Genomic DNA, 61,245 nt, shown 5'->3' with positions numbered 1-61,245 from the left:
TTATTGATTCGATAACTCAAAAAGTTTGTATAAAACTTATGACTCTAAATATTGTTAGTTATTTAATTTTTACTTGATAAAGATAAAAAACTACAACAGATTTATACAGTAGAAGGGAATTCAAAAGCTATTTTTAAGAATTTATCATATTTTTTATGAATCAAAAATCATTTAATCATTTTTTCGATGTTTGTTTTTTTTTTAGCTTAAGAAAGTTAATACATTAATTTCCCTGTTTATCGTAACTTTTCAATTAAAATAGATGGAAGTTGTGTCCAATGTTTCAGTAAATGTACATAAGAATCATTTCCCATCAGGTTAACATAATACTTCTCCTAAAGAAATGTAATGAACTATTGAATTTTTTCTATTCTTATAAAAAAAAAAAAAAAAAAAAAAATGGAAAACTAATTATTCGAAATTCGATTGGTTTTCTTTTTTTATTTAATCAAATACAAGAGTTTATTCTTTAACTGACGTTTAAATACAATGAAAAAAAATCATCTTTAAACCGTAAAAATACTACATTATTATTTTTTTTATTCACAAATTCGTCCTTGAAAAAAAGTACCAGGCACTTGTAGTTTCAATAGTGAAATGATTTATTGATTGATCGGATGACAATAATTGTGAACAATAATAATGTCGGATTATATTACAGCAATGTCAGCCCAACGAAGAGCTGGTGGACCGATTCGACAGTTGTCTTTGCAACAGCCGCAGAGTACAACCAGAAGACCGCCATTAAGAAAACAATCATCGGAAGATATATGGGACAGCGGAAGCAGTGGTTTGAGGATATTAGCTAATGCTATACATAGTCCGACTACGCAGAGTTCCCGGACAACAGGTAATATATATATATATATATATATGAATAATTTATGCATTTTTTTACGTTTAAATAAATTAATTTACCCACTTATAGCTTACTTAAACCGCATAACATTATTATGTACTGCATGTAATTAATTATAAATTAATATTCATTATGATAATTAACAAGTAAAAGTTAAAAATAAATGTCTTTACGCACTGTAACCTAATATCTTTACATCTTTACCGATGCGTTTGAAGCTTAAGAACTCGCTTTATGTTATTAAAAAAAAGGTTTTTGGTCTAATTTTATTTCACAATCACTATTCTGTTCATTGACCTGCGCAAATTTTTTTCATTCCAGTAATTCTTCTGCAAAAAACTGAAAGAAAATTAAAACAAGAAACCTTTTTTTTGGTTTAACCTCCGGGACCACCCTGAGGTATTACTTCGAGGATGAGATAGATGAGTGATCATTTTTGTAGCGTTTGAAAAATGCCATACCTGACCGGGATTCGAACCCGGGACCTCCGGATGAAAGATCGAGACGTTACCATTCGCGTCACGGATTTTTCTACATTTTTTAACGTAATTTAACATAACGTCTTTGTGAAATGCGACAAAATTCTAAAAATATGCCCTATACTGTTTTTTCTTCTCATTGTCGTCTCTCAAATTAGGCTTTTTTGGAAGTTTTGTCATTTAATTTATTAAAAATTTATTTTATTTAATTACAATTTATAAATCCTATTTATAAAAACTTCCCTGAAGAGTTGAAGAAGAATATATAATCGTAGTTTCACTACAGAAAGTGATAGACTATTGCTTTACACTAATTGTCCCAGTCAAAAGTCTGAAACACATAAATCACCTAAGGTTAAAGCGGTATCATAGTCCCTTTCTTTGAAAGGAATGATATTCATTCACCATATAGCCCTGTATACAGTTCTATGACAATCGTGTAATCTATGTGGAATTGTATAATCGGTGAGTGGGGGAAAAGGGAAACAACTTCACTCCTCAATGTCTCCTGGTAAGCCTGGCATATTTATTATTCTTTGAAATTCTTACGTAATTTTTGGAAATGATTAGCGACTGATGAAAGTTCACGTATAAATAATAAAATTAAAATTTATTACTGTACATTTTAATAAAATTAAAATTTATGCCTGTACACTGAGTATTTTTAAAATTTGAATGATTTTTTTTTTACGTTCTGATCACTAAAGATAAAAAATTCTATTATTAGAGTTTTTTTGTCAATTTTTAAACTAATTTTTTCTCTCTATAACAAGCTTTCTTTTCTTTTCCCTGTTTAGCCTCCGGTAATTATCTTTCAGATAATACTTCAGAGAATGAATGAGAATGATATGTACGAGTGTAAATGAAGTGTATTCTTGTACAGTCTCAGTTCGACCATTCCTGAGATGTGTGGTTAATTGAAACCCAACCACCAAAGAACACCGGTATCCACAATCTAGTATTCAAATCTGTGTAAAAATAACTGACTTTACTAGGACTTGAACACTGGAACTCTCGACTTCCAAATCAGCTGATTTGGGAAGACGCGTTCACCACTAGAACAACCCGGTGGGTTTCTCTATAACAAGCTAATCCCATTCGAATTAACTGATGATGGAAAGTTACAGTATTAGACGAACTACTTTCAAAAGTATGCCGGAGAAGTGGCGCAACCTTCTTAGTCATAAAAGATTTTCTGATAATTTTTTATTCTATGAAATTACTAATGAAATAAAACTTAAAAAGCATACAATTTTCAATAATTTTCTTTCAGATGATCTTTTTTCTTGCATATTTCGATCCAAAACTTCACCCTTTATAGCGAAAAATATTTCATCTATTCGTTTTTCATGAATTTTATTAAAACTTTTACAAGCGCAAAAATGATACCAAGCAGTTTACAGTCTAAGTTTGAAATGATTTTTTTTTTAATCTCAACCTGGAATTCCACCACTCTTATTGAGTTAAATGCTTTTATGTATTTTCCGATTCATCCTTTAATCTGTCAGACCGATAAAAACTCTAAAAACCTGACTTCCGAAAACAAAACACTAAAAAGTGAACAATTATCGAAATCAGTGCATCTGTTTCTGACTAAGCGGTACACATACATATAAACAACTTATAATTCTTGGCCTTTAATGGTGTTATACTGGCCCAGAACCGACTGATTAAAGGTGTGATTATCTCAGTACCACTCTCTAACAAATCAAATGAATCATGAAAGTTCATTAGTTGTTTCTAAGAAACTGACAAACATTTGTAGAAATATAGATAAACACGAAGAAATAATTCTTTTTATTATTCGTCCAGTACTGGCCGAGTATCCAATACTGGTCAAGTACTTCCCTTTCTTTTTCCTGTTTAGCCTCCGGTAATCACCGTTCAGGTAATACTTCAGAGGATGATATGTATGAGTGTAGACTTGTACAGTCTCAGTTCGACCATTCCTGAGATGTGTTGGTTAGTTTAAACCCAACCACTAAAGAACACCAGTATCCACGATCTAGTATTCAAATCCGTGTAAAAATAACTGACTTTACTTGGACTTGAACGCTGGAACTCTCGACTTCCAAATCAGCTGATTTGGGAAGACGCGTTCACCACTAGACCAAGTCGGTGGGTTTCTTTGTCTTTTCTAAAGAGCAAAAATGTTACTCTCCTTTCAAGAACTAATCGATAGAATTTGATAATTCTATTTCTCAATGTTTACACTGTAATAATAACCATTTTAACATAATTAAAAACAAAAACTTACGATAAAATACAGTAAATTTAAAAAATAAGAGAAGGAAAACATGAACAGTATTGTTTAAAAAAAGCACTGAAATTCTTAAAAAATTATATACACCCAGATAGGAAGTATATAGATGTATATAGGAGGAAGAAGATAAAGTAATGCATTACTGAATAATGAAATAGGATTACATTAAGGTCGGTATGTAAAAAACTAATATTTTAAATAGAACTAATTTAAATTTTGTTTTATCTTTGTCATCAGGTCAAACAACGGGTCGGCCGCGTCCAGTAAAAATAGCGTGGACCGAACAACGTAAAACAGCATCACCAGTAGAACAGGAGCCCAACGTCGGAGGAGGACAAGTAGAGGTAGTAGCAAGACGTTGTAAAGGTCTTCCGCGTCCTTCTACCGCGAAACCTACACAAGAGACGTTAGATTATAATAGACATCGTCTCGCTGAAAGACTTCGTCTAGCCTGGCAACAACGTCATCCTACAAGAACTAATCTTGATATTTTTCTCGCCCATAACACGGCGGTAGACAGACCGACTTGTTATCAGGACCAATCCGAAAAGGAAAAGGAGGTAAATATAATATGCATTTGTACGGTTACCCTCTTTTTAAAAAGATATGTTAAAAAAAAAAACAAACTGCTTTACTAGAATTTTAACGATAAGGAAATTTTGAAATGTAATCGTGTTCTACAGTCACGGTTAAATAAAAGTTTACATTTTTCACCATTCATTACCTATAATTTATAAATTTTAGTTTCCAAAACAAAAATTACGAGAGGATATTTTTCAACAGAACTGACAACAATTCCAAAATTAAAATGTAACAAAAATTTTATAAAGCCAGTTCGATGGAACATAGAAAATTACTTTTACGCAAACGTAGTTCAAATTTACATTACTTTGGTATAATTTCAACTCAGGGTTTTAGAAAAAAAAATCTAATGTAAACAAAACATGACTTTCTTGTACGGCTATTAAATTACATAAACACTTTTTTTTTAAATGAAAAGTACATAAAATTTTATTTCATTAAAAACTTCTGGTATTTTTTTTTTCTTTTGTTTGGTTTTATTGAATTATTATTCAGAGTAAAAGTTTTTTTTTACAATTTGAAGTTAATAAATTATTAATAAATCAATAAATTTAAAATTAAAAAAAAAAAAAAAAAGTTAAAAAAAGGAGATGAAGTCTGATTCGAATAGATGTGCCTTCACTTAAGATCCAAATATTTCATTAATTAAAATTGTATTTGGTTATAACTCTGGACCAATGAAAAAAGTACCACTTATGATATATCGTTGAAAAGCCCTCAGTGTGAAGGCTTATCACTGCAGTTAAGAAAAAGTCCAAAATTCATTTTTTTTTAGATTTTGAGCTTTTTTGTACACTTTTGGTTCAGTCAATTGCAATCAAAAGGGGAGGTGCACAACTAGATGTTACAACACTACTAAATCCAAAATTTCAACATCCTACGGCTAATCGTTGAGTTATACGAGATATATCCATACGTACAGATATCACACCGAACTAGTCAAAATGGATTCAGGGATGGTCAAAATGGATATTTCCATTGAAATCTGGAAACCAAAATTTTCGCAATATATTTACAATACTTTTTTTTCTTAGCACAAGGAAGTAAAAATTCATAATTTTAATACATTTTTTAATGTTGTAAATTATAAAAATATAATATTCAGAATATTTGTGCGTTAATTTTATGTTAATTAGTTTATTTTTAATAGAGTAGGGGATATAAGCACAAAAGTTGATAATAAATAGGACAAAAACACAAATCAAAATTATAGGTCAAAAGCAAAAATAACTAACCAAGGATACAAGATAGGAACGTCGAATTAAAAAAAAAAAAACGTTTTATACACTCGTATATTGAATTGGTTTTACAGCCGACAATTGAAATATATCGTAGGCGGGAAATCCTTTTTTTGTGTAATCGTACCAATTTCGCTTCAGTTTCGCCAGTCTCTGTTTTTCTTTTGTAGCCAGTGATTTCATTACACTATTAATTTTTACATGTGCTTTACTTTGTAACTCTTTCATATATTCAAAAACTATACAAAACAGACGAATTGTTTGAATGGAATAATGATCTCAAATACCAATAAAAAGTTTCAGTCCCACTTGTTGTTCTCGCAACACAATACCAGTATCAGTGGCCCAAATGTATGCCCCCTACAATGTAATCCGAGAAATCAATAATGCATTTGTCATTTGATAGGCTATAATAATTAATTAGTTCCGTATAAACATCCGGTACTTCTGCAGGTGGTACGCATAGGAACGAACGGTAATAGATAATCCAAATAACGATTTCAACCATTCATTCGTTTCATTATTGCGGTAGCAACAGATATCGCGCAAACTAAGATTTACAATTTTTCTGTACCAAGATTATTCCAAATGAAATCTACAACCGCTTACTTGGTATATCAAGAAAACAGATTTAACTGCAGGAAGCGCATTACACTCAAAATCTAAAATCACTGTTAGGTTTTAATTGATTATCATGAAGTTTATTAATAAGTGACCACATATTTTCGTAACTCTCGCGAGCTTTAGACGGTACAATATCACCCACCGGAATGATATAGTGGTGAACGCCTCTTCGCAAATCAACTGATTTCGAACTTTTTGGAAAAAGTAGAAATTATTAAGTACTAAAAATTAACTTTATGAAGGTTTTTTTTTTTTAATGATAAATAGTAGTTTTCAAATCAGCTGGTTTAATAATATTACGAACAGTAAATTCAAGGTAGTTTATTTTTATCAAACAAAATTTATTAACCAGTACTTTTTCCTCTGCATTATATGCCAATAATATACATGGTAATCTAATTTTTAACTTGTTGCGTAATTAAATTTAAAAAATAATTTTTCGCTTTTAAATAAATCATAATAAATGTTCTTCAACAATGTATCATTATGTCAACAAAAATTTATAAATCTGAATACACATAAAAAAAAATTGAAAATTGTTATTAATAATTATTATAAACTTTCTTTATTATTAAAAATACATTTTTTTTTGTAATTAGATTAATAAATTTAAAGATAATTAAAAATATATATAAATACGACTGTTGGATGAATGAAATATTTCCCTCTAACATCATTTGAATGTTTCAGTAAGATATTTAAATTTAATAACGTATTTAAAAAAAAATTAAATCGCTTAAATGAGATTTAAAAATTATGATTATTGAAAAAAAAAGATATAAATCGTTAATGCTGGTACGGTATCTTGCAATAAAACTGAATGAAAATAATTAATATATATTTTCATAGATTATTTATCAAATTTAAGAAATAAAACAATTAAAAGAGAGAAAATTGAATTTATTTTAATATAAGGATTTATGTTCTTGTTAAAAACTATCAATCTGAATTACGATAAAGTTTTAAGTGCATTTATTTTTTAAAAGTATTACAATAACTAGATATATTAAAATACATTGTTTATTGGTAAGCGAAATAATTAAAAAGCGAAATAGCTGTAAGACTTATTATTAATAATTATAAAATATTAAGGTTTGAAAATGCAATAACATTGATGTGTTATGTATCTAGACATAAATATATACTGTATTGTTGATTGTAAAAACTGAAATATATATAATGAACATTAACATTAAATAAAACTTTATTCGCGTGACAGGTGACGTTGGAACTTGAAAAAACGAGAGCCGTCGAAGAACCGGAGAAAAAAAAAGAAATAGGCGAGTCACCGGAGAAAAAATTACAAGAAACCAGCAGCGGGGGGGAAAGCAGCGATGATACCGAAGTAAGCGATCAGGAGTGCGCCGAGTCGGAAGAATATAAACGAGCGACTCGAGAAAAAGAAATTCTGATGCGCAAGACGAGCGCCTCTACTACTAATAATAGAAATAATAAACAGTTAGAGGGGCAAAGTCCTCCACCGCCACGAAGACTAATGTCGGCGCCGATAACACGACCGAGAACAGCGACTCCGCAACAATTAGAACGACCACCGCCTCAACGTAGGCGTATAAAAAGTGTTCGCAGACGTCCTCATCGGACCGATGAAGAAATATCTTCGGGTGAAGATATCGAACATAAACCTAGAAGAAGCCGGTCGTCGCGTAATTCGGAAGTAGTAACTATGGTATCGTTACTGAGTCCCGGTCATAGCGAAGATGAAAACGAAGACGCGGACCCGCCGCTACAGCCTTTATTAACATCGGAACAATCTTTGACGTGGGACGAGAAACCCGTGCCGACTCCCACTCATTTACCTTCGGCTCAATCGAGTTTAACAACGAATAATATAACAACGACGCCAACGATTGTCTGTATAAGGAAACCCGTAAAAACCGGTAAGTTATTCCTTATTTATAACATTATTAATAGTTAAAGACTAAAACGTAAAGATTTATCGTTAAGATCACAATTGAATTGAAGCTATGATAGTAACGGATCGTTTCATAATAGAAAGGGATACAGTAATCTGTAGCTTTACACTTTTTTTCTTAGACTTCTTATGACTGTGAGCACGTATACGCGAGCTCCTTCCCCTGAATATAATATGTTCATTATAGTCGATTTAATTGGAGCACAGAGTGAAAATAATATAATTTATAAAGATGAATAATGCCCACATGCATTTCGGTGGGCATGGTATACCGGCATGCAACTACCACTACTTCGGTGGGCCGGTATACCGGGGTGAAGAATCCGGTAGGAAATCACTTCACTTGTATTTTTCCTAAGTAAGACTGGAACGGGATGCTTATTATTTTTGAGAATTGGGGATGACTTATGGTTCGTATCGGTTCGCTTACGAGCATTAAGATTTTGGTTCTTAACGCATGTACGTTAATGTAAATAAAAGAAAACCCTATTATACAATAATTCACCGTGTAGGACTTTTTACATTTTTTGAATTCACATTAAAAAAATATGCGGCCAAAGCAACTTAATCCCTGAATTTTCTTTCCCGGTTTTTTCCTTCTTTTTTCTGTATAGAAGAGAATACATCGAATGATGGATGGTACACCATTATATGCCATTGTTCATATACTAAGACAGATTTAGGAATAGAGTTTAGCTGGCAACGATATTATTGAACTTTTCAGAAATTTGTATAAAGCTTAAATACATCTCCAGTAATAAAAAACTATTTTGTCCTTACCACATTTATATATATATATTAATTTATATTTTACTTTAAGGGTTTATTTTTTTACTTTCAGAGTTTCGACGTCAGAGGCTACATCTAGGAAATAAGTTTATTAAGTAATTTTTTGTAAGGTGAATTCGGAACAGAAGTCATCTGTTGGTTTATTACAACAATATAACAATATTTATTCAAATATTTGTAATACTGATAATACGAATTAAGTATTTATTGTATTATATTATGTATTTATAATATATAAATACATTTATTTACTAACATATTATTTTTAATGAGTAAAAATATTATCTAATACCTTAGAAGGTAATTTTACTGTATATTTTAAAATAATAATTTAAGTTAGCTAAAGAAATAATAATAAACGAAAAGAGAATTTTAAAAGTTTCGAAAATCTTAATAGCTAAAAGAAGTAGAAGAATTTTGTTGTTCACTATTCTTGGCGAATCACTGTTCACTGTTCTTACAGATGTATCTGCTGGCTGTGCCGGTTACCTGTTGACAGTGGAATAAATGTGTAGTAAACAGAAAACATTTTGTTATCACAAGATTTTGTTGAGAGCACAACAGAAGTTGTTTATTAATAGATAGTAAATTAAATAAAAATTAAGATACTTTAAACTAAGCGCATAAAAGTTTCCAAAAATTAATTTTAATATAAATTAATTTACCGAAATGATGCGTGTATTTTAATTTTTATAAAGTAATTAAAATTTATATTAAACATACGTCAAGGTGTGAAAAAAATTATACTTTTAGTAAAAGAAAAGTGTAAAAATTGCCGACTTGAAATTACAATGTAAAGTTTTAAAAGTTAAGACTATAATATGAAGGAAAACTTGCGTGAGTCTCGTAATTGGAAGCAACTTTTACTTATAATCATACAAATTGCCTCTCAGGATCTACTGCAATTAATCAACTCTCCTTTACGTTAAGTTGCTTAACTTATAAACGGTACACCATCATACTTATTGTTAGTTACTTAATAAAGTTGTGTCAATCTTAAAACTGATTTATAAGTATTCTGCCTATAAATTAGATAGAATACTATTCAGTTCTAAACGCGTAGTTAAATACTCCTTTGTTCACAAATATATATGCGCGAGTGAATAATTTTCCTCTTTCAACTTACTTTATTTATGCCTCAATCTATTCTTAAAACATCAGTAATTTTTTTATCGCTTCAGCGTAAACCTTTTCATATAACTTTCTGGTAATTTTGTAATCCTGTTGTTACTATAAATTTTTATTTTCCGATAAAATTAATAGTCTAAGGAAAAGATTATTCCAGCCATACATAGAGGTGAAACCTGTACTATCTTTATTAAATACAAACTTGCTCATATATATGTCATTAGTAAAGAATTTTATCCAAGAAAAACCCCAAACTGTCTAATCAGTATTAAAAATGGATAGGTAGTTTTTTTAGGTTTTTTATATCGATAAAATCTTTTAAAAAATCGGCATAAAGAGTTTTCATGAAAAAGTGTATTTTATTCGTATCAGATGTAGATTTACAACTTAGAAAATATTTTTATAAAATCTAACATTTATGGTATTGAATTAGAACAGATATACAGAGGATTTTGAAATTAAACTTATTACACGAAAAAGAAAATTAGATGATTTGATAATGACCGAAGCGAAGTATAGATATATAACCTAATTAATAGTAATTATTTTGGACCTGCCATCTAGAATCCAATATTAATTTTTAAATAGAAAGATCTATCATGTTTTTTATTTTTTTCATTTACAGCTACATGAAAAAACCACGTTGACTATACCAATTTTAAGATATTATGCACAAAATAAAAAAATCAGGCTGGAAATGAGTTAAGTGGAGACATAGTATAAAATTTGTCCCTAACGGTTAACTAACGAATTGCGTTCATGAAGCCTTTTTTTTTAGCAATACAAACATTATTAAAAACTTTATTAATTATTTAGAACCGTTAAAAAATTACGAATAGCCGATCTCCGTGGCTGAATAGGCATTTCTTGCGGAGGTTCCGGCTTCGAATCTCATCTTTACATAGCACCAATTTCCACTGGGCTGATGACCATAGATGTTGATGCCCGCTCTTTAAATAAAAAACCCGAATAAGGGCTGTTTAATATAAAATAATTATTATTCAAAGCTCCTTAATGTAGGACAATTAGTATTCAGAGCCCCCACTACATTTAAATATTTTTGTTGAAAAACAAAATTTTCTTATCGATGTAACACTTAGTGAGAACTTAATCATTGGACAACCTTAAATGCCTGCTATTTCTAAAACATGTTTAACCAAATTAAAACTGTCTGAAAATCACCCATTATTTCATTTAATAAAATATTGTATAACGATGTTTAGTCGTTTGTTTCCATACATTGTTTTCTTTTTTTTTAATTCAATTTATTGTCGTTTTTTTAGTTCATTTTATTTTTTTATTTTTTGGCAGTCGTGTTTTTTAATTTTTATAATTTTTTTATTATACATCGGTCATTTTAAACATTCTCCATATTACAAATATAAGCATTATTGCTTATAAATACAGTAAATATCGTTTACAATGACTTTCAAGGAATGACGATTTTAGGTCATTATAACTGATAGTCACAATAACCGATGTTTAGGTAGCTTTAGGTACTACTTTAATATGCCATCTACACGGGTATTGTAATGCAGTTAAATAATAATCACTAAAAATAATAATTTATTTCCGTAATAAAATAATATAAAAAAACAAAAATATGCAATAGAGAGAAAAATTGTAAAAATTATTTTTTCTGCAAAACGTCCGTTATTTTGCTTTGTTTCGAACATTCCGTGTTGTAATACAGTTTTTGAAGATTATTTTCTAAATCAAAACAAACACTCTTTGTTTTCTTCATTAGCAATTTCTGTAAAACTGAAATTGCTAATGAAATTCATTGCCGCTAAAACTTCTGGAAGATTTGGCGGGTTGATGTATTCATCGATACTTTCGTTGTCATTACCTACGTCCCCGTTTATTTCTGCTAGTACTGAAGCCACTAATCATCATCTGTTACATTTTCATGCGTTTCTAAATCGTTGTCAACCTCTTGATAATCTTCAAGCAGTGTATTTGACAACGATTGGTTTTGCAGACGATTGCCTCATTCCGCTAAAGATTCTTCTTCGCATGCGACGTCAGTAACTTTACCAGCCTGTGGTAAAAATCAAACAATTTTTTATAGTCGGCGGAGAAACCTCATTCCATGATCTTTGTAACATAATTATAGCATCCAGGATAGTTATTTAAGTTTCCTTTTTTTGACCTAAATCCTGTATCATTTGTAAAATTAGGTGTTTTTTGTAGTGGACTTTTATCGACTTGATAAGACTGCTATTGCTTTCTGTGGTAAGAACACTAACTTCATATAAGAGAGATTTTCAAAATGTAGATGAACCGGAGAGTTGTCAATGAGCAGCAGTTTTTTGTCATTTTTAATCTTTAATTCACGGTCCCATTTTCGTAACCAAGACGTAAAGATAACACTTGTCATCCAAGCTTTCTTGTTACTTTCGTACATGACAGGAAGCGATTTCGAATATTTTAAACATCTGGGTTTATCACTTTCCCTATAACCAGAAGTTTTATTTGTCAGTTATAGCCATATTTGTAGTAATTAGTACTGTTAGTCTTTCTTTTGATAATTTTCTCCCCAAACACGTTTCGCCTTTAAACGGAATTGTTCTTTCTGCCGTCAGTTTAAAAAAAAGACCTGATTCATCAGCATTATAGATTTTTTCGTTGGAATTGCCCTCTTTTAATTTTGACCAAATGGTTTCTAGCCATTTTCTGACACACCGGTTGGAGCTGTTTGGCTCCCCGACACAATATCACGACCCTGACGGAATCGTTGTATTCAAGCCGAAGTTATATTTCACGTAGTTTACCGAATTTTTCAAAAAAATCTTTCGCCTTAGTCTGCAATAGGCAGACTAGTAATATCCCTATATTATTTAAACCATTTTAACAGCGCATGGTCTACATCATTATGTTGTCTAAGCCGTAATTTTTCTGATTTCATATAATTTTTTTCAAGATTTTTCATAATTTTTTCACGGTTCTTCCATATCACCGATACTTTAGAATGACCTACGTCTAATTCTTGGACAATGTCCATTATTTCACCATTCTCTAAACGCCAGATAATGTGCGCCTTTTCCTCTATCGTGAATGTTTTTCGCGAAGTCATAATTAAAATCACTATTAAATGAATTACACAGGATACGTAAAATAAAATGCCGTACCCGCACGATATGATACGCTCACAACGAAAGATTAATAACACCTGAATGTGGCTTCTTCAGTTTACAATAATCTGGTACAGGAAGAAAATAAGAAAAACAAGAACTATAGTACATATGCAGGTAAAAAGGAAAAGGTGACTCATTAATACCGTCAAAATATTTCTGTAACTATAATGTAGATATACTACGTTACTGAGAATCTCTTCCGTCCGTCATTATAAGCGATAAAATGTTGGATTGCAGTAGAAAAAATAAGCCATAATAACCGATATGTCACTACAACTGTTGCAATTACAAACAATATTTGTATTTATGTATTAACCGCACACCAAACCAACCAAGAGTCAAGTTTTTGGTCACTATATACGATGTCATTATAAACGATACTTACTGTGTAAATTATAAATATAATCTAACCAAATTTAACCTACGCTCGCTTTGCTCGCTAACCTTGACTAATATATTAATAGGTAAAATATGTTAATTTTTTTGAAATGACCGTTTTAAAACAGCATGTTAGTGTGTTTTATCCATCAGTTATTATTTAACATGCTATATTAAGTAATTTTTATGTGAAAAAATGCGAAAAAGTAGGGGAGGGAAAGTAAAATGAAAAAGTACCGTATTTTTAACAGGTATTTTAGATTAAAATATTTTTTTAAGTATTTCTAACAGTGAGCGTAAATTTAGTTTAAAAACATTTTAATCTTCAATTCAGATTCCAGTTTTCAGTTCAGAAATTAATCTGATTAACAATGTTTCATGCTCACGCACAAGTTTAATCTATATAGGCATAATTATTTTATGTAAATGTTCACTGAAATACTATCAGTAAATAAACACAACAAAGTAGTAATCTAAACTTAGTAAAAGAAAAATTAATAATAAAATAATATATTTTACCTAGAAAATTTCATCTGCCAGTAATAATACCAAATTTTACAAAATGTTTAATAAATTTTTGAAAGACCTAAATTTATAATAAACAATGAAACAGTTACATATAAAATGTAATAAAATTAAAAAAATAATACATCTCGGTTAAAATACAACAAATTAGATATCGGAAAATAATATTACATTCAGACATGCGACAGCTAAAAAACGTACCTAGATTTTAACGAGAAATTACTTATTTAACAAATATATGTATATACGAGACATTAGATGCACTTAGATTAAAATATGATATAGACATTTCAGATGGTTTATCAACTGAATGTAGTATAAAATTTAATCATAGTCTAATAAACAGATAATAATCTAGATCCTTAAGAATCAAACCTAAATTTAACTTAAAATAGATTCCTAAACAATTGCTTTGAAATTAAAAATTGAATACTTATTATTTACAGTCGTAAATTTTTAATTAAAATAAAATTGTATAAATCTAAATACTTAATTAAAATTCAGTATTATTTATTCACATTATATAATTATAAAGCAAGCTTTAAAAAAAGTTGATTAATTATAATTTTTAATATAGTTATTAGCGGTTTTTGGAACAGAAACATAGGAATTAAAAAATTAGCATAGCAGAGATAAGAGATTTTTTTAAATATGAGACATTAAAATGATATCAATAACAGCATTCAAATGACAATATTCGAAATTAAACAAATCATAAAAAATAAGAAATATCACTTTAAAAAACAAATAAAATAACAAAAAACCGCTTGCGGCACGCCGGATGGCGGAGGTAAATTTCACCGGTGTGAAATTTAGATTTCACCGGTTTGAATACTAGACCGTAGATACCGGTGTTGGGTTTCAATTAATTATATATCTCAGAAATGGTCAACGTCAGACTGTACAAGACTACAATTTACTTACACTCATATATATCATCCTCATTCATCCTCTGAAGTAATACCTGATGGTGATTCCCGAAGGATAAACAGGAAAATAAAAGATTTCACCGATGTTTAACATACGACAAGCCCCATTTTCTTACAATCCCAGCAACAATTTGGTCATCCCTTGCCGTAAGGGTTGGTCATATCAAAAATTTTCAGACAAAAGTTTTAGGTAATATTTAGAGGACTAACGACCACTTTAAACCGATTCTCGATACTGTGCCTATTAAGGGAGGTATGAATTTTTGTCTCCGGTGTTTTAGTAACTCTGTACTAGGTATGTTCAGAAAATAACCGAACATTTTTAATTACGCGCCATTAGTGATATTTAGATACGTTGAGATATTTAGTGACGTGCGGTTGGCAGTATTTTGTTCCGCGTAACCTCCTCTGTAACCACATGTTCTTAGATTGTTGATACCTCGTCTAGTTTTTGTGTTATTGTTATTTGAGTGTTTAATTGTTAGTAACGATTTTTGTAATCTGAAATTTTCGGGAGCAACGATACAACGTAGAATTTAACGTGAAACTGAGGAAAACTTTCACAGAAACGTTTCAACTTACGGAAGAACAAGCTTACGGAGATGATGCTCTGGGTCGAACGCAATGTTACGAATGGTTTTTTGCACGATTTAAAAATGGTTGTCAGTCGATCAAGATGACTCTCGACCAGAAAGACCTTCGACTTCAACTGATGACACCCGCGTTCAAAAAACAACGGCTGGTGCTTTCAAATCGCCGATTGATTGTCAGAGAACTTGCAGAAGAGGTTAGCATCTCGATTAGATCATTCCATGACATTTTGACTGAAAAATTTAACTCCCGTTAAAACCCATCAGGGCTAGTAACGGGGGAGGGGCGTGGCCATCGGAAGCGTCACACGGCGGGTGTCTTCCCCTACGGGCTTGGAATGAAAAATTGAACGTGCATCGAGTTGCAGCAAGGTTTGTTCCTCTTTGTGACCAAACAGCAGAAAGAACATCGAATGGACAATTGCCCACAACTCCTTAAACAAGCCGATGACAATGAAACAGTCATGCAAAGGATCGTAACGGGAGACGAAAGCCAGGTTTACGGCTACGATATTGAGAAAAAAGTTCAATCATCACGATAGATCAGCAAAGGATCTCGACGTCAGTCTCGATCCGATTTCAAAGTGATGCTCTCTGTTTTTTTGATTTTAATGGAATTGTACATTTTGAATTCTTGTCTCAAAGTGAAACTGTGAACCGTGCGTACTATCGAGGCGTTTTACAAAAGTTTTGTGAAAAAAATCCACAAAACGAGAGAGCTGTGGCGAAACAACTCGTGGTTCCTTCACCACGACGAAGCGCCCGCATAGTCAGCTTTGTTAATTCGTCAGTTTTGTACCAAAAATCAGATGACTGTCCTCCCTCAGTATTCCTACTCGCTGGACCTGGCTCCTTGCAATTTTTTCTTATTTCTAAAATTAAAATCAGTGGTGAAAGGACGACGTTTTGAGATTATTGATTACATTAAAGCAAATTAGTCACGGACCTTAAAGGTCATTTCAAATGAAGCTATCCAGGACTGCTGGATAAGTGTGGGAATACCGCTGGGAAAAGTGTGTGAATAGAGGAGGGGAGTACCTTGAAAGAGACAAGGACCAATAATCTTCTTCTTTTTTTTTGTCTTCAGTCATTTGTCTGGTTTGATGCAGCTCTCCAAGATTCCCTATCTAGTGCTAGTCGTTTCATTTCAGTATACCCTCTACATCCTACATCCCTAACAATTTGTTTTACATATTCCAAACGTGGCCTGCCTACATAATTGTTTCCTTCTACCTGTCCTTCCAATATTAAAGCGACTATTCCAGGATGCCTTAGTATGTGGCCTATAAGTCTGTCTCTTCTTTTAACTATATTTTTCCAAATGCTTCTTTCTTCATCTATCTGCCGCAATACCTCTTTATTTGTCACTTTATCCACCCATCTGATTTTTAACATTCTCCTATAGCACCACATTTCAAAAGCTTCTATAATTAATCTATAAAATTACCAATAATCTATAAAATTAATAATAAAGATTAAAAAAATAACGTTCCGTTATTTTCTGAATAGACCTCGTGTACAAAATAATTCAAAATATCCAGAAATACTAAAATCCAAGTAGTAGGACACTTTTTGGCTGATAATAATAATAATTTCCTATCTTAAAATGATAAATGAAAAGATGATATAAAGTCAAACGATTCGAGAATTGAAATACATAAATATACTGCATAATATTTTTTCCCAAAATTATACTCGCTACCTATAAAGTACAAGGCAATAAATAACCTTACCATAACATTAATGATTGAAAATAATATAAGTGATATATTTAATTATTATAAAAGTAATTTAACGTAGATGGTGCATTCTATAGCTGTAAGCAATACATTTTTGTGTAAAATCTAGAATATTGTGAATTAGATATTGTACTTTACTGACATCTACTCGCTGATAAGGATGATTTTTTTTTAATTTTGTTGTAATAATTTGATTTTTGCAGTATCATTTCAACACGGTGGTTTACATTCATCAAGAAGTTACGCGAATAATTTCCCTTCACGAAGAGGAGCGGCCGCACCGCCTAGCGAACCACCAGTAGTACTACCAACAGCCCCTGTACCTGCCTTAAAAAGGAAATTATTTAGAATTAAAAGCAATACTGTAACCGGTGCCGGACCAATTGTGTGAGTATTAATATTATTTTTACGATTTATAATTAAAAATGTAATTATGTCATAAGAAAATGACGAAGAATATAATAAAAAAATATAATGTAGAAGTTCGATTAGTAAAACCGCGATGATAAACAATTTAGCTAGGAAAATATATATATATATACAGTTTGTTAAAGTAATCCTAGAGTAAAAAATGGTCGCAGAGAATACCGTTTGCGATTTCTTTAGCTGTGTTGATTACTAACTGATAAACGTGAACAGTAGATGGGATGATCAGAGTATAATGTAGAGTAAAAATCCGGAAACTGAACTTAGAGTAAGGTCGTAGTGATTTTGCGACTTCATATTTACGACACCGCGTATAAACAAACCCTACTTCGTCAAAAAGTCACAAATCCCCTTCCTACAAGCACGACAATTCCGTTAGGATGGCTGGTAATAGTCGATCATAAGGCTTGAAACGCCCATGCACAACTGGAAGCGGATTTCAGAAGATGCTGAATAGATTTTAATATCAAACTCCCATCCATTCTCTTTTCAGCCGAAAGTCTTAGGACTATTCTTGGTCGTATCAAGGAAGATGATTAATAGATATGTTAGTTAATTTTATTTAAAAATATAATTTTCTATCTAAGTTAACGTTATAACATGTTAATGTAACTAAATGAACATTTCTTATATATAAGCTCATAACTCGCAGACTCTAAACCGTTTTTATTTTATTTTACCAAGTATCATATTAAGTTAAGTATGAAAGGATTTTATTTTAAAGAGTCAGTATTTACGTTACTTACAAACCATTTATTGTTGATGTAACAAATTAACATTATGAAACTGCAGAGTAGTATTCACATGGTTATTACCTACAAAATTAAAAACCTTCTTTTCCTTTCCTTCTTTTCTTATCAATAATTAAAACAGGTATAAAATTGTTTTGGCTTTGCGTAACGTAAGGTCAGCGATAAAAGAAATGGCCAATTTTTTCTCACTGGATGTAGTTGTATTTATAATCAAATTTCAGAACGAAAAATTTCTAGTTTTTGAAGACAAAATTAATCAGTAAAAAACATCTAAGTTGTTTTATAACGTTTTTCAATAGTCGGCTTTATAAATGACGAGAATAAAACGCGCGGGTGCACACATACACACACAAACAAGAAAACTTATTTATAGGTTCATTCTAGGACAAAAATCGTTTATCCAGAAAGACGTGAGAAATTTTTCAAGTATTAAACTGAATATATAAAATTATTATAATTTTAAACGATTCAGTAGGTTACTTTTTATCAGTTACTGACAGAATATATAATAAATTATTAATTTATTCCTTGATTATTCTCTTTTGTTAATCTCTTAGCAAATTTGTTAATATTTAATATTTTTTATTAGTTTTAAAGTAAAAAGTTTTTATTATCTGCAATTGTACGATTTTCGTATTCAATACTCTATCGATTTCATTAACATTCAGGGAAAGCTATGTTACAACAGACTAGGTTTTTCCTAAAATTTCAATTTAGAAACAATAAATCCCATTATTAATACTTTTATTTATTTTTTTTATCTGTAAAAATATGCAATATCAAAATAGTTAACATATCTTAATAATCATAAACTGTAATATGTTTAAACTATAATAATATGAAAATGCAGAGAGCCACATTTTCTTAGTTTAAGTTTCTTAGTTTAGTTTAACTAGTCATGCATCAAAAATCTTAACTAGAATTCTATACAGAAGAATTGAGAGGAGAGTGGAAGAAGTGTTAGGAGAAGACCAATTTGGTTTCAGGAAACTTATAGCGACAAGGGAAGCAATTTTAGGCCTCAGATTAATAGTAGAAGGAAGATTAAAGAAAAACAAACCTACATACTTGGCGTTTATAGACCTAGAAAAGGCATTCAATAACGTAGACTGCAATAAAATGTTCAGCATTTTAAAAAAATTCTGTTCAAATACAGAGATAGAAGAACAATTGCTAACATGTACAGGAAGCAAACAGCAACAGTAACAATTGAAGAACATAAGAAAGAAGCCGTAATAAGAAAGGGAGTCCGACAAGGATGTTCCCTATCTCCGTTACTTTTTAATCTTTACATGGAACTAGCAGTTAATGATGTTAAAGAACAATTTAGATTCGGAGTAACAGTACAAGGTGAAAAGATAAAGATGCTACGATTTGCTGATGATATAGTAATTCTAGCCGAGAGAAAAAAGGATTTAGAAGAAACAATGAACGGCATAGATGAAGTCCTACGCAAGAACTATCGCATGAAAATAAACAAGAACATAACAAAAGTAATGAAATGTAGTAGAAATAACAAAGATGGACCACTGAATGTGAAAATAGGAGGAGAAAAATTATGGAGGTAGAAGAATTTTGTTATTTGGGAAGTAGAATTACTAAAGATGGACGAAGCAGGAGCGATATAAAATGCCGAATAGCACAAGCTAAACGAGCCTTCAGTAAGAAATATAATTTGTTTACATCAAAAATTAATTTAAATGTCAGGAAAAGATTTTTGAAAGTGTATGTTTGGAGTGTCGCTTTATATGGAAGTGAAACTTGGACAATCGGAGTATCTGAGAAGAAAAGATTAGAAGCTTTTGAAATGTGGTGCTATAGGAGAATGTTAAAAATCAGACAGGTGGATAAAGTGACAAATGAAGAGGTATTGCGGCAAATAGATGAAGAAAGAAGCATTTGGAAAAATATAGTTAAAAGAAGAGACAGACTTATAGGCCACATACTAAGGCATCCTGGAATAGTCGCTTTAATATTGGAAGGACAGGTAGAAGGAAAAAATTGAGTAGGCAGGCCACGTTTGGAATATGTAATACAAATAGTTAGGGATGTAGGATGTAGAGGGTATACTGAAATGAAACGACTAGCACCAGATAGGGAATCTTGGAGAGCTGCATCAAACCAGTCAAATGACTGAAGACAAAAAAAAAATAATAATAATATACTTTTACAGCTGATTCGGAATACTACAGACGAAGTTTTTATCTTCAAATATATTTTTTGGAATTTTAAGTTACTGTTTTTCAAAAAACAAAAAAGTTCCATAAAATGTGCTATGTTCACGTGAAATTTAATTTTCTTGATAATTTTTCTTAAATATTCGAAGAAGTGATTTTTAAAAATAATGTATATATAAAAGACAATACTGTATACAACTTTTTTCGAACGCATATAGTCACACCGAGAAACGTAAATTGTACACATCTAAAACCATAATTTGTGTTGTAGAAAATTTATGTTGACTGTGAATAACAAATATTTATAAATAAAAAATTAAGCTACCAACAATCACTATTTTCTTAATAATGCCGATTTAATGAAAACATATCGTCCCTTTATAACAGCGAATTAATGAATGGACAGATAGAAATGTGACCCGATCACAACAGGGGGTTCTAATCCTCAAATTGAAACCGAAAACGTTAATCAATGACGGTACACATTCATTCTAGTGTATCACAGATTTCATAGTTCCCGACACGCAACTCTTTCGAATAATTCAATGCTGATTTGTTTAGAAGAATTAATAACAATAATTTTCAGAAATTCATAATACCGCGTTTTCTTAACCACAAATATGAATAAATTTGACCGATCGGAAAAAATATACCAATCACACACAGGAAGGAATTGACCAATCGGAACTTATTAAATTTTAACCGATAACAAATCCTCATTTTGTAACCAATCACAGTACGGAAAGAAGCTGACAAATAGGAATGCATAAAATGTTGATCGATCACAAAAAGTAACTCCTTTGAGCGATCGCGATAACGAATGATGTTAACATTATATCTCAACCGAACACAGAACTTCGTTTTTTATTAAACGTTTAAAAATTGAAAGCCATATTACGGAATTATTTTTACTTTTATCACATTAAAGGTTCTACAAGAATAGTTTTTTAGTACGCTTATAACTCACCAATTCAAAACCCGTTACAATTTCTCATATCTAATACATATGTAATTTAATAAATGAAAGGATGTAATTGTATAACAGCAGCCACCTGCCCAGCAGCCACTGACAGCACAGAAGAACGAAGAAACCTGCACTTTCCCCCGTTCAGCCCTTCGGGGCCTCGGGAATTTCAAGGTTAATGGTATGTAACTTCGGTTTCTACCAATTCTTGGAAAGTGCAGGCCAAAGAAGAACGAAGAGGTCTTCGGAAGAAGAAGAAGGAAGACCAACCACTCGCCTCAACATCACGGACTGGAGTCCGGAACAGAGCCCAGCAGAGATGCGTCCTGAAGGGCAGCCATACCAGAAGCGGATGAAGAGCTTCTACACAACCTCTCCTATTTCAAAACTTACAGTAAGACAAAATAACCCAGCAATTGCGACTCCTCCGGAAAAGGGGACGCATTGCTCCCTCCTTATAGCTAGTGTCCCGTTGTGGCGTATTCCTGCTAGCCTATTAAAGAATTAGCACCGAAAGTACTTCAGTGGACGGTCTGAAGGGGAATTACGTCGGGAGGACAGGCTTTATAAGCCTAGCCTTCCGCGGTCGGCCCATGAAATGGGTTCGATAACGCTGGTTTAACAACGGATTGGAATGCAATTAAATCCGTCTTAAATTCACTAAATTAATAATAAACAAAACTTGAAAAACTAGATCCGAGATTAAAAATAACCCTTTTAAAAAAACAAGCCCGATTAGAATGATCCAGCAGCAAGGGACTCTGTCCAGGTTCTGCGATGGAGTAGGGAGTAATAAACTCCTGCCAACTTTGCATTCCATTCCATTCCTAATTGTATAAATGTAGTAGTTTGTGACTGCTACAAGCAAGAAGATAATTTACTATAAGTGATAAGATAGTGCATTAACAGTGTGAAAAATTTAAGGTTTTCTAGTAAAAGTAAAAGCAAATTAGTTGAATTATGTCAACGTGTTGTTTAACATTTCTAATTTTTATTATTAGATCTCGCGATTATATGATCGATACGATCAAATCAGATTTGTTTCTTACTAATCGATACTATTTTATCACTTAGGAAATGAAATTCGGCCGTTTTTTCCGTTTCTTGAAACACAAAAACCTACCGTCATAAGGAATTTAAACAGTGTCGTTTATCCGAGACGTACATTCGACGTCACATACTTCAAGGATAAAAGAACTTTCAGTTCAGAGACTTTACTCTCTGGAATGTTGCGTATTTGTGACTTTATGATAACTTGACTCATAGCTTACCGGAATGTAATGAGAAGCTTCTGCAGTACAAAATTTATTAAAATTCTTTAAACATATAAAATAAATTTCTTCCCCCCTTTTTAATATAACTAAAAAAAACGATAAATATTTAGCATAAATATTTATGTTCATTAATTGATATATTTGTGCATGTGCAAAGCTTTTCACCCAAACACATACACAAACCGTTAAATAGAAATTTAACTTTAGAAAATAAGTATTTTAATAATATTGATGCAAAAGTCATCAAGTTGGGACTTCCAATTTTACATGGATTCTAATTTTCAGATTTCAATTTGTACACCTCACATTTTCCCAGGCCCAAGATTAATTTTAATCAGAATTAGAACTAAACTATACCAACAATAACAATGAACCATTTAAAAATGAATAAAAGCTCACTATCGAGATTTTGTTTCACTTTTAACAAATCCCATATTTGCCCCAGCATAAGAATTTTTTTTTTAAATCCCTTCCTACTACGTCTTTATAACTTGGGAGGAACGTACCGTAAAATTATCAAGTTAACGTGTTAAATAATTTAGGAGTTAGAATGGCAACTAATTTTGTGTGTTAGTGATTCGATTTTTTTTTTTTTTTTGATTTTTTTTACCTTTTCCCCCGGGCCGGATCGTGCAGTTAAGTATTATACAGCCCAGTATTACTCTAACGGGCCTCCACGTCTCGGCCCAACGGTCGGATTTTACTTTGCGCCCGCCTCAAACCCCCAGAGTAGGATCCACCAGGCCCGGCTATGCCTTCCCTGGTTCCCCACTCCGGAAGCCGGAATTCGGTCTTTATGCCAATGCCTCTAAAAGGAATACCCCGAGTGGGGCATCCCGCCGGGACTCGGTCTTTTTCGCTCGGGGATGCGGGAGTCCCCGCCTCATCGCTACCGCTCACTCATGCAAGCACGTGCAAACCGCAGCTCCGCAGAGGGCTGTCCCTCATCCGCGAGCCCCCTCCCGATCATTCTCCTGAAGAACCCTCGCCACAAACCCTGCGATAGTATCAAAACTCTTGGGGCTCCGCAACATGGTGGCGATGTTGTTATCCACGCTGAGCTGTCCGGTAATCGCCGAACCGGTATTCATCCCACTGCAGGCACCAGAACACCACATGTTCTGGAATATCCTGGTCGCCGCAGTAAGGGCAGTAGGGGATCATTCGCCCTCCTCCTACCACACAGGTAGGCGCGGAAGACCCCCATGGCCGGTCAGGAATTGCGTGAGCCAGTAGTTCAGCTCACCGAACTTCTGACCGGCAAGGCGGTGCGTCCACCTGCCCTTGGTGAACCCATCCCACCTAGCTTGCCAATCTTGGAACAGGGTCGCAGGTATGTGCCCTTGGGCACTCCCCGGTGCCCCAACACTCGACCGTCTCCCAGCTGCGGAAGAGGTGACACCACCCAGTGATCACCAGCACCGCCTCTATCGACAACGGAGTTTTATATTATTAAACTGCCTTAACTAAACGGTAACCAAACTGATAACAGTTACTTTTTAAAAATAGGCAGACATTTAAAATAATAAATAGCATTCCATGCCAGGTTTTCTAAAGCATATGAGGAGAAACGGATTTCCCATCTCTTTTTTCATAAAATCCAATATGACAATGGTGCGCATCAGTATGCCAAGTTCACGAAAATTCAAATAATATCCAACCCTATAATGGTGTTTCAATCTTTTCAACGTAAAAATTGGCTGAATAATGAACTAATTAGGCAGTGTGCTTAAAAGTAATATTTTTTGTCTCTTTAATTTGCTTGAGTAGATTTTCTTTTTGTCTGAATTTTATTCTAAGCATCATTACGAGTATCCTCTGGGAAAACAATTATAAGTGATTTGTACCTCAAATATGTGTTTCACACCAATAATAATAATAATAATAATAATAATAGTAAAAAATAAAAACAAAACTGGACAACAATATAAAATAAAAAAATGAATACAACCCTTTCTTTGAGGTATTATTTATTTACTTTGCCTCCAGTTACTAAGGGTAAAATACATTTGTATATTTTTATCGATCAATTATTCATTAATAATTATCAGGCTACTTATTTAATGAAGTCAACTTGATATCTCATTTGATTCGTGCTAGCATACAAGGTACAGTAAAGTAATAAATCGATTAATTTCATATAATTTGTGTTGAATTAAAACTCGTTTTAAATTAGAAATGATCATTTAAAACAAGGAGGTAATAATAATCTGCTTATCTTTCACAAATTCCCACGATAATGTAATTAATAACAGAACGAATTAATGTTAAATATTATATTCTCTGTAAAAGACACGAAAAGATTATAAACAACGTTACCCAAAAATTCTAAGAAGGAAAATTATGAAAAAAAATAAAAATATACAAACGAATTGCATTTATTCATTTTTTTTTTATTACAGCCGAATAATTAAAAGAAAAACGTAGATACCACTTTGCGTTCGCTGGCACAAAATAGTTGCCAATATACCCGATAATGAAACCAAGAAATACTGAATAGGCCGCGTTGTTTAATAAATAATTTAAGGAACTTTTTTTATTAATTTCATAGAAAACTTCGATTTTATAAATGAAGTTCCACATCGTTTTGTTAGTTATATTTATGATAAAATTTATTTTTTTGCCAGATTTTTGTTTTATTTCGCAATTGCATTAAGATATTTCACAGGATAGTGTATCTTTAATTCCAGAAAGGAATTGTAAAAACACGTAAAATTTCACCTCCACAATTCAGGGTAAATTTATGAAAATTAAAAAAAAAATCTTAAGACATCAATTAAATGAAATAAGTAACTTTTTTTTAATTCAGAAAAATTAACGATAAATTAAAAACCAAATTTTATTTAAAAAAAAAAAAACTATTCCGTAATTTATAGCAATACTGTACATGAACGAAAGAAAGTTTTTTTTGACGTGATAAGCAAAAACGTTTTACCTCTTAAGTACTTGAAAAAAAAAGAAGATTCTTTTACACAGGAACACGGAAAAAGTTCTACGTCAAAGTCTAATGATACGAACAAATCTATTCTCACTACGGTTAAAAATTAAATTACTTGTACGAATTTATTTATTTTTTTTTTTTTTAGACAAAGTTGTTTTAAAAAACTATAGACCAGTTTTTTAATTAAGTAATATTTTCCTAATTAAAAATATAAAATATCCTTGTAATTAAAATATATCTTACAAACAAAAAATATTGTTGATATTTTTTATATTCTATTAATCTTCGCGTAAAAATAATGATTTTCTACAATTTTTATAAAATAATAAGAAACAAAACGATATCGTCTATTAATGACGTTTTTGTACATCATATATCAATTTAAGATTACTTTTAAATTGCAGAAAAAACTATTCCTAACAGTTTCACTCGTAATAAATAAAAGCACCACAGAATGTTACGTTGATCCTTAAAAAAAAATCATAACAAAAGATCCCAGTTCGATTTCATCCACATCAGCAGATCAGATTTCATAGTAATTATAACTGACCAAAATGTCCCAGCTCCCGGTTAATCGATCAGAATGTTAGTTGTTTATCAAAGCACAATGATTTAATTAATCACAAGCCTAGTTTTCTCCTATTTTGTTTATAGGATTATCTGATAACAAAACGGATCTGGATAAAAAAAAAACATAATCTGTTTTTTATTGAAGTGAAAACTTCTTTAGGCGCGTTGTGTCAGAATTTTTTGTACATACGAATTACATGGGAACATGGGAAAAAAAGTCGCCGACTCGTAATCAAAATCTGTTAACATAACGCAAGACGCTAAGCATATATATATGAAAGAGAAAAAGGCATAGGCATATATATGCATATATGAGTGTGTATAGTATAATACGTAGTAGCAGTGGATGGGAGGTGGGAGAAAAACTGCCGGTGATTCACAATAATTCTCCCTCTCTATCACTCTCTTCTCTCTTTCAATATACATGCCCATACACGCGTATACGTATCTATAGATTAATATACGGTAAAGATAGATTGAATTATAGTTAGCCTTACCATGTTGCTTAATCTCGGTTGTGTTTGTATACATATATACATTGAAATATTTGTTTATTATACGTCAAAATGTTTGTTTATATGAAATATTTCAATACGTACTCATAATAATAATAAAAAAATAATTGTTTAAATTCAGTGTAAGTGTAACATATTACCATATTTGTGAAGAATACTGGATAAAAAAGTGAGTACATCAAAAATGTATTTCATGTTTATATTTTATATTTTTTTATTATAACGTGTGCACGTGACACTTGCATTCAAAAACATGTCAAAAGTTAAAAATGTAAGTACTACAAGATATGGCACAACAATAGACGCAGTATTTACAAGATATTTGGATAAATTTCATTCGAGAGTATTTATTTCATACTTCCGTTACCACCAACCAAATTGTTTCATTTTTAGAACATGATGATAATACAAATAATGTAAACATTTCAGAAATAGAATATAATGTATCATTGCTAACTATAATACACATCATTATTAACATGTAAATATTTTGTTATTGTTACCAATAATTAATAAATAAAATTTAATTTAATTTTGTTGTTAATACTTCAATTCATTATACCATCATTTAAATATATGTTTTAATAAAATTATCACAAGTTAGAAATAGTAATATAATCAAGTATAATAATAAACCACTAATCGGTATTCATTATTTGAAGTTTTCACTTCTATCGGCCAGTCCCACGACTGCCTTTTTTTTTGTTTGATATTTCGTCATATAAATTTGAAGCTTGAGCGTGGGAAATGGAATTTTTTAGCATACGAAAAAATGCCATGCCTGACCGGGATTCGAACCCGAGATCTCCGGATGAAAAGCCGAGACGCTACCACTCCACCACGGAGATCAGATTCCAAGACAGTTCTCCTTTCTGTATCCGCTTGTAAGGTTACAGGATGATATATGTTTTTTATATTCAAGAAAAGAATATTTAAAAGACACAAAGAATAACATCTTTTTGTTAGGATATATTTCGTAATTACAACTAATTTTAAATTTATACGCTTTAGGTGACTCCCAATGTACTTGAACGGTTAATTTATATAAATGATCTATCAATTTATTATTTAATTATAATCTATTACCCTAGGTATTCATTCTTTCTCATTCTAAGTGGACGCAGTATCGCCTACTGTGACACAACCTTGTAAACTACAAATCGCGAATTCGCGTGTCTCTTACCTTACGATATCTCCGCCAATCTTTATATTCAAAGTCTTTTATCATTCTTCTCTTCCTTACATGATCTTTTATTTACCGCTGCCCCTTTCCCTCTCATCCTCTTATATATATATATATATATATATATATATATATATATATATATATATATATATCGATCATTCTACTTTACCGTAAAAAAAGGTTAAATTTCTTGAATCGATACAAATAGAAATTGTAATAAAAATCAATGCATGCTATGTTCGTATCGTTTAATTTATAGATAACTCAAAGAAATTTCATAAATTAGATTTATTATCTTTATGTTTTATTTCTCTAATAATAAAAGTATATATTTATTTTAAACATATCTTTCAGTTACTTAAAGAAACTTGTTTTTATAAACAATATTATTAAATTTCAGTTGATAAATAACGAACGTAAACAATTATAACACCATATAATTAAGGGAAAATCAGTCGAAATAGTAATGTCATATTAATGGTTTAAATGTTTTCTCAGAAAATCATACCGGTATGAATATAATAATGGTATTTTAAAATGTTTCTTTTCGGTTGTGTAATGAATTATGATACAGTACGACTGTAGAAGTAGGTGATTATGTAAACATGTACAGTAATTAATAATGAAGTCATCAAATAATATTTTTTATAATCGAAAATACTGAAAACAATAATAAAATCTCTGAATATGTTTATCTACCATTTCGCTACACGTCGAGAAGCTTAAACGAGTCACAATCTCTTTATACTTGCCTGTTAAATGAACTCTGAGAATAACATACGTTAAAATTATAAATACCACACGTAAAAATTGGAGGTGAATTTGATTATATTTTATCAACACTTACTTTTAAGAAACACAATTCACAAATGTAAAATTGTAATAATTTTTGGTTTGCATAGCTTATATAAATATTTTATTTACGCCAATTTATTTATTTATTTTTTTTAATCTTGAATGAGTATATTTTAAATGAGTAGATTAGTCTCTCGGCATTTCGTGTGGAGGTCCCGAGTTCGAATCATCGGTCAAACATGGCATTTTTTCATACGTTACCAATTTCCACCTGACTAATGACCATAGTTGTTGATGCCCGCTCTTTCATAACAAAAAAAAAACTTTAATAACCTATTCTACTCGTGAAAATAATGAATAAGTTCATATAAACATATATCCTAAAATTCTTCTTTTACGAGTTACGGCTAATGAAGGATTCATTTCGCTCGAATTTCAGCTATCCCGGTGAAATGAGGTCGGACTGAAATTTTAGGACGTTAATTAAGAGGCAACATTAGTGATTTCTTATGGTTTTCGACCTGAAAAATTGAAAAAAGGTCTCAGAACTGTATCTGCAGTAGTTTTTGAGAAATCTGGGTTAAAACCAATAGATTAGGCGTAAAACCCTTGTTTTTTATGTTTGACGTAAAATAACTTTGTACACATAAAACTACAGTCAACATTTTTATCAGGGAGTTCAGCAGGTATGATAATTTAAATTTCGTCAGGTCGTATTTTAGTGAATAGCCATATCAAATATGTGACAATGAGGTAAGCTTCGCTTTTGCCACTCCGCAGTTAGCGCATAGCAATTGACCGAACCAAATACGAGGTTAAGTCAATTATTATCCGCAATATAGTTATAAATTTTATTGCAATACAAATAGGAAACATACATGAACATCATTTTTCAACATAGTCCCCTTGCGTTTCAACACACTTGGTCCATCGTTGCACAAGCTTCCTGATGCCCTCATAAAAGAAGCTTTACAGTTGAGCTGCGAGTCAGGAATGCACCGCTTCTTTCACTGTTTCGTCCGAGGTAAATCGATGGCCCCTTAATGCCTCTTTGAGTGGACCAAACAAGTGGTAGTCAGAAGGGGAAAGATCAGGACTATACGGAGGATAAACCAGTACTTAAACCAGTTGAGTTTCTGGAGCGTTTCAGCAGAGTGGGCAGCGGTATGCGGACGGGCACTGTCGTGTAACAACACAACACCTTTCGACAACAGTCCTCGGCGTTTGCTTCGAATTGCAGGCTTCAGCTTGGCAATAAGTATCTGTTTATTGTCGTGCCCCTTTCCTCATTTCCTCATAATTTTCCAGTACTGAGCCTTGTGAGTCCCAAAAAACCGTAAGCATCAGTTTACCTGCGGACGGTTGGGGCTTGAACTCTTTTTTGCAGGGCGAATTTGGATGTTTCCATTCCATAATCTGTCGTTTACTCTCCGGCTCGTAATGATGGATCCGTGTTTCGTCACCGGTGATGATTCTGTCTAAGATGTCCCGTTCGTTACCATAGCGATCCAAATGGTTTTAGAACATATCCAAGCGCGTTTGTTTATGCAACTGTTGTTTGTTTAAAAAACTGAGTTTTGAAACCCATCTTGCACAGACTTTATGAAACCCAAGTCTGTTGTGTGTGATTTCGTTGGCAGAACAGTGACTAATTTGCAGACGATGTGCCACTTCATCGATAGTTACTCGTCTGTCTAAGAAAACTATGTCACGTGCACGCTCAATGTTTTCCTCATTTGTGGCGGTAAACGGTCGTCTGGCTCCTTCGGCGTGCGTAACACTTGTGCGACCATTTTTAAATTTTTGAATCCGTTCGTACTCCGTTGCGGCAACACACTGTTCCCGTACTGTACCGAAAGTCTTCGATGAATTTCGGCCCCTGATACACCTTCCGACCACAAAAAACGGATCACTGAAGGTTGCTCTTCTTTGGTGCAAACAGAAAGCGGAACAGCCATGGTTAACGGCAGGGCACCGATAATGGAAGTAATCTAGCAGCGTGAAACCTGCACATACATAACAACAATTAAACCACGCATGCGACGTCTACGCAACACAACAGTACTACCAACATAAACAAAAATATAACTAAATTGCGGATAATAATCGACCTGCACAGTTTACGATTAGAATTGCAGAATTTTGAATTCCCTTCTACAATTTTTTTAGCACCTAAATAAGTCACCTGAAATAAAGTGTTGTATTTTCTAGCATTGTTGAGAAAATGTTTGACAAAGGATGAGATCCTAAAATTAAACTCTTGATTGGTTCTGGCAGCTCATTAAGTGTAGGAAGTGAAACTTTCCCACCAGAACAACACATGTCAGGTGCTTCATCTTTCCATTTGTGTGCCAAACAATGATTGCATATTTTAATCATTGTACAAATTTTAAATCTTTACTATTAATATAATCCAAATCAGGATCATATTCAAAAGCAGATCTGAACTTTAAAGTGGCTTTCCTATATTGTATAGCATCGTAAAATAGAGCCTCACGCTCTTCCATAGTCTCATGCAAACGCGATGTAGACATTGACCTCTCATCTGTAGATTTTCTACCAATATTACGTCTCTTCCGTTTCGGCATGATTTTAGAAAAAGTACTCGACAAATTCCGCCAAAATAGATAGATAAAATATCACTCTCTATAAAAAAAAGGATGGTGCGTGGATTTGTTTGTGGTATGTGCTCACATTTTTATTTTAGCTGTTATTGGCGTAGAGCGGACCAATGGTGTTGCGTCGGGCGGCTAAAGACGGCTCCCTCCAGACTCTTTTCCAATAGAAGCAGTCCGTTGACAACTTATTTACAGATAATTTGATTTAATTTCTAAGCGTAGATTATTTTAATTTATATTTTATATTTGCATCTTCATTTACTTGTTATTATTTATTAATTTTAGTTATTTAATTTCATAAATTTTAATAACCAAATATTTATTGCTATCACAGAACCAACGTTTATCATTTTACCTGAGAAATGTAATACAACTGCATTAACCGAACTACTATACGTATATCAAAGAAACGAATTAAAATTGTCCGATATTCATTAATAATTATCTGCAGCGTACGCTCTCGTGGTTAAGTAGGCTGAATTTAGTAGTTGCATGAGCACAATACGTTCGCCAACTACCGGAGAACCAATATACTACGTAAAAAGTTGTTGCGTGAAGCGCAATATATCCGCCGCCTAGTGGAGAGCCAACGTACTACGAATGGACGCAGTGAAGTATATCATTTTAACGTAGTTTTTTTATGTTATTTTTAATGTTTTTTCGGGATGAAATGTACCTATAAATCTTTTCAGTTATGCCACGAAACGTGGTAAAAGTTTTTTTACGATTGATCGTGTAGTTTTTTTGTTTAACCCGAAAAAAAATAAACCCGTCCTCTTTATATAATAGTGTAGATATATTTATATATTTTTTCAATGAAATTTTATTTAATTCAAAATACACTTATGGAAAACATGTATAAAAATTAACAATATGATTCTATCAGAAATTTGGTGAAGTAAAGGGAATTTTTTATCAATGATAAACCAGAACAGATGGTTTTGCATATTTAACCAAATATGCAAAACATTTACATGTTGATGAGACATTAACTGTAGTTTCATGTTGATGAGACCAGGAGAAGTCATTAAAATCATATTACAGTTAGGCAGAAATTAAGGAACTGAGTTATATTACAAAACATACCCAGTACCAAAACTTGATTCTGACCACAGGTTACAGGTGATGAAGTTATGAAATCAAAGAAAAAAATAAGATACAGATAGGATACAGCTGAGCTTAAAATGAATGATGTAATAAAGTTAATGTCTTAACAAATCATAGGTTCAGGCCTAGATTACTACAATAGAAGATTCGGTTGAACAAATGGATTAAGTAAAAAAAAGAAAATACTTAATGTAGGAAACATAAGGTTCCTACATAAAGTAAAAGTATATAGAAAACCATGGATAGTGTGAATTATACTAAAACTGATAGTTAAACGTAGAACGTGCAAAGCAGTAGAAAACCCTATCAACTTATAACAAATGAAATTAATTGGAAGTGTCAAGTAGCAAAAGAAAATTAATTGGTGGAGGTGTATTTAGGTAGGAAAAATTATGATTACCAAAAGGTGTACGTAGGATATAAAAATATGCAGAAAACTCTGGGGAAATGAAGCCAAAATATCAGTATTAAATGTGGAGATGGAAAATTTTTGTAGCATGAAGAAGAACAAATTACTAATTGGCAGGAATACATCAAAGACTTTATAGAGAAGAAAAATTATTTGTTAAAGTACTAGAGGAGAAGAGAGAAATTGATAATAATTACAGAGAAGACTATATACCTTCATCTGAATTTGATAGAGCTCTACATTTTTTAAACAAGAGTAAAGCAGTAGGAGTGGATGATGACCATTTGAATTACTATGCTGTTTGAGAGAAGAAGAACTGAATATATCAGTGAGTTTATAGAAACCATACAAACTAAGATGTCAGTAACTGGCAGAAAATTATAACCTGTTATAACAAGGTAATTCATTTTTCAATATGTTGCCAGCAAAGAAGTAGGTACCTTATTATTGGTTTTTTATATGTTTAACTGAAGTTATAGTGCTGTGTTTACTGGTACATTTCTTCAATGCTGGAGAAACCCCATATTTTTAACAAGAACACATAATTTCAGACCTAATTCTTTGAGTCAGTAACTCTGAATCCCAGTGTAACCTAAAAAAGCACATTTTTAATCATACTTCAATTCCAGTGAACCAATTTTTATTTTATTTATACCAAATTACTTGTCATTCAAAGGGCCTTCCAATGAGCTGTCACAAGCTACATCGTCTCATTTAAAAAAAATAAGTTTTAATCCCTTTAAAATTTATAAAATGTTAAGGAGGAAATTTGGTGTTGATAATTTAAAAAATAATTTTCACAATTTTAATCCACAGATTATGGTTATTTAAAATGATTTAAGAAGTAATATCACACAATTTTATAGTTATTTCTGTTGGACTGAACTTTTAAAAAAAGTACTACCCCAAATGGTTTTTCACACCTACCGAACGAAGAGATAGGCAGATTTTAATTTTCTTTTAACAAAATTCATCACTTTTTTCGGGTTGTCAATTAACATAATTGAATGTTACCATTGTCATTTAAGATTTTTGAGTTTGAGGTAGGTGTAGCAAACAGGGTGGGTTCCACTTCTTTGAAAATAATTTTTAAAAGGTCCCCCCCCCCCCCGAGAATGGTTAACATACCTGCAAACAGAAATACAGCATAAATGAGCGCAAATTTTAACAAAAAATAAATAAATAAATGTTTAAAAAAAGTATCTGAAGAACAATTAAAAGAAGTAATAGGGATAAAATCAAAAACTCCTTTTAAACGATCAGAAAAAAATATTGATTTATTTTAGCTGTAAATTTGGGAATAAGATTAAGTTTTAAGTAAATATTCTATTTTATTTTTTCAATTAAATTTGATTTTAGAAGGGCGGGCAAGTGCGAAAAAGCACTTATGCTTCTATAAATTATACATTATATATAATTATACGTATAATTTAGTCTTATTAATAAATTTAAAAATAATATAAGGCACATCTCAGATTACACATTTACAATAAAAAAAACCTATTTTATGCTATTTTAAGGTGAAAGTTAATTAATGGGGAAAAAATAGTTTTTGCATGCAAAGTAATCCATAAAATAATTTAAAAACTATTTGTTTTCGAATTCAGAAGAAAATATTCTTCTAATAGTTCATAACACCACAATTTTGGCTATTTTTTATAATAACAGTTGATTATTAACATGATTATGCTGTCCTAAATCTAGAATTAAAGAATAAAATGTACTATATACTGATCCAAACTGCAATTAACTTCGTTTTTTATCAAAACAGCAAACCTCCTAATGACAAAAAAGAGTCCTCTTTTTATCTGATTTAACAGCACAAGTTCAAAATCAGAAAATTTGATTTTGCACCTACAAAAAAAATTAAACTGACATGCGAGTGTCCTAAATTATTAAAAACTTTTTTAAAAATTTCAGTAGTACAATTTTAAAACCTTCAGAGATTTCTTCACTACCTCCAAGAGTTTTTTCAAAATAATCTTTCCAACTTTATCCTAATATCTACTCTTTAACTTCTTTTTTGTCATAAATCATTCCTTTTGAGTGACGTGAATAAAACAGAATCGCTTCACTCAAGTAACAAGGCATTAAGTACTTCACCTAGTCCAGTTGAATAAAAAGATTTTTCTTGCATGAAGCAATGCTGAATGTCAACTTCACCAGAATTCCATAATAGTGAAACACTTACTAGGTGTAGTAGTTAATCGGATTAAATTACTCATTTCAGCTATTTTTCTTGTCAGCTGCTCTTAACCAGACACATGCTGATGATTTATTCTAAAACAATTGTAAAATAACCAAAATTTTCAGTAAAATTACACATTAAAGTGATATATACATCATATTATATCACTTTTTAAGTGAATAATTGCCAAAACATTTTTTGACAAAGTTTCATTACTTTATACGAATAAAATAATCATTTGCTGCTATATGCACATGATAATCTGATATGGGATTTTAAGTAAAGTTATTTCCCATGTAGTCAGCAATTACTGTAAAAATGAAGATATTGTTATTAAGAAATTTTTGTTAGATAAGAAAGAAGATTAAGAAAGATTAAGAAGTTAGATTAAGAAAGAATAATTAAGAAAAGCATCTCAACCATACGATTTGTAAAGAAAGTTTTATTAAATCTTTCTACCTGGTTTTTTATCATACTAATTATCTCTATTCTTACTTAATACTAGTTGATGATATTCTTCATATTCGAGCCTGTTGAGCTGTAAGATATAGGATCAAAAACTGCAATAGATAAAAATAATTTTTTTTATCAGTTAAGTACAAGTAGTAAAATTTTTTTATCGCCTTTCAAATTAGATCATTTATTATTTAGTAAGACTGCTGAAGTAACTGTGGTAAAGTAAAATGATTTACCTACTTAGGATGATCTAATTGTAATGTAAAGGTGATTTATAGTGAGCTGGCAGAAATTAAAATCATGAATAGATAAACTTTTAATGCAAAATTAAAAAATAACATTACTATCATACAACCACGAAATATGAAATTAAAACTATAAAACAAAATAAAATCTTCATGCCTTTTTACAGATTACTTTGAAAATTAAAGTCTGATGATGTATCCGTCGCTTTCAAAACGTAGAACAAAGAGTTAAATTTCATATCTAAATAGCATTAGTAATAACTGTCATTACTAACAAAAATCCTTATCACTGATACCAACTGTACTTCAACCATTCACACCAACTGTAGTACAGCATTGCATTTTTCAATAAAAAAATCTGATGTGGAGAACACATGACTTCCTTGTATGCCTATTAAATTATATTTACACATTTTTTAAAAAAAATGAAAAGCACATAAAATTTTATGTCATTAAAACTTCTGATATTTTTAATTATTTTTCTCTTTGTTACTATTGAATTATTATTTATCATAAAAAAAATTTACAATGACAGGTTAATAATTATTAATAAATCAATGTATTAAAATTAAACAAAAAGGAATTTTTAAAAAAAGATGAAGTCTGATTCGAATCGATGTGCCTTCCCCTAAGATCCAAATATTTCATGAAAAAAAAATTTATTTGGCTATAACTCTGGAACAATGAAAATAAGTACCACTTATGATAAAACGTTGAAAAGCTCTCAATGAGGGTTTATTACTGCGGTTTAGAAAAAGGTCAAAATCCATATTTTTTGGATTTTGGGCCTTTTTGGACACTTTTGGTTCTGTCGAATGCAATCCTCTGAAGCAATACCTAACTGTGGTCCTGGGAGATTAAACAAAAAAAGTAAGGAAGCTCGTTATTAAAATAAAACGAATGAACATTTTTCTGATAGCAAAAATCGTATTTTTCTGGTAAAATGGTCCAACTTTTCAATGGTTTTCCCACGCTTTCGAAACTTTTTAGGGATAATATGTTTACCATCAATATTGTGTTTCTTTATTATATTAAAATTTATTCTTTCGCTATCACGTGTTAACTACTTGCTTTCTTAGCAATGTTTCTGACCGCAGTTTCAGGGTTATCTTGTTTTAAGGTTATATATATATATACGTTGCTGACAGTTTTTGAAGCTACGTAAGCGGTTTCCCGGTTTATGTTTCACGACAATCACTCATTGTTAAAACTAGATTGGCCCAAAAACATAGGTTGAATTAAAATTAATTAAAATAATTGAATAAAACTGTTATAAAAATGAACTATAAAATTTTATCTTACCTCAATAACTGCACTTGCACGTGGGAGTGACAGAATGGCTCAACCTCTAACTACAGTGGTATTACCAATACCTCCTGAATTTATATTTATATCTGCTGCACTGTTTCGGGAGACAAGGATTGGTTTTAATTATTGTGGAGTTTCGATGGGAACTTCCTATCAAGTGTTTGTGTGCATGATCAAATTTACTTAAGGTTTGTCTACGTTGTAACTGACTGAAACAAAGCATTCTTTTAAAGGTAAAATTGTGTTCATATTATAAGAACCGCTTTTACGCTCGTGTGAATAATGGTTGCCCGAAATACTGTGTTTTCATAGCATACTTCAAGTTTAATAAAAGACTTATAATTGTTAGAAATTCTAATCTGTCTTTATGAACTTAATTTTTAATAATAATAAAAATAACATTTCATATTTGATTGTTTATTTTTGATACATAAGCTGTTTGAATATCCTCTTCTTCAAGAAGGGAGTACAATCGATAATCGAAAACTAAAAAACATCGCGATATTTATGAGAACTTGGCCGCAATACGACGTCAGCTGTAATAGTTCTATGAATTGGGCTTCAGTGTGTTGATATTTACCTAAAATACAAGTTACTTTTGTATTATGAGTGGTCAGCAGTGTTGTTCTCCATTAGATTCACAAATATTGATTAAATCAATTTACGCTCGTCCACCTCTTTGGAATAAAAATCATGTTTCACATAAAGATACCGAGGTAATTGAAGGATTATGGAATGAAGTCTCTATTGAGGTTAGCTCACCAAGTAAGTATAATAATTAGTTAAATAAATGCACACTTTATTCTTTAATTTTATTACTTTAAATTTGTTTATACAAACATATTGTTAGTTCTGCCTATTGAAATTCATTTATATTGATCGTTTAAAAGTAAGTGTAACAGTAGTCTGCAAAGATGTTAATTTTTTCTAAAGTTTTTTATTATTTTTGAATTTCCACTGTATCATGTTCATAATTGAAATGTCTAGTACAGTATATTTTTTGTACTTTCAATTAACCCAATTTTCTCTGATAGATTTCTGTCAGGATATAACATATTTTCAGATAACATTAAAAAATGCATTACATAAATAATATAAGTTGTAATTGTAAAAATACTATTACTATACTATAATTAAAAACTTTAGTCAAATTTTGTTTAAAACAATTCTTAAATATATTTCTCTATGCCACAAGAATACAATTTTTGTAAAATCATTTTTAATGCTATGTTTGCATAATATTGTCAAAAAATCATTTCCTTTCTTCATTGTTTCACAATTGCCATTTTGAATCTAGATAAAGATACTGTAAAAAATAAGAGAAATTTAATTTAATCTACTTGAATTTATGCAGTAAGTTTCAGCAAAATTCAACTCATTTTTTGAGACTTCATAACTAAGAAACAGAATTCTCAAAACTCAGTGCAACATGATTTTAAAGTGTTAGTAAAAATAATGTTTTCATGAAATAATTTTTCCAGAATGTTTTTAATTTATGTAATTCGGTTAAAATAATGAAAAATTACTGTTGCTGTTGAATGCTTTACTTAGCCAATGGTTTTTTTTATAGTGGCTGAACTTTATCATCTGATAATTATCTATTATTTCTTAAATAAATAAACATATTTATTAGTTTCAGTTGGTTTTTACTCATTTTACTCTATGCAGCATTATATGCTCAATCGCATTTCATAATCCTTATATTCTTTAATTATCATACTGTAGTTTAATATAGAATTGCTTCCATTTCTTATTAAGACATTTTGCAGTTTTTTCACTTTTCGCTGATTACTGTTATTAGCACACCTTTTCACTCTTTCGCCATTATCACTGAAACAGTTTTTTGCATTTTTTTTCAGTAGAAGAAATACAAAAACAAAAATAATTATTTTATGTATCATTAATTCTCCTAGTAATAATTATTTTAAATGCAATAAACCTAAGGGTTTAATAAAAACATCTGTTCTTTTTAAAGGATAAGCTGTTTTTGTAAAAGCAGCTTATCTTTTTAAGTTATTTATTGAAATATTTCTAATCGACTTTTGAAATAAAATTTTTCATAATGTGTTATGATCTTGTTTGATTTTTTTATTTCTAATGTGTTTATTGCGATCTATTGAACTTATGAGCAACCTCTTGGCCCAGTGAGATGAGCTTGATATGTAAATATATGACATATAAATAAGGCGTAGTCTTCCTGAGATGTGTGATTAATTGAACCTTGAACCCTGACCACTACAATATACCTGTATTCACTGTCTAGTATTCGAATTCATGTAAAAGTAACTAACCATTGCTAGGATTTCAACCTCAGAACCTTCAGTTTTGAAAATCAGCTGTTTAACAATTAGACCAGCCTGATAGGTTTGTTTGATTTACCAAATAAAAAAGATGATAAAATAAAATTATAAAAAAAAGATAGCTAATTTTTTACAACTACTTTTTTTGTACTTGATTAGCATTCCACCTAATTTATTTTGTCAGTTATTTGGATGCCACCTATTTTTCACCCTCCATTTTTTTCAAAAACTGACATTACAATCTTATGTAACCTTAAAAAACCTCAATTTTTAAAATTATTTAATGTTAATTAGATGAGTTACTCATCTAATCATCATTCAGTTTTGAAGTTTGTAAAAAACGTTTTTAAAGATATATATTATTTTAAAAGTTTGTAAATCTCCTAATCCTTCATTTAAAAGTCTTAAACCTTTTTTTCATTCTTGTAACATCAACTTACTAGAATCTGGATTTTAGAAGTGACCTTTTAGTGACCAGTGGACAGAAGAACTGGCATATTATCAAATAATATTGATTAGTATTTGATTATAAAAAATAATAACAATTGTTTAATAACAACATTAAATTTTATTATAAGGTATAATGAATCCCTGAACAACTTTATGACTGAAATAAAAAGTATGTTAATGGTATACATATTACAAAAAGTAGAGAATTTTAAGTATCTAACAAAACAAAAAACCTAACTTTGCTAAAATTATATAATACACCCCCAAAATAATGCATAACTAAAATTATACAATACAATAATATTGAATATAATTGTGTTAAAGAGTCAGTAAACTGACAGAGGAATGCCTCTGATCTGTATATTTTACTATTTTACCCAAGACCTCTGTGTGTAGTACTGACAGATTAGATACAAAAATAAGCAAATTACCTTAATCTGAAAAAAATTTACTTGATACTCCATAATTATTTTTTTTTATTAAAGATCTAAAAATCAAAATTTAATATATTTTTTTAATGTCTAATTTTAACTATTTGAACCAAATGTTACTATGTTGGTGTACTGATGCTTGATATTTGTAAAAATATTTTTATTGAAATTGTAAATAAAGTTTTTGACTGAGTGTCATGAATATATAGTGTATATATCCTACATGTACATGTGTCATAAAATATACTATCCTATGTTTTACGTATTCATTTCTTTTCTTTTCAGAGGAAGTGCTAAAATCAAGATGGAAAGGTTTAAGAGATACTTTTAGAAAAGAATATAAAAAGCCAGGAAAATCAAAATGGATTCATTACAAGAATTTAATTTTTTTAGAAGATATGATGATGATAGAAAAAACTGCAGCGACATCTACAAAAACATCAAATACAAATGATAATGAAGTAGTGAAGTCAGATATTAAATTACGTGATAGGCCGATAAAAAAAGAAATAATTATAAAAGAAGAAGTACTGTCAAATTGTGATGAAGATGACGACAACCTAAATGGTGTTGAAGATAATGAAGAAATTGATATAAGTAATTTTGCTGCTACTGAAATGGTAACCACTGAAATCGAACAGACCGATAGTAATTCAGGACAAATTGATGTTAATCATAGTTTGATAAAACCCGGAATCAGTTCGGAATGTACAGATTCAGAAGTCGGTGATACTAATTCAAAAAATATGTTGTGGGAGAGTGATAATAGTAGATATGTTCATCAAGGAATTGATGATGATTATCATTTTTTTATGAGTTTAATTCCCCATGTTAAGACTTTACCACGAGATCAGAAATTGGTGTTAAGAATGAAAATGCAAGAAATTATATATAATGAAATAGTATCGGTAACAAATCAGTCACAATGTAATGATTAAATAAGTTTTTTTTACATATTCCATTAATATAACAATTTTTAATCATTATCTCACATTTAGAAACCATATAGTGTACTGTATTTAAATATCATTTTTAAATATAATGTTACTAAAGTTTATTTATTTTAGATTCAGTTCCTTGCATATATGACTGACTTTTTTATTTCTTTTATTATATTGTATTATTTGGTGAAATAAATCAATTCTGTTAATAAATAATAATGCTGAACAGGATATTATTTATAGAATAGTAAGTATTATAAAAACCCAGTTAAATATACTAACAAAGAAATCATTTTTTACAAAAATTAAACATCTAAATGTAGACCTGAAGTTTGATTGTAAAAAGAAATTGTTAGAATAAACAGACAAAAAAAAATATTTATTTTAAAAAATAAGTAAGAAAAGATTAACACTAGTAATTTAGCAAAAGAAAAAATTATTTACTATGTAATACAAATGGCTGGGAAGTAGCATTAACAGAAAGCTACAGAGCTTGAGCTAAGGCTGTGGGAATGCCACGTATTATTTTTTTTTTTTTTTACTTTAAAACCTTTACTTGTCTAATGATTTCTTTTGAATATAAGGATAAAATCAGTCCATACATTATTACTTTATAATAATCTTCACCAAGCATGATCACATCAAAACTGAAAAAATAGCTGAAATGATCGAAGCAGGTAGTGTAACTTTTATTTTTGTCTTCTTAAGTTATCTAGAAAAAGGAACTACCAAAAAAACTTTCTTCACAAAATAAAAAAGAATCATCCAAATCAGTCCATTTTGTTTAGAGTAAAGTTTAAACATAAATTAAAAGACAGATTGAATAAAATAAAATAACCACCAAACACAGTAACAGAACTTAAAAAACAAATGTAATTTTGGATTGTTTGATGTAATTTTGGAATTTTTTACAGACTGATGCGGGATCCTGCTAAAGTAGACTTTTGGTATTAGGTTTTTATATTCTGTTACTGTGTTTGGTAGTTATTTTGTTGTTTTAGGTTATTGGCACAGTGATCAGTATGTTGATGAATTTTTTTAACTTTCACAAGGTTATAGATTGAATGAATAGTAAACCTTCTGTTATTCTGAAGTCTGTTAAAAAATGGTTACTTCCATTCATTTGTTTGTAGATGAATTTCAGATATGAAGTGAAGTTGCCCATTCTAATAGAAAACTGATTTCTTTGTAGAACATTTTTTTTTTTTTTTGTTTCTGCATCTTATTTATGTTTTATGGTTTTTAAGATATTTGAAATATTTAGAATGCTATAAAAAAATTACGATTATGATTTTTTTGTTTTAAAACAAAACATTTACAAGAATTGCAAAGGCAAGAAACCTGTATCTTGACAAAAGTACAAAAAATAAATTCAGAGAAGCAACATAAAGAGAGTTTGACTAACTGTGAGTGAAATGCAGGAACATGTTTATTTTTACCCTAAGTTTCCCAAATAATTTTTTTGATTTTTGTCCAAAAATACTTTGAACATCAGATCAGAAGAGGCAAACTTGTCTTATTAGTACATTATTTTACCATTACACAATAATAATTTTCTACAAAGGAATGAGGATGAAAAATATCTTAAAATCATCCACGTACACAGTTAACATTTAAAATGTCTTCCATTTAAAAGTTACTAGTAATATCACTTTGGACAGTTCAAGTTAAAACTAAAAGGTTAGCTTCCAGTAGTCAATATAACTCCACTCATATTAGTCACCATGGCTTGTTCTATTTTCCTTAAACAGGGTTGTATAAGACAGAAAGATAAAATTAAGATTTGAGGTAAAATTTAATCTCCAAAAGGCACATGAATGTAGTCCAACCACCAAACAAATTTTCAATGAACAAAGGGTATGTTATTGAATTCAATACATATGTGAACATTTTTTGTCTCTGATTTGAATTAAACATTGTTAGAGGATAACAAAAATACATAAATGGCCCCAATCAGCTGTCAGGTTCACCAAAAATGGCTACCAAAATTAAAATTTTGTAATATTCATTACCCAATAACAGTATAAGCTATCAAACTGGTTCAAACACACTACTGTAAGGTTTACTAAAATACACAAAATATGTAAATATCAATTTTGTAAATAAGTGTTAAGACACCCAAGGTGGCAGAAAAACTAACTTAATACTTGGAAAAAATGCCATAAAACTACCAAACACAATAAAAATAAATTATATTAACTTAGTGTAAATAGAAGTTACAGATAATAAATTTGTTAGAAATGAATTACTAATCGATAGAAATAAGCATGATCATTCAGTAGTCTTATTAGACTATTCATTGACAACTGGTTTAATTTTAAAAAACTATTAGATATTAGTCTCATACCTTTTGTGATTAGCGAATCTTAAATCATTTCAAAAAAAACTAAATTTACTGAATTAACTATATGTATTATGGTCATTTTTTAAGACTTCAGTTTCTAAAATATTTATTTTATAATGTTTCCAGTTGTCAGCCACAATTGATTTTTCTGGTTTTAGCTCATATTGAAATTGCCTTTCAATATAAGCCAAGTGCTTCTTTACTCTAGTTTACAAATATTGTAGTTAATAATAGTTACTGTAAATATATAGCAACTAAAAGTTTTCCTCAAGCTTAAGCTGGCTTTTCTTGTTCGGTTATTCCAAAGTAGTTATTTATTGTAATTAATCAGTTTTTGTATATTCCTTTCTGTAATATTGTCAATGGTTTCTTCAGTAAAAATTAGATACTGCTTTCCATAATTTTTTTAGTTTATATTTTTTAAGTTGTATTTATTTTTACTATTATTTCAAAATATATTTTATACCATTTATATAAATTGCAGATAACTTTAAACAAAAATTGAAGGATAGTTTCAACCCTTTGCAGCAGCAATAAAAAGAAAAAGACCATCTTCTCATATTTTTATATTAATTTAAACAGAAAAAAAATTACTTTTGCATTTTTTTTTAATTTTAAAGGTATTACTTATTCTTTACTTTTATAAAAAAAAAAACCATGTTAACGTGCAAGGGGTATCAAGAATAAACAATTATGTACAAATTACGTTAAATATGTTCATGAAACTGCATCAGAAAACAAGGATTGTTTACTAGCCAAGCTTAAATTCTTTTAACTACCATTTTGAAAATAGTTTTCATGATTATGAAAAACTAGCCTCATTGGAAAATAGAATAAACTGTATATAAGAAATAAGACAAACTCTGTGGTGGTGATAGCATCTCAGCCTTTTATTCAAAAAGTTCCAAGTTCAAATTTTAGTAATGTGTGACATTTTTCATACACTGCAAGATTTACATAACTGTGTATAAAGTTTGGGCTTGTTAATTAATTAACTTTAAAAAAAAATTGAATTTGCTATATATGAGATTACAGTTTATCCTATTTTTCAGTGTGGCTAGTTCTTCATCATAGTGAAAACTATTTCCAAATTGTTAGTTAAAAGAATTTAAGCTTGGCTAGTAAACAATCCTTGTTTTCTAATGTAGTTTCATGGAGCATATTTAACATAGTTTATATTGAATTTTAATTTATGTGTATTGATTTCTATTTGGATTTATGTTCTGAGCTTAATTTATCTCTCTTTTCTTTTACAAATATTCTTAGTTGTTTCTGTGCAGGAAATTTAATACTGTCATTTGCTAATAAGGAGTTTTGAAGCCAAAATTTAGCATGTTTAAGAATGATGTAACTTGGTGATTAAGATTAAAGTAGTTTGGTTTTCATATTAAAATCAAACTGGTTTGTTAGAATGGTGATTAATGTTTATTTAGTTAAAACTTCAAAATAGTATTTATAAATGCAGTATTTTTAAGATTTTCATTTTGTTTTCAGAAATGAAGTTGAGACTGCAATTACTTTACAAAATTGTACTAGTAAAGAGCCTGATAACATAATCGAAGATATCATTGATGTTGAACAAACATCATCGCCACCTGATTCTCCAAAAGTGAGCACACCTTTAGGTAACACTGATGAGATAATAACTAGTGATGAAGTTAATGATGTAAAACCTGAATTTAAATCCCCTAAAGAACAAGAATGCTGGGATTTATTTAGACGAATGGTGGATAAAGGAATTACTGTTTCATTTGAAACAGTTCTTAGGTAAGATATTTTTAATAAAAATAATTTCTAAAATTTTCATGTACCAATTATCATAATTTTGCTAGTGACTGTATAAATCAAGATCCACAAGTAAAAACTTGTTCATTAAGTGAAAACCTGCAAGTAGCTATGTTAAACACCTTGTGCTCCAGTGTAATTAGAATCCAGAAAGTACTGGTGGCTTAAATGCAGAAACAGTGAACTGTTTGAGATAGTAATGATGAAAAGAAAGAATCAATTTTATATGTAGGAGTGATTTATTTAGGAACATAGTTAAAATAAAATCATTAATTACCACATTAGCCATTGTTCACATTATTTGGGATCTGTGGTAATAGTAATTTTATACTGATGTAAAATGTGGGTAGACCTGAAAGATCTGCCTGTATCAAAATCAGGCCGCCTGCTTCTTAAAAAATAACAAAAATGCAGATAAACAATACAAAGGCTTTCTGAAATTCAGCAATTTTTTTCTATTATTAAAAATAAGAAATGTATGTAAAGAAATATCAAGAGATTGTTACTGAAGGCTAAGGCTTTCTGGAATATGTATATTTTTTTACATTAAGTTTTCTTACTAATTGTCTTGAATTTTCTAGAAAATTAGAATGTCATGAAACTATATATGTTAAATTTTATATATCCAACTACAAGGAATGATGATAAAGAAATGAAAAATATTTTAAAATAATTTATGTAGACAGTGTAATTTTTCATTTAGAGATCTTTAATTTTACATCTAGCTGAAATTAACAGGATCACCAGAGGATTTTCAAGCAACAAACAAAAAAAAAAGAATAATCATTAAAATTGACTATTTTGTGATAGTAAAAGTTGAGATTTATAAAATAAAAAAGAATAAAATACATTTCGGTCAAATTAAGAACCCTTTTTTGAATGTTGGCTAAAAATAGAATTCTGCATTAGATAAATAATATTTACTTTACATTTAACCTTCTGAAGAAATGTAATGGTTTGATTTACATAATTGATGTGCATAAAGGAACTGTCTTTTAATATGAAACAGATTAAACTTAGGTAAAGTGACTAAACTTATAACCACAGTTATAATTAAAACCTTTTTTTTAATAACTTTGCAAAATTAATTTTAATGATCATTTTCTTATACGAGAGCACAAAAAGAAAGAACAGCACTGTTACTTCATCACTGCTCCAATAAAAAACCATATTTAAATCAGAACAGTATGTTGTAATTTACTGCTCTCTGTTCTGCATGAACACTTCTCAGTTTTATTGACTGCTGTAATAGATATGAAATGTATAACAGGGAGCTGTACATTCATCGTCTGCTCTGATACAATATTCTTTGTTCCAAGTTACAATTTATAACACAATTACAAGTACACCACTTTATTGATGCCCTACAAGTTAATATTCATCACATGTCATGCACCATTGTTGCATAATCATACCTAAGGAAGTTGACTAATCACAAACTCTGTATTAATTATCTTTCAGAAATAAATTCCTATCCTATAAATACTAATTCCATTTATTTTTTTCATCTGTGGCTACAGCCCTGGTCTTCCAGACCAGAGAATATTTAATTTTTTGTCAGTGCAGTATATAAAATCATTGCTACTTTTCAATCACAGATTCAGCCAACTTTGCTTCATTGAATGAGTACCAGAAGAACTTATCACTAAGTAGAATAATATATTTTTGAAATATTTTTACCGGCTTAGATTCTAAACAATTTTGAAAAATTATTTTTTCATTAGCTCTATTAAGGTGCTATATTTCAAAACTGGATTTCTTAAAAAATGTTTATTCAATATTGATAAAATTGTAATATTTGTTATTGTTGCATCAGAATGCAACAATTATGTTGTTAATAATTCAGCATAATACTACTTGCTATTTGAACGTATGTAATTTCTGTATTGCATTATGCTATTATTACAAACTCATGAAATTCTATCGTTTCTATAAATAATGGTGAATAATCTATAGAATTCTGTACTGAGTTGACTGTTATAAAATAAAATTTGTCTACAAAACCAAAACTAAATGAAATGTTCAGTTTTGAAATTTGTTTGTTTTTTTTTTAACATCTTTGTGGGATAAATGCTAGTCAAATATTATTCCATAAAACAGCTGATTACTTGATCAAATAAAAATTAATATTGAATTTTATTTTCGTTTTTTAATATGCCATTTTTTTTTTTTCAGAGGAATGTTAACTCCTACAGAGTACAGATTACGAAAACATGATCTTTTAGCTTCCTGACACTCTCAGAGTGTTGATAATTATGTACCTCCTCCATCAAATGATATAGAAAATGTTAATAAGATGACAGCATTCAGTTTACTGAAATGAGTTTTAATATTGTTATTATTACTATTAATTATGAGAATTTTTAAATATATTTATCATTATCTTATTTTTTATAATTTATTTAGTAAACCATATATTACCATTTTTACTGAAAAAAATGTAAAAGTTACTCATTCCTTAGAACAGACACACAACTGTTTTTTTTAAATTTTTAATTTTAAAACAGTTGTGTATGTTATAATACTTTAAATTTTCATTTGTCATTTATAAAGCTAAAAGAAATTACTAAAGTTTGTCAGAACTGCTACACCAGTGGATACATATATATTTTCACATACATTCTTCATCAAGTATCAAGAGAAAAAAGAATTTTTCAATCTTCCAAAAATGATTTTTTTTTCTCAATCATTTTTAAAAAATTTACTTTTTTGGTGATATTAAATTAACCTAAGACAGGAGTTTATTTAAGTTAAGCTGTGTTCATTAAGCAAACTAGGATTAAATTTCATTGTTGCGATCAACATTTTTGGTGGTATGTTGTGTATAATTTGCCTCGAATTACGAGACATTCATGAGATTGGCTCATAATAAGTAAAACTAGGCGCGGGGTTCATGCTTCGAGCTCGGTTAGCTAGTTCAGAGGAAGACAATGTAGGACATTCAAGATGTCCAGACGAGGCCTATAGCGAAGGCAATATGCTGAGTTATTTAATCACTGATGCAAATGTTTTCCAAGGCATTTACATCAGTGGCATCCCAACCAGGCCAGGCTTATTACTATGAGATGTAATCATTGCTTTTCCCCCACTGGCTAGCAGTATAGAAGGATCCACTAACAAAGAGAGAAAATGGCTCTGTCGGTGGCAGCTATCAGCAGGACGTGATAGTAATGTTAAAAAATTTTGGTTATTGCTTTATTTTGTTGAACATCTTGGCTTCAAAAATTAAAAGTTTTAAATATAATCAAATAAATAATTTTATATTTAATTAATACACAATTTTGTTAAAAATCAAAAATATTACATTTTTTACCATACATGGTTTTTTTTAATAGGTCAGTGAAGAGATTAAGCACTGAAGCTGACTAATTAAACATTTTTTGTTAATATTTATAACATGTTTGTACATTGTATTTTATCTTTATCTTAGTTGTTTGTTGAATTTTACATTTTCTCATTTAATATTTTCTATGAATATTGTTTAATTTTTTATTCATCATAACTTTCCTCCTCTGGTGTTTTCCAAAACATATAGACATCAGCAAAGAATAGACAGTTGTAAGCATTGGTATGACTTTGAACTTTATGAAATGTTGTTTTCATATTTCTATGGTAGAATTTGGTAAAAAATTTGAAATCCATTTTCTTAAGGCAGAATTAATTCAAACTGTCATATACATGAAGTTTTTCACAATCGTAATATGTACTCATCCAATGCCGTTGTAAATTATTTCCAACGTACTTTATACTATCAGCTGTAATACGATTTGGACATTTTTAGAGCAGACTGGATTTAAATAAGGTAACTGGACAGAATATGTGGTTTAAACTTTGTAAACTTTCATACAATATTTTGAAATATTGATATAACAGTACTATTAGGATAAAAATATAGATTCAAAATTTCTGCTAATTTTTGTGTTTCTTCAAAACTATGTTCATGCTACTGCTCACCACAAACAGCTTCTAAACAATACTCGGCTTCATTTTTTCAAAAATGATTTGCATAACTTTCCTGGACTAGAGGAAGCTATATCCATCACCTTTAGTATGGCATCCTCAGTGCACTTACCCGGTCGGAAACCATACTGGTTGTCCATTAACAAATGATCAGTGGCCAATCTAACATTAATACGCAAATATATGATCTTCTCAAAAACCTTGCCAATCACAGGCAAGAGTGTTAGTGGACAGTAAGAAGAACTAACAGTAGGATCTTTGAACAACAACACCAAGTCTACACGCTTCCAACACGCCGGAAAGTGGCAGTCGAAGAGCAACCTATTATATATTCTAGTTAAGAGGACCAAGGACTACTGGAAGCGCTCGGACGAGCAGCTTCACTATGATTCAATTCCGGGCGCCTTGTGCCGTGCCATACTAGAGATCACCTGGCGCACCTCCACTTCAGTGATCTCAGAAAATTGTAAGTCGGTATCAAAAATCGTGACTTCCAGCCTGATACGGTGGTGGTATGAAACCTCACCCACCATAGTGTCATCCGGGAGCAAATCATTCAGCAAAATATTAAGGATACGGTCCTTATCAACCCTCGCGGGTTGACATAGCTGACAAGAGAACATCTTTCCTGCGCTTATGTACACAGCGCCCCAAGGATCTCTCCTCCCTTGCTCCTGAACGAAGGAGCGTCAGGAATTACACTTGGAGGACCTGATGCTATGAAACTGAGGCTGGCACAGAAAAGTATACGCATGAGGTACTTTTGAGCCGAAACGTACCGAATGGGGAGACCAGCGATTCAAACCCGGATTCGTCGGGAAGTAGCCTTTAAGCAACATCGTTGTGGTTTTCTCTGGGCTGAAAATCTTATGTTGGAGACTCCACACCAGGAGTGTCTCACAAGAATGAGCAGCTCGGAACTCTACTTGGTTACGTGAATTCCCTTCAATCAGCATAAGCGATGACACGACTACCATATGTCAACCTCAAACGCAACATGGGATCGAATTTTATAATCCAAAAAAGGCAACTCTGCCCTGAGGGCATCCTTTAGTTAGGGTCTTATGAACCTCCGAGCCGTCATCACGCCGGGAAAAAGTCTGATGACTGAAATAACTTGGGAGCACTTCTAATTCATTTCGTGTACATTTACGCTTCTGCATCTGAAACAGGGCATAGGGTCACCATAAGTTATTAAATGCCCCATAAATGTCCAGAAAAATCCTTAATACAGATTTGCATGAACTAGAGGAACTATAATCGATCACCTTTAGTGTGGCATCCTCAGTGCTCTTGCCCGGCCGGAAACCATACTGGTTGTCCAGTACCTTGTGAATGGTAGGATGCGACATTGCAGTTGTTGACTAAATAGTTTCAGTAGCTGATTTCCACACCACCTTGGAGGTACAGCAATTGGCGCGTTATTTTTTTATAGTGCTATCCCCACTGGGCCTAATGCACTTTCTTATCTCTACAATTAATTGTAAATAGTAATATTATATATAACATATATCCACATACATATAGGATTTGTTGTAACCAGGTAGGAAAAGTATTACAATAATTAAACACTAATTGAACCCTAGATTCAAATATAGAAGAAGAAAAATTAAAAGTACATCTATTTGCAAAAACAAACAAAAAATGGCACATACATACATTTACACAAATTAACTTTTTATGACTAAAAATAATTGAAATGAACTTTGATTAGTTTAGTTTGAAATTTAACGCGCTCGTTTCTACTCAATTCTTTTTTATAATAAATATATTTTTATTCATGAATACAAGAGTAATAACAAAAAATAATGCCACGTGGTATTCAGTGGATGAAATAAGTAGTAAACTAGTATCATATATATATATATTTTTTAGTTTTTTATATTTTTTCTGTTCTGCAGAAAAACAAATTTTCATTAACTCTATTGTATTTTGAAAACATTCCTTTCTTTTTTCGCTTTATTTTTATTAGTTTTAGTTCATAATATCCCAGGTACCTTATGAATGAATAAAAAAAATAACAGTAATAAAACGTAATACAACAAATTTAATGAGCAAATCTGTCTGGTGATTTTTATTATAATACGATACATTTCAGTATAGAAATTTTAATACTTTAAAACTGTAAATATATTTCAATTCTGCATAAAGAGACGTCCTTTCGTTTATTTACGATAACTGCGGAAACTATGGAACCAATAATTATGGGACTTAACTGTAGACTTTTTATGAACACCGGAATATTTACCACAGTTCAAATCCCACTAATCTCACTACTGTATAAATCATAAATAAATAGTCTAATACTTCTTTTACTAATTTAATGTCATTGTGTATATTATATATACATACATTATTTATATATTTAACAAAATATTTAATAGTTTGAGGTATATTGAATCTCGATATCGACTTCTTCAGAAAGTTATTATGTGTTTTACCAAATTTAATGTCAGAACTAATCTTCACACGAGAACTAATCTGCTGATTTTTATAATCTGAATTAAGAAGTAAGCCATACTCATAATTATGATAGATTCCACTTTCAATTTGGTATAATATTTTCCTAATGCCCAAGTTAGTGAGGTAAAGGATAGAAGTTCTAGGGCTACTAGAATTTATGATCGTAGATAACGTAATCTACATCAGAATGTTCTCAAAGACTTGAAGAGCAACATATACGCACGGCTCAAAAGGGAGTTCAACTTTTGAGAAATATATATTAAGGTCTTAAATCAGCTTCTGATTATCACTCTGAACTTATCTGAATTTTAAAGCTATTCAAATAGGTAACACTCCTGGAACAAGGAGGGTAACAACTTCAATATCCTCTGATTTCATTAAAAATTTGATTTTGGGAATACATCCTTTATCTAAGCATTTCATAGATAATTCTAAACCGTACAATACCTAATTTCAATGACATCATTTGGAGTAAAATAGGTAAGAGAAGGGAATCTCATGCCTAGTTTTAAATGTTAGGATTTAACATTTTATTAGTAATTTACTCCCTGAATTTGAAAATATTTCTCAATTTTTACACATTTATTATATGTCTAAAACTAAAAAATATCAACCTGATCAAACATAAACCCGACTTTGAAAAGGGAATTCATTGAATTACGGAAAACATAGTTTCAAGCATAATCTTGAGTCAAGATGTATTAATGAATTAAACAATTTGAAACTGATTGTTTAATCTTGCTGACTGAGAGACTGATAATTTGGAATTTTTTTGATTTCACACTGATAATCCCAACTTATAATATGTCTTTAATTAATGTCACAGTTACTGATAATGAAATTCTTCTCTGTGACAGTGACATTCATAAAAACCAAATCTAACATTACTTGCATACTATTCTTCATGAAAATATGTAAATAAGTATTTCCCAAATGGGATGGATATTTTAATTCATAAATAAGTAAAATTTCTACAAAAAAGTTCCAGTTATTGGATCTTTCTGAAAATCTGCCAGCACTCAAAATGCTAATGATTCATAAAGTTACAGTGTAACAATAAATAATTATCAATGTGGTAAAGTGTGAAAAAACTAAAAAAAGGATTTATAGTAATTCTTAAGCTGTATGTATTTAAGTTACACAATCAAAATTGCTTATAAAATCTGATAAAAAGATACTGTCGATGAATCGTATTATTTAACAGTACACCATGTTAATTAGCATCCTTCAAGTATGCTTTCATAGTGGCCAAAATAGTTCTGGTGTATATATCAAAAGAAGACAGTTGATTCCCTTTTTTTATTATTAAAGAAATCTTAGACGGTTGGGATACGAGATGAAAAATTAACACATGTTAATTTTTTGTCACGTTCCAGGTATTTTCCTACGCTAATTCATATATATATAGCCTAAACAAAATATAAGCTTTGATGAAGATTTAATTAACTAGCAGTTATACTAAGAATTTTACACGCCATACAATTATCTGTTGGTGTAACACTGAATGGGTAAATTCTAGTTTCAAAACTAGGGTTTATAATAAAATTTTTACGTAGCCTAAAAATTTGTTGCTAACACTGATCACAGGCGGTCTATGATCATATTTTATACATTTGGAAAAACTTCTATTGGAAAATAGAAGTTTCTAATGTTGTTTATAGTTATTCATACACAGGATATTGATGAATACATGTATATTAATGAACCGTACTTAGTTGTTTTAAACAGAACTTGACATGTATCAACTCATTACACAAGCATCATGTTTCGACTCACTCACCACTATGACTCGCTGCATAAGCGCCTATGAAAAATACACCTGTCAACCTTTTTTCTGTTTAGTCTCCGGAACCATCCTAATGTATTGCTTTAGAGGACGAAATGTTTAAATGAAGTGCAGCATAAAATGTGTATATGTAATTAATAGGCGTACAGTGGAAGTCATGTGGTGTCCGTATCAGATTTTTTAGTTTTATTCTAAAATCCCGGATAAAAATATTTGGTTTCTAATATTTTGTAAATACTGTTTGTCATTTAACGTTGATCATTGTTTTTCTTCTTTAGATTAGAACGTTTTAGATTTCGTTGCATTTCCTTTCTTCTTTTCATCTTCTTTCCGTTGTTTCCAGTACTTTTTCATTCTTTCTGAGATTTCTTTTTTGTAGCGGTTCTTTGTTATTTTCTTTCATCTAGTTTGAAATCCTCAATTGTTTTTCAAAACTCTGGTCTGTGTTTTTCCAATCTTTAATTATTTTTTCTAGGTCTTGGTTTACTTCTTGTTGCCACCTTATTTTTTTGTTCTATATTTGTCAAAGTTAAATAATTCTTTTGTAAGCCTACTATCATTCATTCTATAAATATGGCCAAAAAACCTCATCTTCTTTTCCGCATCTAATCTTTTATGATTTTATAAACTTTTTCGTTATATTTTAGCCTATTACCTTCCTCCGTTCTTCTCGGTCCAAAAATCTTTCTAAACATTCTTTTTTCTTGTAAAAGATTTCTTATATCAAACTTTCCTAAACACTCGCTTGCACATAAGACTTCTGGACAATACTATTTTGTAGTCTAGTAGTTAAGTTCTATAGCTTAAGAATTTTTTTATCGTAATCATCCACTATCAGTCTAGATCCTGTTTCCATTTACGAATCCTGCTTTTAATTCTTTTTTTTGAGTACAGTTTACGTTTACCTCCCCCAAGGTACTTAAATTTGCCTACTTTGAATATTTTTTGTCCATTTTCAAAGATTATTTCTTCACGTTTCTTATCACTGGTTATAAATTCTGCTTTTACACAGGACATTACCATACCATTTTTTTCTGTTTTTGCAAATAGATGTACTTTTAATGAATTCTATATTTATTTCTTCTATAAAGACACTTTTAAACCATTTTGTCTGTTTTTGCAAATAAATATGATTTTAGTTTTTCTTCTTTTATATTTATTTCTTATATATTTGTATCTAGGATAACTGTGTTATCTTTATTTCTTATATGAGGATATTTATTAACCATTTTTTGTTTGTTTTTGCAAACAGATGTACTTTTAATTTTTCTTCTTCTATATTTGAATCTAGGGTCCAATTAGTGTTTAATTAATTATTGTAATACTTTTCCTACCTGGTTACAACAAATCCTACATGTATGTGGATATATGTTATATATAATATTACTATTTACAATTAGTTGTGGAGATAGGAAAGTGCATTAGACCTACTGGGGATAGCACTATAAAAAAAAACGCGCCAATTGCTGTACCTCCAAGGTGGTGTGGAAATTAGCTACTGAAATTATTTAGTCAACAACTGCAATGTCACATCCTACCATTCACAAGGTACTGGACAACCAGTATGGTTTGCAGCCGGGCAAGAGCACTGAGGATGCCACACTAAAGGTGATCGATAACAGTTCCCCTAGTTCATGCAAATCTGTATTAAGGATTTTTCTGGATATTTACGGGGCATTTAATAACTTATGGTGACCCTATGCCCTGTTTCAGATGCAGAAACGTAAATGTACATGAGATGAATTAGAAGTGCTCTCAAGTTATTTCAGTCATCGGACTGTTTCCCTGTGTGATGACGGCTCGGAGGTTCGTAAGACCCTAACTAAAGGATGCCCTCAAAGCAGTGTACTGAGTTCCCTTCTTTGGATTATAAAATTCGATTCCATGTTGAGTTTGAGGTTGACATATGGTAGTCGTGTCGTCGCTTATGCTGATGACACACTGCTGCTGATTGAAGGGGATTAACCAAGTAGAGTTCCGAGCTGTTCATTCTTGTGCGACACTCCAGCTGTGGAGTCTCCAACATAAGATGATTTCAGCCCAGAGAAAACCACAATGATGTTGCTTAAGGGCCGATTGGCTGCTTCCTGACAAATCCGGGTTCGGATCGCTGGTCTCCCCATTCAGTACGTTTCGGCTCAAAAGTGCCTCATGCGTATACTTTTTGGTGCCAGCCTCAGTTTCATAGCATCAGGTCCTCCAAGCCTTATTCCTGGCGCTCCTTCGTTCAGGAGCAAGGAAGGAGAGATCCTTGGGACGTTGTGTACATAAGCGCAGGAAAGATGTTCTCTTGTCAGCTATGTCAACCAGCGAGGGTTGATAAGGACCGTATCCTTAATGTTTTGCTGAATGATTTGCTCCCGAATGACAATATGATGGGTGAGGTTTCATACCACCACCGTGTCAGGCGGAAAGTCACGATTTTTGAGACCGACTTACAATTTTCTGAGATCCCTGAAGTGGAGGTGCGCAAGGTGATCTTTAGTATGGCACGGCACAAGGCGCCCGAAATTGAATCATAGTCACGCTGCTCGTCTGAGCGCTTCCAGTAGTCTTTGATCCTCTAACTAGAATATATAATAGGTTGCTCTTCGACTGCCACTTTCCAGCGTGTTGGAAGCATGTAGACTTGGTGTTGTTGTTCAAAGATCCTACTGTTAGTTCTTCTTACTGTCCACTAACGCTCTTGCCTGTGATTGGCAAGGTTTTTGAGGTCATATATTTGCGTATTAATGTTAGATTGACCACTGATCATTTGTTAATGGACAACCAGTATCGTTTCCAACCGGGTAAGTGCACTGAGGATGCCATACTAAAGGTGATGGATATAGCTTCCTCTAGTCCAGGAAAGTTATGCAAATCATTTTTGAAAACATGAAGCCGAGTATTGTTTAGAAGCTGTTTGTGGTGAGCAGTAGAATGAACATAGTTGTGAAGAAACACAAAAATTAGCAGAAATTTTGACTCTATATTTTTATCCTAATAGTACTGTTATATCAATATTTCAAAATATTGTATGAAAGTTTACAAAGTTTAAACCACATATTCTGTCCAGTTACCTTATTTAAATGCAGTCTCCTCTAAAAATGTCCAAATCGTATTACAACTGATAGCATAAAGGACGTAGGAAATAATTTACCACGGCATTGGATAAGTACATATTATGATTGTGAAATACTTTATGCATATGATAGTTTGAATTAATTCTGCCTTAAGAAAATGGATTTCAAAAATGTTTACCAAATTCTACCATAGAAATATGAAAACAACATTTCACAAAGTTCAAAGTCAAACCAATGCTTACAACTGTCTATTCTTTGCTGATGTCTATATGTTTTGGAAAACACCAGAGGAGGAAAGTTATGATGAATCAAAAATTAAACAATGTTCATATAAAATATTAAACGAGAAAAGTAAAATTCAACAAACAACTAAGATAAAGATAAAATACAATGTACAAACATGTTATAAATATTAACAAAAAATGTGTAATTATTCATGTTAATTTAGTGATTAATCTCTTCACTGACCTATTAAAAAAAAACCATGTATGGTAAAAAAATGTAATATTATTGATTTTTAAAAAAATTGTGTATTAATTAAATATAAAATTATTTATTTGATTATATTTAAAACTTTTAATTTTTGAAAATTATTCACTCTTATTCACTAAAATAAAGCAGTAACCAAAATTTTTTAACATTAGTATCACGTCCTGCTGATAGCTGTCACCACACAGAGCCATTTTCTCTCTTTGTTAGTGGATCCTTCTATACTGCTAGCCCAGTGGAAAAGCAAAGATCACATCTCATAGTAATAAGCCTGGCCTCGTTGGGATGCCACTGATGCAAATGCTTTGGAAGACATTTGCATCGGTGATTAAATAACTCAGCTGATTGGCTTCGCTGTAGGCCTCGTCTGGGCATCTTGATTATCGTACATCGTCTCCCTCTGAACTAGCTAACCTAGCTCGCAGAAGCGCGAACCCCGCACCTAGTTCTACTTATTATGAGCCAAGCTCGTGAATGTCTCGTAATTCGAGTCAAATTATACACAACATAGCACCAAAAATGTTGATCGAACAACGAAATTTAGTCTTAGTTCCCATAATGAACGCAGCTTAACTTTAATAAACTCCTGACTTAGGTTAATTTACGGACTCAGGTGTGGGAGACTCTTACAGACTCTACCAGGGAGAGGCGGATTGATCGCCTACTCCCACTCAGCTCCTTTGCAGAGTCCCACGTAACAGTCACCACCATAAACCGTCGTGGAGATGCCGCTACACCTCACGGCTGCATGACATCTCATGCCCATCGACAGTGTAGTCGCCGTTCCGTCGACAGCTTAACAGTTCAATTGACACCTCTTATCTGACTAACCTTGGTTCGCTGCCAAAGCGCCTTCCTTCGCCCAATCAACTGTCCAGGTGGACCTTAGCCACCCAGGTTCCTACTCTACTACCTACTAAATCCCTTCGGCAGTCCTGCACAGGGCAAGGAAGTGAAGGAAGCCAGCAACAATTATCCAGTCTCTGCGAGTCCTCCAGTTGACCCGCAGATATAAGAAGGAGTTAACTTTCTCAAGTTCCTTAACAACTCTACTACGTTCAGCTTCGTACCGGCGATAGACATACAGTACATGGTCCTCCGTATCACCGACCCTACAGTCCGGACACAAGCCGGAGTCAACCAACCTAAACCTAGCCAAACTATCCCTAAAAGCACCATGTCTGGAAAGAAATTGTGTAGTATGCCGATTGGGGGGGGATACCCAGCTAATCGCTCGCAACTCTCTAACATTGGGAAAAACATCATGCGTATATCGACCAGTAGAAGAATTTCGATCTACGATCTACCAGAAGTAGATCGTTCCACCTAGCTTGCCAAGAATCAAAACCTTGGTCTTCAATTTCCCGCATACGCCCTGACGTAAGAAGGCCTCCCTTCTTAGAAATATACCGCTGGCTACGTTCCGTAGCCGAAATGTCCAGGAGTTTTATGCCAGCGATCACAGTTACTGCCTCTCGCGAGACAGTCCTGTAGCCACCGACAACAGCTAGCAATAGAAGACACTGAGCTCGCAAAAGAATATCCCTATAACGTTGGAATTGTAAACGATGAGCCCCGACGGGCGCAGCGTACAACATTATAGCCTCACAGACGCCTTTGTAAAGAATGCGCATGGTACGATAGTTCAACCCCCAATCGGGATGAATGACTCTACGGACACCGAAGAAAGCATCAATGGCCTTCTCCGCTACAAACTGGAGGTGCTCCTTGAAGAGAAATCTCTCATCAAGGATAACACCCAGATACTTCTGAACGGTGACATACCTAATTGGAAGGCCGTCTATCACAACCCGCGGGTGACGAGTTGCGGCCAGACAACCCTTTAAGAATATCATAGTGGTTTTATCCGCACTGAAAACCATCTTATGCTGAAGACTCCACAACCTTAGCACCTTACATGACTGTGTCGCTCTGAGCTCGATCTCAGCACGCGAATTGCCCTCGACCAGCAGCAACCCATCGTTGGCATAAGCCATGATGCGACAGCCGCTGGGCATCCGCAATCCCATGAGAGAATCAAACTCAACGACCCAGACGAATGGACCTAGAACACTGACCTGTGAACAACCTTTAGACAGGGTCTTTCCTCCCTCCAAACTGTCGTCATGGAGGACAGCAGTTCTGTTGCTGAAATAACTCGAGATTGTTCTAATCTCATTTAACGTGCAACCACGCTGCTGCAACTGAAAGCAAAGATGACAGCAAGGATTTTGCATTGGTACTTGCCTGTAATGCAGGATGGGAAACCCCTCTTCAGTGGGCTTAGCACTGATAAGGTAGACTAGAGCCTGATGACCCAGTAGTGGTTTTCCTGGTTGGGAGCAAGCTTTGGGTTGATATTCCACCTCATAAAAATCATAAAGTTATGAAATACAGACAAGCCTCAGATAAGATAGGAACTTGTAGGATAGAATCTGATAACGAATAAATACTTAATCTTATCTTAATAAATACTTAAGATTTGGAATGTGAGATCACCTTATGCTCCTGGAGGACAGAAGATTCTGGATGCTGAGCTTGTTTTATTTGACATAAGCCTTGTGGTGCTGCAAGAAATACAACCAGGAGAGGGTGTAATACAGAGAAGGAGGTTCACGATCCTATATACTAGGATGAGGGCTAACAGCCAAAGTTTGGTATGTGTTTTGCAATAGAAAATTGTCTCAAGCCAACTATCATGAAATTTGAGACTGTAAGTGAGTGGATTTGTTAGTTGAGGCCTAAAAGCCATTTCAGAGATGTCTCTGATATGCTACCTTGCTATGACATAGGATAAGGATGATCTCTACAATTTGCTGGAGTATGTCTATGATAGAATGCCCAGGTCTGATGCTAAGTTATTACTGGGTAATGTAAATGCAAAAATAGATCAAGAAAAGGTGCTTTTTGGTAGACACTTACATGACGTTAGTGGGCTAAGATTAGTGAACTTTGGGACTGAAAAGGACTGTGGAATTATGGGATTCCTTTTTCCTCATAAACAAAAATAGGCATCCCCAAATCAAAAGACAAGGAACCAGACAGTTCATTTGCTGGTAGATAAGAGAAACAGATGCTACGTGATGGATGTAAGATCTCTGAAGAGTACAGAAATTGGGTCAGATTACTGCCTGGTATTAATCAAGCTGAAATAGAGAATATAAAATTGCAATATAATGTTACCAGTACTAGTCAGGGTGCAATAAGTTATTAAACACTTCTAGTCAATGTATAATAAACACAGATTTATTAAAAAATGGTAGGAAAAGTCTGGAGTATCATGTTGAGAAATGGAATTGTTTTAGAGCACTCAAATCAGAGGAGCATATCAATGACTATTTCCAGGATAAAAGTGTGCAAGATATAAGGGCACTAGTCAAAAATATAATGATAAGTTCAGCCGAGAAGTTAATTAAAACTGAGAGAAGGAATTGGAAGAAATGGCTTGATGAGGAATACAGGATAAAAGGAATAAGAAAAATTACATTCAGAAAAGAATTTGTACGATAATTATCTATCTGGTCTGAAAACAAAAAATATTTCAAAATTCTGGAAAAAAAATTTAAAGCATTAATTAATCTATTGTAATATTATTCATTAAATTTATGATTAATCAAACAAGAATATACCCTGCTACAAAATATACTGATTCTGACAAACTCTACATTACCCCTTTTGGAAGTCCTATTTTTTGTATTAGTCAAAGTCCAGTTGTCTTGAATTTAAAAAAAAAAACAGCAAAATGGGTATGTACCAATCATATAAGCACAACCTTGACAACTAGGATGAGTTGTAATCAAAGTAAAGAATTTTTTTGACACTCTACACATCGGAAAATATAGAATCTTTAAAAACAGTTAATAAGAATCAGTATCTAATACAGTATTAATTACGTATTTTTATTTATTATTTTTATTTTTTTTTTTAGTTTGATTTATCAAATTTCCCCAAATGCCTTAAAAAATTAACATAATGCATTGAAATTAGTTGGTTATTATAAAAATGTGACTGATTCCAGAAACGACTTAAGAGAATAAGGAGTTTTTACTGCCTTCCCTTTAGGTGGGTTTGAATAACATAGATACCAACAGAATATACCATATGTAGAGG

General features: G+C 31.4%; 2 protein-coding genes across 2 annotated transcripts; both read left to right on the top strand.

Annotated features, from left to right (window-relative positions):
* The first annotated feature begins 642 nt into the window (after positions 1-642).
* On the top strand, positions 643-47,762 carry LOC142329472 (uncharacterized). The gene is made up of 6 exons (XM_075374141.1): positions 643-850; positions 3,839-4,161; positions 7,265-7,943; positions 17,397-17,580; positions 45,085-45,357; positions 47,551-47,762. Exons 1-6 carry the CDS (start codon positions 643-645, stop codon positions 47,606-47,608), a joined length of 1,725 nt encoding a protein of 574 aa, XP_075230256.1. The 3' UTR covers positions 47,609-47,762.
* On the top strand, positions 37,486-41,477 carry LOC142328602 (uncharacterized). Its single transcript, XM_075372404.1, has 2 exons — positions 37,486-37,889; positions 40,591-41,477. Exons 1-2 carry the CDS (start codon positions 37,730-37,732, stop codon positions 41,241-41,243), a joined length of 813 nt encoding a protein of 270 aa, XP_075228519.1. The 5' UTR covers positions 37,486-37,729; the 3' UTR covers positions 41,244-41,477.
* Positions 47,763-61,245: the final 13,483 nt, after the last annotated feature.

The sequence above is a fragment of the Lycorma delicatula genome, chromosome 8 (genome assembly GCF_047948215.1).
Source record: "Lycorma delicatula isolate Av1 chromosome 8, ASM4794821v1, whole genome shotgun sequence".
Classification (NCBI taxonomy): Eukaryota; Metazoa; Arthropoda; class Insecta; order Hemiptera; family Fulgoridae; genus Lycorma; species Lycorma delicatula.
The sequence above is the reverse complement of the archived record's forward strand: the minus strand, read 5'-3'. Positions and strand labels throughout refer to the sequence as shown.

Bases quoted from the DNA above. Each gene is read 5' to 3' on its own strand.
- LOC142329472 (XM_075374141.1), top strand. From the start codon at position 643: ATGTCGGATTATATTACAGCAATGTCAGCCCAACGAAGAGCTGGTGGA. The intron at 4,162-7,264 runs GTAAATATAATA...TTCGCGTGACAG, and splicing joins AATCCGAAAAGGAAAAGGAG to GTGACGTTGGAACTTGAAAA. The intron at 7,944-17,396 runs GTAAGTTATTCC...TGATTTTTGCAG, and splicing joins AAGGAAACCCGTAAAAACCG to TATCATTTCAACACGGTGGT.
- LOC142328602 (XM_075372404.1), top strand. From the start codon at position 37,730: ATGAGTGGTCAGCAGTGTTGTTCTCCATTAGATTCACAAATATTGATT. The intron at 37,890-40,590 runs GTAAGTATAATA...TTTTCTTTTCAG, and splicing joins TATTGAGGTTAGCTCACCAA to AGGAAGTGCTAAAATCAAGA.